The sequence below is a fragment of the Nelumbo lutea genome, chromosome 1 (assembly GCF_056320005.1).
Source record: "Nelumbo lutea isolate HS-2025 chromosome 1, American lotus-T2T, whole genome shotgun sequence".
NCBI lineage: Eukaryota > Viridiplantae > Streptophyta > Magnoliopsida > Proteales > Nelumbonaceae > Nelumbo > Nelumbo lutea.
In genome coordinates this window covers 127,760,468-127,832,556 of record NC_142684.1, presented here as the reverse complement: position 1 = coordinate 127,832,556, position 72,089 = coordinate 127,760,468, and the positions used below count along the sequence as shown (strand labels likewise).

Genomic DNA, 72,089 nt, shown 5'->3' with positions numbered 1-72,089 from the left:
TTTAGACTGAATGTATAGGTATTCGATCTGATGTAATTATTAATAGAAATTAGGATTTCTATTTATTTTATTTTTGGATCGAAGATGGCGGCGTAGAAAAGGAGATTTCGCAGAGAATGAGATTTCGCAGATGGGAGAATTACAATATGCGATTTTGCAGTTTATGAAACTACAAACTGTGATCTAACCTCTATTTTGCAAGATGGATTGTGTGAAAAACCCTGTTTGACTAATTCTTGATTTTTGTTTATCAGTATTTAATTTCATATTATTTTCTTGAATTAAAGATTTAATTAAAGATCAAACCCTAGACCCATTCGAACCAATATTGGTTCAAATTGTTTAAACCGAATCTAGGGTTTAATAAAGGCTGAAAGTCAGCCCTAATTTTCCCACTAATGGGCTTGGGGATTGATATTTAATTAAATGTTTAATTCGGCCCAACCTGTAAAGGCCCAATTTTAAATAGTTAAAACTGCTAAAAGCCCACTTAACACATATTAATGGTTAATTTTATGGATTTAAATTGGGCTTCAAATGGGCCTTACAGATGATTAATTGATTGGATCAATTTATCCATGCATGAGATGTATGGATATGTGATGTGCTACATACATGGGCCATAAGTGCTTGGCCCATGCTCAATCGACAGTGGCTCTTGCGCACACCATGGCTGAATGCACATCATTGCCATGGTGATGTGCTACGTACATGGGCCACAAGAGGTTAGTGCGGAACCCTAGCCGATTTAGGCCCACTGAAATCTGGATTTATGAAAGTTAGTGGGAGCCACTTTGGTTTGACCTAGATCAAACTACGACGTAATTAACTGTTCCCTCCAGCTAATATGAGTGCATGTGATAGGGAGATTCATATGATGAACTCTCTAAAGGCCTTCCATCATTAGCATGAGGATGGGTCCTTCAGTAATGAGGAAACACACCAGAAAATGGGCTATCCATTTGCTGTTGGGCTTGTCTAAGTGTTTCATAAGATGATTGGGGCGTCATAGACCGATGTGGGAGGGGCTTCACCAGAAAATGGGAACTCTCTCACGGTACCTTGGTGTTCACGAATATAATGGGTAAGCACTCACTGGACAGAAAGGTTTACCTGAAAATGGATCTAAACCTTGTCTGGTAAAGGCTGAAGGGAAAATTCATATGATGAGTGGATATGATCCTTCATAGAAAGGTGGTTGGGTTATGCAACTGAAACAGTTGGCTCCATGCACCCTATGTGATTTCCCACATTTCTAGAGACAACCCGTAGTCACTGAGAAATGAGGGAAATCTCAGAGATGAATAAATGGAAATGGAACGTTAAAGAGGGTAAGGGCATTGGTCAAGTGCTCAGATGCTCCTGAGTCTATAATCCAGGGAGGTCCATCCTTACCTAAAGTGGATGCAAGGTTTGTAGTTGCATATGAACTACCTGTATGTGCCAAAGGGGTGGTTCTCCTACACTCTGTTGTCTGTATAGAAGGCTAGAACTAGTTGTATCATTTTTACTCAAGAGTTGTCCAAACCTTTCCAATTATGTTCTCACAGCTGTTATTGCAATGGATTCCCAATCCGTTTGGGAAAGAGGGGTCGAAGAGTCTCCTGTAGTGGCCATATTCGCATTTCCCTTCTTGTTCTTGATTCGAGCAATTATAAGATGTGGATGGAGTTTCCAACAAGTATCTCTGGTATGCTTAAGCTTCTTACAGTAATCACACACCAAATCCTTCTTTCTTATCCTCCCTCCTAATCTCACTGCTCCCCTTGTCTCCATTCAGCTTAGGTTTGGATGTACCAACCATGGCCGAGTCGTCAATCCCAGGTTGTCTCATCATGACATTCCTCCTGCTTGCCTCTCCAGAAACAAAGGCATAGGCTTGAGAGAGTGTCACACTCTCCCTAGAGAGGATTTGTGGCCTTGCAATGTCGAATTTAGGGTTCAGCCCTGTCAATAGGGGTGATAAAAAAAAATCGAAAAACTGAATTGATTGAAGCCGAACCAAAAAATCAGTTAACTGAACCGATCGGTTTGGTTTTAGTTTGGTGTTTTCAAAAAACTGATAGTTTCGGTTCGGTTTCAGCTAACCATTAAAAAAAATAGACGACTAACTGAACCAACCAATTTATGTATATATATCTTTTTTTTTTTGAAAATCGAACAAAAAAGTTCAGTTTTCAACCTTTCTCTTCGAAAATCGAACCTATCACTACCAATCTAGCAGTCTCTTAGTCTAACTCTGACAGTCTTCAAATGACGCACCTTTCCAGTTTCTAGTGTAAGAGAATACGAACAGACCAATGCTTTTCTCGGTACCTTTCCAGTTCGGTGTTCAAGACTTACTTCAAACAGTGGATCGGAGATTCAGAATTTGGAGCGTCTAATTGGTTCGTGTAGAGAACGTACCAATGCTTGCACACATGTTGCATACAGAAATCTAACTTTTGCTAATTTGGGACAAGTAATTATAGGAAATTAAAATATTTTTTGTTTGGTTTTATTTTTTCTTCTTTTTTGCATCCATTTCTTAGATGGAGAACAAGAGAGAGAGAGCACAAAGAGTCTTCAATAGCTTCTCTCGACATCTTGAAACCCAGAAATGCTTTTCCACACCAAAAATGGTTTCCACCCTTCCTGGGCCTTTTCCCCATTTTGGTTTTCTTCAAACATATGAACACCTTCGGCTGCTTCGGGAATGCCTTCTTCGTCTATTCCACCATGATTGAGAGATTCTAAGAGAAGGTTGACTGAAAGGAGGAGAAACTAGGCACTCTACAGTCGACTAGAGCTATTGTTCATCTTAACAACTATCTCACTCTCTATTCTCTCTCTCTCTCAAACTTTTCTTCTTCTTCTTCCCCAACGAGCCAGACCTACTCTCTGTTCTCTCTCTCTCACTCGACACTCACTCAGTCTCTTCTCTCTTAGTCTCAGACTTAGCCACTCATCTCTCTCAATCTATCACCTCTCTCAGTCTCTTCTACAAGAGGATGGCTTTTTCCTTTTAAAAAAAAAATCAATGCATAAAAAAAACAAAAAATTGAACCACAATTAATCAGTTCACCGGTTAACCAGTTGCATTGGTTTGGTTTCAGTTTGATTAAATTTAAAAACCAAACAGGTCAGTTTGGTCTAGAAAACCAACCCATGGTTCAATTAACCAAACCGTGAGCACCCCTACCTACCAAGAACTCAAAAACCCTATTTTTCACTACCAATTTCTGATAGGTTGCTGCATCATTGAGACTTTCCCACATCACAGTTTCTAAGTGGTCTATTTCCTGCCATAGGGTTTTTAGCATGGAGAAATACATAGCAAGAGGTTTATCTCCCTGTTTTATACTAATCACCTGATTTCTTAGCTGATAAGCTCTGGCTACATTTTGTTTCTGAGAATAGGTTTCGGTTACTCCATCCCAAATCTCCTTAGCAATATTAGCCCACAAAAAAAAATCCAATGTGAGGTATAGAATTACACAACCCGGACATCACCATATAATTCTCTTGTACTCACCGAGAGAAATCTATATCCGGTTTCCTTTCCTCCCCAATGATGTACCCTAACTTTCCGCGGGCACTAATGGCTATCTTGGCAGATTGTGCCCATTCTAAATAGTTTTTTCCATCCAATTTTATTGTAGTAATAATTCCAAACCCAAAAATATCATTATCACATCCAACACCCAGTCCCATGGTACCAGTGGATTTTAGCTCGGTATTCCAATTCTCTATCTTACTTCAAACAATTTAATAGACTAAAAGAAGAAAGTTGAGAGCTTCTAGGAACAATTTTAAGACACACGTACAGAAACAAAGCCTTCCAATTCGGTTACTCCATCCCAAATCTCCTTAGCAATATTAGCCCACAAAAAAAAATCCAATGTGATGTATAGAATTACACAACCCGGACATCACCATATAATTCTCTTGTACTCACCGAGAGAAATCTATATCCGGTTTCCTTTCCTCCCCAATGATGTACCCTAACTTTCCGCGGGCACTAATGGCTATCTTGGCAGATTGTGCCCATTCTAAATAGTTTGTTCCATCCAATTTTATTGTAGTAATAATTCCAAACCCAAAAATATCATTATCACATCCAACACCCAGTCCCATGGTACCAGTGGATTTTAGCTCGGTATTCCAATTCTCTATCTTACTTCAAACAATTTAATAGACTAAAAGAAGAAAGTTGAGAGCTTCTATGAACAATTTTAAGACACACGTACAGAAACAAAACCTTCCAATTCGGTTACTCCATCCCAAATCTCCTTAGCAATATTAGCCCACAAAAAAAAAATCCAATGTGAGGTATAGAATTACACAACCCGGACATCACCATATAATTCTCTTGTACTCACCGAGAGAAATCTATATCCGGTTTCCTTTCCTCCCCAATGATGTACCCTAACTTTCCGCGGGCACTAATGGCTATCTTGGCAGATTGTGCCCATTCTAAATAGTTTGTTCCATCCAATTTTATTGTAGTAATAATTCCAAACCCAAAAATATCATTATCACATCCAACACCCAGTCCCATGGTACCAGTGGATTTTAGCTCGGTATTCCAATTCTCTATCTTACTTCAAACAATTTAATAGACTAAAAGAAGAAAGTTGAGAGCTTCTAGGAACAATTTTAAGACACACGTACAGAAACAAAACCTTCCAGGAAAAGAAAAACCCTAACTAGAGAGAAATCTCTCTCCTCCCAGTGTCTCCCAACAGAGAGAAGACTGAAATGGCCACTCCAGAAGGCCTAAAAAGGTCCAAAAAACTAACCGCCCTCTACAGAATAATAAAAGAAATCAAATGATACATGTGTGCCCAAGATTAGATCAAGAACAGAGAGTCCAGCTTTTCTAGGACTCTTCCCCGTACTCTAGTTCCTCCTGATTTTGATGCCAAGACGAAGATCACCTTCCTAATGACCCGATCTCACCAAAAAATCCAAGAACTGGGCAATCAAAGGCAGATCGATCAGCATCTTCTTACTTCATGCAATCGATCGATTTATGGCTGCATGAGAATGCTTCAAGAGCCCTAAACCTTGCTCTAATACCAAGTAGAAATCTGCTAAATTAAAAAATATAAGAGAGAAGAATGTTTTCTTGAAGAGAGAAGGAAGAGAAGAAGAGAAGAAAAGATTTTGAGAAGTAGGAGAGCTATATTCTGGCCGCCCCTTCACTTGTTATTTATAATAAAAAATATAACGGGATAAATAGGACTTAAAAACATAATAAGATTTGGTCTGTTGTGGTCCCCACTACCTATCTAAATCCTAACATAACACAACTATCCTAAAATAATCACAAAAATCATCCAATCTTCAACAGATATATTTAAACAATGTGCAATAAATTAAACATTTAGATATTTAAAAAAAAGTTTTGGTAAAATTCCATATGTAAGTTCTACATAGGGATACTCTTAAGTCAAGTTTTTATAGACCATTAATAGCTTTTAATGTTGTAGAAGCTTGATTGGTCCATAGATTATGCTTGATAATATGTCTAGGGCTTCGCATTCGAGCTTGCTAGCAAATGAATTAATAAATTATATGAAAAAGAAATATAAAATGTTACTTTATTTTTATAATCAAAATTATAAAAAATATGCAATTTTTTTTTCTAAATTCATAAGCAAAGTATACCCTCTCTCTCTCTCTCTCTCTCTCTCTCTCTCTCATATATATATATATATGCATGTGTGTGTGTATGTGTCTATGTGTAAAAATACATATTTTATCAATAAATAATGTATAATTATGTTTTACATATAATATATGTATTATGTTACATTTATTTATATTTTTAATTCAATTTTAAACTTTTTATTTATAAAAAAATATTAAAATTTGCAATTTAGGGCCAAAAAGGAATCTTTTTGTGAAAATATCAAGGCAAGACACCTAAGGCCCTTGGGGAGTATAGATCTTGAAAAGTTACGTAAAATTAAAAAAAATCACCCCAATCGAACATCAGAGTGCAAAGTTATGGCCTCCAAAAGTTTGCACATATTAAGTGTGCAACGCGCAACCCGATGACTAGGTCGAAGGGGTCAATGGTTGAACTATCTGGGTTAGATAGTTTTTGACCAAGTCAACAGTTTTTTACTGAAAGGGCGAGCATCAATAGAACTTCACCCGAAATCAATGCCAAGTGATAATTTGAACGATTCAATCGCCCGAGTCAACGGCGGGTTGAAAACACTGATGATAAATAACAAATACTTTTATTAATGATGGAATGGAATGTAAAATTTCAAACCAATTGAAAATAAAACTATTTTCCTTTTCTCTCTTATTAAATCTCATAACTAATGTATATTCTCTTATTAAATCTTATATTTAAGATATATTTTTCTCATCATTAATTTCTACTAGTTAAATCCATAATATTAATTTTAATAATATAAGAATAAATATTTTTAAAAATAATTTGAAAACAAAGTCATTTTCTTCCTTCCTAGTGGTGGGTAATTAAATCCATAATATTAAATCCATTTAGGGTCAAACGGGTTAATAGATAATGTCATAATTACATTATAAAAATTAAAATAAGTAAAATATATAATACAAAAAATAAAAAGAATTGGACACATTTCTAATATTATATATTCATTATACTAAACAAAAATAAGTATGAAATGCAAGAAATATTTTTATTAATGATGAAAATGGAATGCCAAATTTAAAATCAACCTAGAAATGAACTAATGTCATAGTCAAATAATAAAACTTTTAAAAATAGAAAATACAAAGAATCACAAAAATTGAAAAAGTAGAGAAAATTTTGGGCATGTATCTAATGTTATATATTTATAAAAAATAAAATATCGGGTACTCCTATGTATTATACATTCATTATATTGACCAAAATAAATATTATACATAAGAAATAATTTTATCAATAATGGAAAGGTAATACAAAATTTAATGTCGACCTAGAAATCATACTATTTTTCTTTTTGGGTAGTGAGATAGCGGTTTGTGTCAAATGGATTAATCGATAATATGATAGTTAAATAATAAATCTTTAAAAAGTAATAAAAAAGTACATGTGATCAAAAGAATATATAAAAATTGGGTTCGACTATGATATTGGAAAGATATGATATCTGAATATTTTACCAATCAACTAGTATAAAAAACATGGTAGCAAATCAGATGTTATTTATCAAAATTCATGGGTGGGTTTTATTGATCAAAACTCTTCCGATACCATGTCTTTCAACTAGTATAAAAAACATGGTAGCAAATCAGATGTTATTTATCAAAATTCATGGGTGGGTTTTATTGATCAAAACTCTTCCGATACCATGTCTTTTCCGCATCATAGATTTTTATATATTAATTATGTCAAACAAAAATTAAGTCTAATAAATAAAAATTATTTATATAGTGTAGATGGAGTATATAATTTAAAACTGATCCAAAAGCAAAGCTATTTTTTATTTAAATGGTGGGTCAATGATCCAACTTTTTAAAGAAACTCATGATATCATAATTAAAAAATAAATATTTAAAAGAAGATAGAACACAAAAAAATAAAAAGTATAGAATTTTGTCAAAAACATTTAGGAAAATTTTTAATGTTATATATTCATCATATTAAATAAAAGTAATTGTTAAAATAAAATTATTTTTATTTATGATAGAAATGGAACACAAAATTTAATAATAATAATAATAATAATAATAATAATAATAATAATAATTGTTATTGTAAATTAAAAGTTCCACTACAATGCATGTGTACATTACTACAAGTATTTAAGTTTATTTTTGATTATTTTATTACTTTTGTTAATTTTTAATTCTTATCTTAACTATGATATATCTAAAATTCAAATAATCAATATGAAAAAAAATTCTTACATGCAACACACATATTTAACTACTAGTATAAGAAAGATGCATATAGTGGGCTGGTGGCTTCCTCCTTCACTAACTATTTTCCTTCATTATTAATGGTAAAATCAAGAGGCAAGTATTGTGATGAGAAAATGCTAAGCCAAAGTTGCCAATCAAATGGCAATAGGGCGGACTAGGGTTGGGTTTCGCCGAACTCATTCCCAACCCTAAACTCAAATGCTCCACACCGAATCTCAGTGGGGCTAAAATTCCTAACCCCATCTCCGTCCTTGTGAGGAATGGAGATCCTCGAATTTGCCTTGCCCCACCCCAACCATTCATACTTGTATATTTATAAATTTATTTTTTATTTTTTTTAAACTTACCTAGAACTATTCCATATTATGTAGTATGCTAGTATATAATATAATAAATAAATATCATAATATAATATAGCATATATTAACATATGTTAACAATTTTATAGGTATTAATGTATTATGTTATATAATATAGTTGGGGGTCGGGCGGGGCGGGGCGGGGTGGACAAAAATCCCAGAATTTCGGGTTTCCCCGAATCCACCCCAACCGGCGTAAGGCGGGATAAGACTGGCCGGGGATGGATCAAATTGCCATCACTACCAGTCAATCAAATGATCTGCACTTTGTCGGACTAACAATTTCCCATTAACCTCTGTCTAGTTACTCCCCCATGCCATGGAGACCACATGTCTACCAGGCTAAGAGCATTCAACCCTTGGGTTATTAGCAAAAATGAATAAAATATCAGGAAAATAAAACTGGAAAAATAAGTTTTTGTTAATTCCAGGGTCTGTCGTTTGATAAATTGAAAGTACAAGTGAGAGGGGTGTCTACCGGCTGTCTTTATGTTTATACGTGTACACATGATACTTGGATTGGTGATTGCATTGGTTGTTAAAGCCAGGCCATAGTTTTCAAAACCAGACCGGACCGGATGGTTGGACCGGAAAACTGGGATTTGGTCAGGTAGTCAGTTCTGTTTTCTCAGAAAATCGAATATTTCTAAAAAAACTGTTGATTTTGGTCAATAAATCGCTGATCCAGGTGATTAACTGATTGAACCGATTGAACGGTTTTTATTCTTTATTAGAACAGATCGACAGTTTGAACGATCAATCCGTTTGAACCAAGAGCCAAACCCCTAACCAATTTATTCTCCAGGTCGGTTTTAAAAACCACGAGCCAGGCATTCGGCATATCTTTGGATCAGTGTTGTAAGCCAGACAGGACCAGAGACTAGATGACCGAACTGGTTACCAGTGACCACCATGTGACCTTTTAGGGTGACGGTTAAATGACATTTCACATTTTGAACTCTGGCTAATCACCTAGTTAACTAGTTATCTATATATAGTAAAACCATGGCCCAGTGAGCATTCTGGTTTTATGCTGGTCCAAGTCTTACAACATTGCTTTGGATGCTGAGAGAACGTGCGTGTAAAGTGAAAATAACAGGCCCCCCATGTCTCGTACAATTTACCTTCATTATTTGTCATCTTTCTCCACTACTAATAAACCCAAGTGGAAGCATTGCTTTTGCCGGATCCAACGTACGTACGTAGATTCTCATTTGGTAGGGGCGCAAGTCATGTAGCCAATAATTTAACAATGGATAAGGTGAAATGGAATTCATGTAGCCAATCGACCCCATACAGCTAGAATAAAGCTTGGATGATGATGATGATGGTGCAAAAATGGCACTGCATTGAATCCTAAAGTACTTCAAATTTTAACAAATACCTAATTTGAACCTACCCAATTGCATTCCTAATTAATAGTATCAAGATTTTTGAGTTTTGTGACTTAGATGCATAGTGAACCTATATTTAGGCTGTCAATGGACCGGATATTGGTCCAACAAGTCCAGTCGACTATGAGTCTATTATAGATGGACCAGATTCAATTTAATCTGATGAATACTTTAGACCCTTCTGGACTGGTCCAATTCGATGTCTGGACCGTCAAAATGGTTCAAATTGGATTTAATTTAGATTGGGTCCATCCCAAATCTGGTCCATTGATGCCCATTCTCTTATCTTATGTCAATGCACCAAATATTGGTTCAGTCCAACCCAATCGAATATAAATCTATTACAAATAGACCAGGTCTCCAATCTAATAAATACTTTGGACCATTAAGTCTGGACTGGTCTAATTCAATGTTACATTGGTATGTTCAATCTATTCAAATTGATTTTGATTGAGATCAGGTCCAACCCAATCCTGGTCCATTGACAATCCTACCTGCATTCAATGTATCTTTAAAATAAAGAGACACAGTTTAATCAACGTGCCATCTTTGGGTAAGCCCTAAATAGAATTTAAACAAAAATATTAAGAAATTCTTATATTTTGGAGCCAATTGGTGAGAGATATACATCACATATGAGTCACTTCAATTAGAACGATCGTTGTTGTTTTTACCTAAAATATCAATTTGATGTTTCTACAAGCAGCCTTCAGCATATGCATTTTTAGGGTATGCCTGTTCCAATTATAAAAATACTCAAACGACAATTGTATGAAACAGCAAAAAGTTTCAGCTAGAAACCGCAATTGTATCAAACACAACCTCAATGTGAGAGCCATTCTTAGAAAGTCACTATCAAGAGAATTTCTTTTTGCAATAACAATGTGAGCGTCATGGACTTCAATGCCACAAAGCCCATTTAAATCATAAATAAATAGGGTTTATAGAAATATCATATTTTGCCCTTTTAACTCAGTTTGGAAGGAGTATAAATACAAATATGTACGGTATAAATACATACAAAATAATATAAAATGTAGGGTTCGATTATGATATGGAAAATATATGATATTGGAAAAACAACTGAGTAATAAATTGGAATTATAAACATGGTCGCGAATTAGGTGTCATTTATCAAAATTCATGGGTCTAAAAAATACAAATTTTGTCATTTCAGTGTTTCATCTATCATATAGATTCTCTTAAAATCTAATACTCTGTTATGTGCTTTCCACCAAGCTAAAAGATTAAATTTTTTAATTCTTTAAACATGAAAAAATTTGATCAAAATACCCTCTCAAGCTAACTATATAAAGTTGTTTGAAAGGATATTTTAATCTTTTAGAGTTTTTATAACAATTTCTTTATCACTTGACCAAAGTGTCACCCAAACTAGTTGTTTATAGTATTAGGAGGGGGACAATTAAAGTCATTTAAGGCCCCCCAAGGCTAAGAGGCCGTGTTGACATGGGCCCTTATGGGCCACAGGCCATGCCAACATGTGGGCCTTACCCCCAAACGTAGCCCATGGATGGCTCCAAGAGGAAGGTGGATTCCCATGAAAATTACGGGAAGGAATATGTTGAGCTTGAATTTTCATTAAAACGGTTTCAAGTTTCCATGTGGCAATCCCTTTGGCCACGTTATACCATGGGTGACACTATAGTTTCTGTACAATAGTGATTCGGCAATCATATGACCTAATTAATCTAGGTTATGACTGTGATCAAATCTAATTGTGGGTATGAAGAATTTCTTTCTTAGCTTAATTAGGATTGTGTTTGATGATTTCCAAGGTCAAGCTATTCTTAACCCCTCCTTCCAAATCTTAATAAAGGAAAATATGCAACGTAATTATTTAAAGAAACAGAAAATTTTACAAATAATACAAGACAACATATTATCTGTGAATAATTATGATTTTGAAAATTACCTGTCCAAAAATTCAGCCATTTTTTATTATAGATTTTTAAAATTTAAAAATCTATTTGGTTTATGAGATCGGGGAATCAATGATAATCCCTAAAATATGAAGATGAGGGTCATTTAAATTATGTAGTCCCCACTTTATATGAGAGAATATTGCTGGTATGATGAAGGTGGTGTAAATTCTGCATCAGATTTTTGGATATATATATATAATTTTCACCGATAGAGATTGTAAAAAATGAAAAAGATAGAAATTTTGTATCAAATAAGAATGCAGATCATAGTTGCAAATAAATAGATGCAAAACTCAATTAGGTACCAAACTACCAATCTGGTTCAAATTTGTATCACAAAAAAACATACCGTTGATATAAATGCAAATCTATGATCCATGAAATAATAAACTGCAACTTCTGAAACGTGAAATAATGAAATAAAATGACCATGTGGCAAGTGCCTTAAAGAAGGTTGGTTGGTTGGTTGAAAATTTTGATTTTACGCATAGCAGATATGGTACAGCACTTTAATATAAAACTCATGAAAGAGAATCAATTGAACACGTGACAAGTGCTTTAAGGTTGAAGTTGCCTTTTGGCTTTAATTAAATTGCCAGGTGTAAATATTGGATGACCAATTTAAAAAAAAAAAATTATTATACGTACGACTACACTTATCAAAGGATTGTCATTTAAACGTTGCACCTGGTCACTCAGAGAATAGACGGTTGAGATCAACTGTTGCCACAGAGTCACATAACAAATGCAGCATGTACTGGACCAGAAGAGTAAAAGATTTAGGTGGGCAGGAAATCATTTCATAAATACAAATTTCAGGCAAACAGAATAGAGGGCCCACTCACACTATTTACCACGTGTCCTTATATCAAATGATGGTTGAAATTGGCCATTATGGAATCTGCTCATGCAGATTAAAATGATTTTCCACTTCGAGAGAGAAGCCAAACAGTGCTTACCAGGGCCAGGCCCCAGTGACCGCGTCTCCTCTCCAGCTCAGATTCTAAGACACAGACTCAAGCACACATTCACGCACGGACACTAGTAGTGTTGTTTTGTTTGGTGGTGTTGCAGGCTTTCTGGAGCATATCTGAACCTCGGGGATTGGATTCCTTTGTCTTTCCCTCCTTTTTATCATTACTGTATTACTGTATTAAAATCCTCCATCTGTCACTCTGTCTTATGTCGAATCAAATCGAAAAGATTGCCGCTCTTCCTCTTGTTTTCCACTCAAGAAAAGGAAGACCAGTTACTAGACTCCAGGGAGAAACTGGGTTTTCTTCGTCAAGACCCAAGAAGTTCGAAGTTCGAAGTACTTGGGAACGGCAACACCTTCTCCTTCTTCTGTAATTAGTTTTCTAGGGGGTGCGTGAGGTAGGGTTTTATTGGGTTGTTTCTTTGTCTGGTTCCTGGTGATGGAAGGAGATACCGAGGACAGGAGGAAAGAGGGCATTGCCCTTGTGGTTATCGTCGTCCTTGCTGCTTTGGCCGTGGTTTCGTTGTTCGTCGCCTTCAGCTACTACTGCTACATTCGAAACAAAGTCGCCAAACGCCTCAAGGAGCAGAGAAGTTCGAACCCTTTTCCATTTTTCATATTTTTTTATTTGTTTCATTTTCTTTTCTGTCTGCATTATTATAACTTGGAGCCCTCTTTTCGTTTTCTCTTTTAAGCTTAATTTTTTGGTTAATTTCTTCTGGTTGTAAGGGAGTGAGGAGTACGGAGGGAAGGGTGGTTATGCAACCGTGCAAGTTGCAACTGAGAAAGGACTTCAGCTCTTCACTTATAAGCAGTTACATTCTGCGACGAGTGGCTTTGGGAAGTCTAATGTCATTGGGCATGGCGGTTTTGGGTCGGTCTACAGGGGAGTGCTTTCGGATGGGAGGAAGATTGCTGTTAAATTGATGGATCGAGCAGGAAAACAAGGAGAAGAGGAGTTCAAAATGGAGGTTCAAGATTTTTCATACTTGTATTTTGTTTACATTTTTTGTATGGGTTCTTTTTTGCTTGCTCAACTGTTAGTTCTTCTAATTGATAGGTGGAGCTTCTGAGTCGTCTTCGTTCTCCTTACCTGCTTGCTTTGCTTGGCTACTGTTCGGACAATGACCATAAATTGCTGGTTTATGAATTCATGGCGAATGGAGGACTGCAGGAACATCTTTATCCTGATAAAAATGGTAAATTTTTATTTTTTATTCTTCTTAGTGGTTAACTTCGCTTCTTTTTATCTGTTCTTTCACTGTTCAAATATGGAAGATGCGTTCTATGTAATGATGATGAAACTTTTGTCCTGCTGCTTGACCATTAATGTAAATATTCTACATATATGGAGTATGGGCATAGCGAATTTTAAATTGCATATCAAAGAAAGGAACATGATCAAATCAATGAAGCACCATTTAGTTAGCACTATCTCTTGGATATAGCCGGGAACTCATAACCTAATAATCTCTAGTGGAGCTCTTATGTTTCGTCTTAATTAAGTGTATAGAGCAGAAGGCGTCTTATCTAAAGGGATTACTGAGTTGTGCTTGGAGATGGCCTCGCAAGAAACTGTTCATTCCTGCAGTCTAGTCTCACCAGAACTCTTTGTGAATATTTATCAGGAATTCCACATTGCAGTTCCTACAATGCTGGAATGTAAAGAAGCTGAGTAAGAAAGCAAAATTGATAATGAAAGTTGATCTGGAGAAAATATCCCTTCTGTGATCATTTGGTCAATCTGGAGTGCAAGAAACGGGGTTGCATAAGAGGTCAAGTTAAAAGATCCCCTTATGGTCCCAAGATTGGGGTGTATTCTGCAGTTTTGGAGGTTTGCCATTGATTTGGTAGATGCAAGGTTCAAAGTATCCATACACCTGATATGCAATCAAAGGGGTGATACACTTGTAAAGAAGGTAGATTTTGAAAATTGAGCCAGGACATCTTTAGGAGGGGACGAGGGGTATTACCCTTCAAAGGTGGCCAGATGTCCTAACTCTCAAGATTTAGCATACCCTGAAATCTAATATGATACATACAAGATTTATCATATTGACAATTGGAACCATAGGTAAATGTGTGGCTGGACTAAGTATATGTTCGGTACTAGGAAACGTCACCACATAAGTGCCATGTAGACGTTTTGATTTTACTTAAAAACCAAAATATTATTTTGGGCTGATTCAAGTAGAATCAGTTATTACCTTCTTTCACCTTAGTTTATGTGGAAGTGGCCTTTGGTAGAAACAGTTTTTTGACGTTTCTTGCTCCTAGGGGCATTTTCGCATCTGGTGTCCCAATGTCGTGTCTAGTGGTGCCTAGGTGTATTAAACAACAATAAGCAAATGTGCATTGGGTTATGTGCAAAGCCTGAACACTTTCCCAATTTCCAAGGCAAGTACAAATGTTGCCACTTATACTGACCACGGTACCAAATATCCCCTTGATTTATTGGCCATTGAGACTCTGCCTAAAATGAGGAGACTAAATGGCCTTCTTTACATTTAATAGTTGCATACTAGTCCCTCCTTGTGCTCTATCATTTCAAGTAGTGGAGGCAGCACCATTAGAGGAGTCTAATCACACCAGGGATCCATCCAGACTTACTTACTTGTTTGGTGCCTTTAACGTTTTAAATGTAGGTAACTTTATCCATCCTTCCCACAATAAGCAGCCATGTTTTGTCCTTATTTTGTCTCAGTCCAAATTCTTTACTGCATATTTGGCACTATGGCCCTTCCTCAGGCTATCAGCTACTGTGTTAGACTTCCATAGCCATTTTCGCAACAAAGAACTAGTTTTTACATGTATTGATCCATAAAGACTCATATTCCGGCTTGATCATTCCCTGCATTTTTATTATTTAAGCAGCATCCTGGAACTTCTATTTACATGTCTTTTAAGTTATCCAATGGATATCCAGGTGGTTTTTTACAAGCCTTCTTTTTCCTCCTGTGTATAGGAAATAGAAGATTAAACTGTTAATGGGAAACAGAAAAAAAGCCATGTACAAGAAAAATCTCAAAACTTATCTAGTGACCACAACTCTACTAGCATCTCAAAATCATGTATAAGGGGACAACCCGAGGCTATTTGGAACAAAAAACTATTCCTCAAGAAATGTTTGTTACAGCTATATGCCTTTATTTACAAAACCTCAATTTGAAGTGCTATGTAACGGATTACATCAAATACATTCAACACAGGATCAGAAGTTAGGCTGTGTTTGAGTCCAGAAGTGGAAGTGGAAAAATGGGTACAAGTGAAAATTGGTGAGCATTTGGAATGACTGCCCCCCAATAAAGTGGGTTGAAGTATTGGAATCTAACACAGCTGTGAGATGTCAGACTCAGTAAGCCTGAAAAAAAATAAGATTGAAGGACTTGTTCAACAATTTTGCCACGTCCAAATTTTATCATAAATGTTTCAGGTTGTATAGGCATGTTACTAGTATGACAAATCCAAGTGTCCCCTCAAGTCTTGCCTTGGTATTGATACATGTCTGACCAGGGTATGGCACCCATGTAACATAGGTGGAAACAAGGCAAAACACAGCTAAAACTTCACTTCTGTCTGGAGAGTAGCAGATCTCTTTTTCCATTTCCGTCCGTGGTTTACTTTTCCACCCCAAACCATACACAGCCTAAAGGAATCTTATGATTTCTATATCCTCAGGTCTGATGCAGCTTCCAATCACAAATTTATCTATGGACGTGTTCCAATTCAAGGATGTACATGGACATTATCCAAATGTTTTCTTTATTTGTTATATACTAGTCTTTTTTTGCAGGTAAATGTACACAATGCACATGGTTAATATTATCTGTTGATGAAAGAGTGTTGTTAACATCATCAACTCTGTCTTTTGCTTTGTAGTTAAGTTTTACTTGTAGACAATTTATTTGTTCAATTAATATAGGTGTTTTGGACTTGGATCCCATGAACTGTGCTTGTTGCCAAGTAATTTTAGTTAAAATATTATGGTCTAATTTAGCTTTACAGGTAATAGTGGTGGTGTTTCAAAGTTGGACTGGGAGACCCGCTTGAGAATAGCATTGGAAGCTGCTAAAGGCCTGGAATACCTCCATGAACATGTCAGTCCCCCTGTGATTCACCGTGATTTTAAGAGTAGCAACATCCTCCTGGACAAGTCATTTCATGCAAAAGTTTCTGATTTTGGATTGGCCAAGCTTGGATCTGACAAAGCTGGTGGGCATGTTTCCACCCGTGTGTTGGGCACCCAGGGATACGTCGCTCCCGAGTAAGGAAAACATTATGAAAAAACTTGTTAGCTCTGGGAATAATTAAAATCATCTCCTTTCATCATATGATTGACATCGTTTTCTCTTTACCTTTCTTCAACTTGAAAATTTGCATTGGGTGGGGTTTATTTATGCATGAGAAAAAGTTCTCCACATGTAACTATTTTATTCCCCCCTTTTGTTTAGTTTCTAAGTTTGTGAAGCTTAGAAATGCATGCACCTAAGATTAGTCTTAGTAATAGTATCAGTATTGCTTTTCTCTGTTAAATGATATTCTTAAAGAGAAGAGCTCCCTGTCATGTTAAGCTACCTAACTTTGAGATTGGATGTTTATTTCCTGCATAGGTATGCATTAACCGGGCACCTGACTACAAAATCAGACGTATACAGCTATGGTGTTGTGCTATTGGAGTTGCTCACAGGCAGAGTGCCAGTTGACATGAAAAGGCCTTCCGGAGAAGGAGTTCTGGTATCTTGGGTATGTTCTTAGCTGTTCGTATTACCTGCATTTCATTGTCAGGTTCTCTGCTCAGTTTTCTTCCCTGTTTTCATCGTACTATTTTAAATTAAACCAGGAATTTAATAGCATTCTCATTTGTTTTTATTGATCTTGCATGTGCAAAAAAAAAGGCTTTGCCACGACTCACAGACAGAGAGAAGGTCGTACAGATTATGGATCCTGCCTTGGAAGGTCAATACTCAATGAAGGAAGTTGTTCAAGTGGCTGCCATCGCAGCTATGTGCGTGCAATCCGAGGCAGACTACAGGCCTCTGATGACAGATGTAGTGCAGTCATTAGTCCCTCTTGTGAAGCTTCACAGATCAACTTCAAAGGTTGGCAGCTGCTCTAGCTTCCATAACACCAAATCTCCGGCAAAATCTCCGACTATGCATGAATTTGGTAAAGCCACTGTATGAAACTAATCAAGCTGACCATGGGGATCACTGCATGTTCTGAATTATTGTAGTCTTTTTGACCTTCGCTGACAGAAGAAACTCTAATCCTCTTTGAGCTTTCTTTGTTTTGCTTTGAGTTCACAAGATAGCTGGATATTATTACCCTTCCATCCATGTATAACCAAAGGAATCTTTCACCTGATAATTTTACATGCTTAATGCTTATAAAGCATTTTTCTTTTATGAATGGCGATGAAAGTTTGCATGACGTCTATGCGCAAGGTACTTGGGCGTGGATCCCAAGGACAAATAGTTATTAAGCCAGCTTCAGCCCATAATGAACTGGAAAACAAAGGCCTATGCCTATCTCCCCGTTGATGAACTCATGAAGAACAATTTCTTGAGCAAATTATGCTTTAGCTTTCCATCGTTTGGAGTTCAATTTAGCTCAATAACCATGGCTCCATGTCCCTGGAGTTGAACTTCAGAGAAGACCTTATCATAAGATCATAATACACCCCCCCCCCCCACCCTGGGGTCCCCCTCCCAAAAAAGATGGGTCATTCACTTCAAGGTTTTAAAAATCAGACCGGACATAGAGGCGTTTTAGGGACCGGTTCTTAGGTCAAATGGGCTGACCATCTGGTTCGAACGGATGGTTCATTCTGATTATAAAAAATAAAAAATTAAAATAAAAAAATGGCCAAAAGCCATTGTCCGGATTGATGGGTTGATTGTTCGATTTCCTGAGTCAGTGGGATATTGACCAAATCAACGGTTTTTGGCTCAGGAGTGGTTTTAGGATTAAACAGAACTGGTGCAACCAGTTCCTGGGTCAACTGGTCCAATTTTCAAAACTATGATTCAATTATTAATTTAAGCATATATTACCAAGGTTCAAAATATCAATACAGCCGATACACTGGTAAGGGAGTATTAGGCTGTATCACAGCTGATTTTTCTTTTTTTAGTTTTTTTAAACCTGATTCAGAGGCATAGGTAAAAAGTTGAATTGCAAAACAATCTGCCAATATTCTTTTTTTAACCAAGTACCCGCAAGGCCAAAAATGGGAAGTTAGCCACTATCGCGGAAAATACATATACAGACAGAATATATACTCTTCGCCTTCTTTGAAAAAGGTGTAGGGATAAGATCAAGTTGTTGACACCATCCATTCTAGGGTGTCTCAAATTCAGGGTCAATATAGAAGACGACCTGCATATTGCGACAGAATTACATCATTATTCGTATAAATGAAATTATTAACAGTATTATAAAGGGGGCAAGAGAACTACTGGCAAAGTTCAAAGTATCAATAAGTATCGGCCCGTATTGGCCAATATGACACTATAGTGGATGTATTGGAGGTCTGACCGGTTTAGGGGGTAGAAGAGCCTTAAACTGGTCCCCCTGAACCAATTGCAAAAAGATAAAAAATAATAATAAAAATGAGTATCAATTCGCCCAATACGCCCCGACCGATATATCGGACATATTGATATTTTGAACCTTACCTACTGGCATGTCAATCTGCTCTCATCGCTGCTCCTCAAAGTTAATGTTGTTGAAATATACTGCAGCCTGCAAAAAAAAAAAAAATGGTCTCACTGATAATTCCACCTCCCAAATCAACCAGATAACACATGTTTTCTAAATTCATAGCTTGTAGTTTATCAATGAGGATACAAAAGCAGTATGATTCACTAAGAAGGATCATTGTGTAAAATTTAAGAAGTATCAGGAGTGCCACCATGTTCGGCAGAATACATACACAAAATGTGATAAAGGCTTAGTTTAGAAGGAGACAAGGAATACAAATATAAATATCTAGAGTGCAAAATCTTATATTTTGTATGTATTTGCACTGTACATATTTGTATTCGTACTCTTACTAAATTGAGTCTAAGGCTGCATTTGGAAATAATGCAAATAAGTATGAATGCAAATATGTAAAATGTAAAACAGTTCATATAAAATGCAAAATTAGATTAGTTTTGTATTGACAAATTTATCTTCTTATCAAACAGTTTTTTCGCTGTAATGGATGCAAACATGAATTCCAGTAAAGTATATACTTTTTTTTTTTATCAAAAACACACTTGAATGCAAATTTACTTCTTCTTTATTGATGTACTTTTACATCTTATTATCAATGTAAATATGCATTGATCTATCATTTTATCAATGCATAAATATAATGCTGCCAAACACAAGCAAAAATGAACTAGAGTGCAAATTTACCCTAAACCAAGATTTGCACTCCATTTGCATCATTTACAAATGCAGCCTAAGTTCATATGCATCAAAAGCAAAAGCATGGTATTAACATATTGGATGGGATACTCATATCATTGTCCTAGATTTGAGAAATGAATAGTCTCATTTCTCTTTTCTATTCCATTTGGTATGCATAGCAATTTGGTAGCTGACAAATGAGCACTTGGGCAGTAATTTTTTTTGACAAGTAACAATGAAGAGTTTCGTTTAATAAAAATGAACCAAATTTTAAAAATAGACAGCAAGGGCAATAGAAGAATAACATTTAGCTGACCTACAAAAACATTATTTGTTTGGTGTACAGATTACAGTTTAGCTGACCCCAATCAAATGCTTGCCTTTTCACACCAGCTTTCTTCTTATCCAACCCACAAAATGGCCACTTAATACTTTGATAGTATCACCTTCTGTGATCATTTTTCTCCAGTTTTGGTGGTTAGATAGTTTCTGTCCTTGAATTGTGGCCATAACCCCATCCCTCAAAGAGTGTCCATGTCCAATGGGTCTCCAAAAATCAGCAGAAAATGGTTACTTGACAGTCACCTGTGGTCATATTTCTCCAGCATTGCTTGTTAGATAATTTCATTACTTGAATTATGACCATAACCTCAGGCCCTCAAGGAGTTTCCAAATCCCATAGATCCTGAAAAAATCAGAAGAATTCTTCTAAGTTACTTCCTGCCGGCGTTGGTCTCTGGCTGACAGGTCTTGGGTAATATACAAAAATATAATCCTTCTTGTGCATATGTCTATGATTTTCCTCATTAGTTTCATTTCTCTTTGAAATGTGCAATTTGCTGACCCAAAAATCGTGAACAGAATTGGAGAGAATATAAAAATTAGATTTAAAATACTATGATTGCTATAATAATTGAAACCGAAAATTTTGGTTTAGTTTTCAGTTATTTTGGTTAAAATCAGATTTCAATAATATACATAATATATTATGCATTATAATAAATATATTACAAAACCAAATTTCATTATAATATATTACATAACAAAATTTGGTTAATTCAGCTTTTTTTTTTTTTTTTCTTTTTGTTAACCAAAGATTTAATTTTGAAAACAGACACCAAAACCCAAATTTTTATTCGGTTTTGGTTTTTCAATTTTAAGCAAATTATGCTCACCCTTATTTGCAAAACAGACGGTATAATCATATAGCTCATGAAGTAGCTACTAAAGTATGTAAGAGGGGAGCAAATCTAATATTACCCCTCCCTGGATTACATATGTCATCTTTTTTAAGTCCTAGGCTCCATTTGGGAAGAGTGCAAATACAAATATATTTAGTTTAAATACAAATATACAAGATTCATGAAAATGACAAGATCTATTTGCACTGAACATATTTATATTTGTACTATATTCTCAGATGGATAGTTCTTTTTTTCTTTTTGGCAAATAAAAGAAAAAAAAATAAAAGAAAGAAAAAAAACCTGAGCCTTTGACCATTTGACTCTACTAAAAAGTGAAAACACAACATTGAAACCAACTTTATTGATTAATGCAATATAAACTTTAAGTATATAAACTATGTTTAAATCAAATTAAATCAGATAATATTGGACTGATTCGACTGAATAGTGGTGGATTCGTATTGTATCCATTTATAAATTGATCAAATTTGAATCACTCTTAACTAGATCCAGTTTTTAACAGATCAAATGACTATAAATCAGGATATGGTCGTATAGCAAGGGTAAAGTGCTGGGATCCAAAGGTTTAGGGAATCCCGTCAGATTCCATAAAATCTAAGTCTAATAAAAATTATTTTATATAATTTATAATTGATAAATTTAATATATTATATTTATATACATTTATTATAAATTTAAAATCGAATCTGATCCAAAATTTCGATATGATAATCGGACGTGGATCCGTTACAGTCTTAACCTTAGTATCACTATCCCTCGATTACAGGGTGGCCGTCCGCAATTTACCCAAAACAACTCGTTACCAAAACCATGCAAATGAACTTTCTTGGAACCTGAGTGACACTAGATCTTTTGTTTCTTTGTTATTAGACCATGAATATATTTTAGAAACCGAACTAATTTCGTCGGTTTTTAAAATTTTTTTAACTCAAACGGAATTATAGTTGAAATCTGAAATTTTGCAAAGAAAAATCAAAATCGAACCAAATAAGCACCGTAGCAGCTAGTAAGTATACCAAAAAATTATTGGATCATTGATTTATCGGTTTAACCGACGGTTTAATTGTTGGACCCATGAACTCATCAAAAAATGACCCGGTTCAACCGTGCAACACGTTAAAGCGGAAACCAACTGGTGTGGGTTGCGTCGGTTACCCACAACACCCATCTCCACTCCTCCCGTCCATTTTACACGAAGCAACTGATTTACCAGCCGCAGCGGCATAAAAATCAACTTCGCACGGCAACCGTGAACAAGAGGCGAGAGGCTATCAAAATTGAAAACCGACGTATCCATCACGTTCCGAGTCTCCGGCCCTCTGCTCCGAGCGGCTCTTACGAAACTACCTCTGCAAAATCGTTTAGATCGCTTCTTTCCCTGGACTCCCTTCTCGGTTCCTTCTCTATTGAGGATTAAGATGTACGGCTTCGAAGCTCTAACGTTCAATATCCATGGCGGATATCTCGAAGCGGTCGTCCGAGGCCACAGATCTAGCCTTCTCACGGCTTCTGACTACAACAATTTGTGCCAGTGCGAAACCCTCGACGACATCAAGATGCACCTCTCCGCCACTGAATACGGTCCCTATCTGCAGAACGGTAAATTGAGCTGGTCTCCATTTGAATTTCTGTCTATCTTAGAAATTTAAGGTGGAATATTTGTCAAGAGAGATAGCTAGTATGAGTTTTAATGCAATCACTCTGATCATCTGGTCTCTATGGATGTTTGATGTTCTTCACCTGAATTGTCGTATTCAATTAGTTGATCTTCAAGTCTCTAGCTATTTTTGCTAGTGAGAAACATATTTGGTTTCCTTCCAGTGTTCTAAAAGGAGTGTGAACGTCGATCCGAAGATTAAGTAAAACGCCCTGAAGCTCAACCTTGAGGCTCATATATAAAAGTACAATACACAAGCCTTACATCAACAGCATGTAATCTATACATTATTAAAGCAGGATTCTCATAACAACACTGATTTATAGAACAATTCCACATTTTCCTTGTGTATTTTTGTAATCTGTTATATCTGTAGATTGTCTAACACGTTTAAGGTTTACTTCAAATTTAAGAGCTTTCTAACAGCATTGAAGGATTTACAAGAATATAGCTTCTTTAAGCTTTTAGTATTCTGTGCTCCTTGTTTATATGAAGAACACAATCTTCTTGTATAAAACTATTCCTGTCTGTGACTAAGTATTCTTGAAAGAATGAGATCTCATGAGGCTTAAACCTCTCCACATTGAGGCTTAGGTGTCAAACACAGAAAGATCTTAAAGCCTCGGCCCATGCCTCTACCTCTTAAAACATTATTAGTTGTAATTATAATCTGGCACATCCACATTATTTCAAATAATATGTGGTCACAATGTCTTAATGCTTTTATCGTCATCATCCAAGCCTTGTCCCAACTACATGGGGTAGGTTATACGACTTCTGTTTTCCCGGTCCTTTCTGTTTAATGCTATAAGCATTATTAAATTATTGGCACTCGAATAATTTCTTAATACTTCTATGCATGTCCTATTTTGTCCTACCTATCCCTTCTAGCCCCTTCAACTTGCAACAAATCACTCCTTCTTATGGGTGCTGTTGATGGCCTTTTATGCATGTGACCAAACCATCTTAGTCTACTTTCTCTCATATCATCACATATTGGAGCTACTCCTAGGTTCCTTTGAATGACTTCATCTCTGTTCCTTTCTTCCTAATTTTTCCACTAAACCATCTAAGCATATGCATTTCTGCCACATTCATTTTTGGGCATGTTCTTTCTTAAAGATTTTATCCTTATAAATCTTTTATTTTATTATTTAAAATAAAGTATCATGTATTAAATAAGTACTATAGGGAGCACTAGTGTGAGTCATGTGCATCCCAAGAGTTGTACATCAAGCCCCATGGTGCCAAAGGGAAAAATGTTATTCAAAAGAAAAACAACCATCTATAGGGAGGGATTTTCCTGTATTCCTTGTATACAGTAGCCATGAGAATGTTGCACCCACCTTCCTCAACATTGCCTCTATTTGAGTCTTTGGTTCTCAAAGATGCAAAAATTTCTTTCCTTCCATGTTAAAGGGAAGATGACCATAGAGTTTTACCTCTTTTGCTTAATCCTTTTAGTTGCTAGCACAAAAAGATATCTATGGTTGATGCCTAAAAAAACTCCAATTATTCCCAAAAGTAATTAGAAAATGGTCCCATAGAACTTGACTTGAATGGAAATAAAGAAAATATGATTGGTGATTTTATCAACCAGTCCATACAGGCTACAGTATTATCAAATAATGGCATTTCTCTTCTAGTACTTAGTCAGTCCATTATAAGGCATTTGGCAAGGAAAGCAGTCCAAACCATAAATGCAATCTTTTATGCAATATGGAAACCTCAAATCCGATTACTTGGAATAACTTTTATCCACTGGCCCACAACTTTTATCTTCTTATTGCTACTATTATTATTGGGTTAATTCTGTACCAAAGTTTATTGCATATAAATATCTAGATCTTCTTAATACCATTAAAAGGTATTGATGATATTCATAAAAAAAAAAAAGGTATTGATGATACAATAATCCTGGGGAAAACCATTTTTAACTTCTCAGAGTACAAAACAGTGTAAAACATTGGTCTATAGTTAAAAGAATGCATCACCTTCATAATAAGAAGTATATTTATTATCTTTTATGCCCTTTGCCTATTGAATTGGATCTGGACTACTTGGTCCCATTTATTAGGTCCTTTTGTACATTTGAGGTTCCACATTGGCTGCTGTATGTTGTCTTTGCCACCAATGTTAATCTTGACAAATGTCTCTCTGAATTTCCTGTACCATTTAAATCACTGATTTCTTATAAGCTTCCTGCAGAGCCTTCCCCTTTGCATACAACTACAGTTGTGGAGAAATGCACTCTTAAGCTGGTTGATGAATATAAACACATGTTGTGCCAAGCGACAGAACCCCTATCGACCTTCCTAGAGTATATAACGTAAGTATAGCTTCAGATTTTTCTTTATAGAATTTCATAGCATTTATTTTGTTAGTAGCATACCTTGACAATTCAAGAAGACTAATTAATTGGAGAGATTGCTTGCTGATCCTTTTTTTTTTTAAATCAGCAACAAGTAAAAAGAATTTTATTAATAAAAGAGGAAAATTAAATATAGAGACCATAAACCTAAAAGGTTGGGATGATGTGACAAAAAATAAAAAGCAAGATGGGCAGTAAATCCAATAGCAATAATAAAGATAATGTCTACTAATAGAGGACCCCCAGTAGATTGACCACACCTTAGATAAAGCTCTATGCTGTGCTTTTTATTTTGATAAGTAGTGAATGACGATTAAATATTGTGACTCTACAGTATCCCGTGGTTTGTGCTTCTCCTTAACCCCCAGAATAGATGTAGGGTCTCCTGTTACATGAAACGTAATTCAAGGCTTTATTTGGACATATTTCATCCTCAAACAAGTGAGCCTTTTTTATTTTCAATTTCTCAAAAACATACTTACTCCCATAGCTAGGCAGAGAAACCCAAAAGCTAAAATCATCCACTTAGTTAATTCCCTAGGTCCAGGAGAAATTAATCCTATCACAGCCACGCTTAGCATACACCTTACCTAAACTCATTTTCACACCACTTTTAGCATACATACAGGCTACAGTTACTTTAGAATGTCCAGTACTACTGACTGTAATTAAATATCAAGCTTATTAACCTGTAGGTCCATCATTCTCCATCCTAGATCCCTTTAATTACTTGTCCATCTAAAAGTATTTTCTCGCTAGCCCAGGTGCCCAGCTTCCTTAGTCTGCCCTGTTAACAAATTTCAACTAGAGATCATCCATTTAGATACTCAACATTGGTAAATATAATAAATGATAACAGGTTGCAACTGTCAAACATTTTAAAACAACAATGTTTTTTGAAGATCAATAAAAAGAAAGTTTTATTAAAATTAAAAAAAAAATTACAAAAGAAAGCAAGCTGATGAGGCATCACCCAAAACAAAGATAGGAACAAATAGAAAACTGATCCAGACATCATATAAAAAACCTCAGTCTTTACCTATGGTTTTCCAAAATCTGCTCCAAAGTTTTCTGTCTTGATGCCTCTAAACTATGGAAGTAACATGACCCAATTCACCATCCTCGCACCAATGATTTCTCACAATTTTTCTTTGGACTTATGTTTGCCATCAAAAACACATGTTTTCCTCTTTCTTTCCATGCTTCCCAGAAAACTGCAAACGACACATAACTTCAGAAAATCTTCGCTTCCCACCTCCTGTACTATATGGACAATGGTCAAAAATGTCCTTAGGGAGCTGAGGTGACCACTGTTCCATTTTAGCCAACCGATAAAAGAAACCCCAGATAAAACTTGTGAAGTTGCAATCAAGCAACAGGAGTACAGTACTCTCAGCCTTTGACTCACAAAGAACACATCCACTTGCTCACCGAAGCTCCAAGAACCCCCTATTTACTAATGTTGTTCATTCATTTATCCCATTAAAAGATATTTTTAAAAGATAATTAAAATTATAAAATCATTTTTTGTAGGGATTAAGAATTTAAGATCCTTACACAGACTTGTTTGGGCTTGCCTCAAGGGTCTTGGTTGGTGATCCAGGGGCTTCGTCCCCGGTCCACCCATCGTACTTCAAAAAGAACAAAAAGTGCAAAATTTTGGATGAGGACCAATAGATATGGCCCTACACAAGACTTCACAGAGAAGATATATATATATATATATTTATTCTCTGTCACAGAGAAGAGTGACAGGAATAGACATTTGAGCGGCTTGTCATTAGACTCATTACACTTTACATCTAGTGAAAAGATTATCACTGTCCCAAAACTCATCTTGAATCTAGCTTAAAATATTGAAAGTATGCATGTATTTTTCTCATATTTTCTTTTTCTATTCCTTTTACAACAAGATAGTTCATTAATAAAAAGGTACAATACCAAAAGCCCTTGGGCAAAGAGAGGCCAGGATAGGAAAGATGAAGGCCAAATCTCAAAGCAAAAGAAAATAATAAAATACAAGCCACAGCATCTATGCTGGCAAAGACAATCCCCAAGACATAATCCATCTCCTAACAACTTCCCTGGAAAGGCCTACCTCAGGCACTGAATTGTCAGAACCCCCACCCCTAGTATGACACAAGGAATTCAGCCTGTTGTTTTCGTTTCTTTCCTTAAAACCTTCATGTCTTCACAATTCTGTATGGTGGAATGAGAAAATGTTCATTTGTCATTATTTTCTATAATGGTGATGGAAATATTCGTATTCCGCAAAAGATTAGAGCCTTCCACTCCAAACAATCCAGTCAACTACCAGGATGCAAAGCAAGCTGAGCACTCAAGTTCTACAACACTGGTAATAAGGAGAGCAGTGTATACGTAAACAAAGTTATCATGAAAAACAAATATGGACTTGCTTAAAACTAGTTTATCCATGACTACATGGTTCAGAAGGTTTTGCTAGGAGAACATTTAGAATAATGGAGGCTTCAGTGAATTAGGTAAATATGAAGAGAGAGTGAGAGAGAGAGAGAGAAGCACAAAATGGTGGAAGGGATGCATAACATGAAACGACAAAATTTCGGTTCATGCAGAATAAGTTAAATAGTTAATCTTCACAAGAAAAAACATAAAGAGTAAAAGAGATGACATCTTTTCTTACCCTATCCTATTAGGGATCGGAGGGTTGTACGCAACTGGCATGCTTCCCAGCTAATTAGGGTGGTAAAATGTCATAACTCATCAATACCAAGACCAAGTGCCATTTCATTGTAAACCCTTGGTTTCTGGCACCATTCTTTTTACCTTCACAGTTCCACCAGGTACAAGCATCCTTGTTAAAGTTGAGATTTATCTTCTACAAGAGCTAAACTTTTCATTATTTTTAGTTTTTATGAGGATTGTTATGGAGGGAGGTAAGCGAGTCGTTATCTAAAGAATGGCTTGTCATGCTAGGGGACTTTGGAGGAACACTGGAGAAACTAGACCTTTGTCCTCTAGATTGAAGATCCTGTCTACCTAGGTCCCCATGTCTGGTAACTTAGTTGTGGATTGTCTCACTAGAAGTGTTTATTTCATTGATGAGCTTTATCATGAAGCTAAAGTGCTAGGTCTAAGGCCATAATATTATGAGAAAACAGAAAGATGAATTACCCAGGTGAATGAAGTAGTTGGAGTTTGATGGTTTTTCTAAGAAGTGGATATTGTTTGACATTGGTCTTAATTTACTAATTACGTTTTTAGGAATTTCTCAATGTAGACCATTCTCTTTCTTATAAGTAATGGTACAGTCTAATAAATATACAAAAAAGTACACATAGTAGAAAACTTAAGTGCAGACATAGATATGAAGCTTGATTAATGCATGATGAAAAGGCCACTTGAATCCATTCCCAGAATCGTTAGGCACACTAAGTTTGCTTTTCAGATTGCACTAGAAATGGAAATGTTTATCTGGGTATGTGTAAACCCTCTTGTGATACCCTCTCTGCAAAGGAGTTTGGTGATCTTCAAATCAAGCTGAATAAGTTATTCATTTTGGATGCCAAAGATTTAACCTGTTGAATAAAATGATCCAAATACTAGGACCATCTAAATGAAACTCCATTATGCTAAAAACAACTTGAAAATCTCCCGTTTGATGAAGTTCCCTTCCAGATTCATACCCTAGTCTTATCCCATCAACAAAGGCCAAAATCTCAGATCTGAATGAACCCCTTTTTTCCTGCTGGGACTACAATCCCCACTTTATTTCACCTGTACTGTCCCTGGCAGCTCCTCCCACCAAGAATAGACCAGATTTCTATTATTTTGTCTAAGTTTAGCTTCACAATGGGGTAAGAGGCACCCACCCTGCTGTAATGGCTGTCTGTGGATACTTCCCTGGAATCTTCTAATTATCAAATCCAGAAAGATCACTTAAACTCTTCTGTAGTAAAAGGTGTGAGGAGCCATACTTATCGGGGCAAAATCTTTGTGGCTCCAATTTCTTGTCATTGATAATTTTAGCATTCCTTTCCTCCCAAATGCTCCGTAGGACTAAATCCTAGTTCATCTCCATAAGATCTCCCCCCTTCTTGTTGAAGGAGAGAGGAAGATGAGGTAAAAAGTATAAGGTGTTGAGATCAAAATTAGGACAGACAATGATTCTGTATTTTGTTGTTTTTTCCAGGTATGGTCACATGATTGACAATGTTGTTCTTATTGTAACTGGAACTTTACATGAGAGGGATGTTCAAGAATTATTAGAGAAATGCCACCCTTTGGGAATGTTTGACAGGTAATGTCTTTATCAAGCAGTTCGTCTAGTTTTTGATCCTTAACAGTCCATGCTCATCTTCTTTTTCTTTCTCAGTATTGCTAGCCTTGCAGTAGCACAGAATATGCGTGAGCTTTACAGATTAGTGCTTGTTGACACACCATTGGCTCCATATTTCTCTGAATGCATTACGTCTGAGGTATTGACCTGGTGAATTCCATATATTTTAGATATTTGCATTTTTCTAGCACATGAGCTAGGGGTGTTCAAATTCGGCTACCAAACCAAACCGAAAACAGAATAAACCGATATATATTAATACATATGTATGTATGTATGTATATATATATATTATTACAAATTTTATTTATTAATATAATATATAATATTTATTAATACATATATTATTTATTAACTTGTCGAGCTTGTTAATGGGCCCAAACTGAATTGAATTTGGTTCGTTATGACAACAAGAGCGGTTCGGTTCGGTTTGTTAGAATGCCCAAACCAAAATGTTGGTTAGGTTCTTGGTTCTAACTAAACCAACCAAACAAACACCCCTAACATGAGCAGTGAATTTCTAAAGCCAAAAAATTGTTTTCTGTGGTTTTTTATGTGAACAGTTTTTAGGACATTAATACTTTGTAACCTTTAAACATTTATATGGTGGGATATAAATTAGCTTTGGGACAATTAGTAATATATTCTTTCATTTAGCCTACTTAAAAGGTAGACACTCTTAAATAGTAGTCCAATAGATAGGTATACTTCATAATTTAATTTCTAATTTTAAATATTGCTTCTTGTCACGCAGATAGAATCTGTCAATATGCACTAGTTGAAAATGATCTGTTTTTTCAATTTTGTTTAAGAGAGGACAAAACTTCATTTCTAAGCATGAAAAATGGTTGTTTCCACATTTATACTGTTATTTCATTATCTTTGTTTTGCACCTTCTATAGGACTTGGATGACATGAACATTGAAATTATGAGGAACACTCTTTACAAGGCATACCTTGAAGATTTCTATAAGTTTTGCAAGGTGAGCATTATTTACAAAGTTTATAGAGAAATGATCTATTGAAATCTATGTGAAAGCGTCTAAAGTTATATTTTCAAGCAGAAACTTGGAGGTGCTACTGCAGAGATTATGACTGACCTTTTAGCCTTCGAGGCTGACAAACGGGCTGTCAATATCACAATAAACAGGTAGAGTGTATAACTGTATATAAGTGTGCATGTTGTTGTCTCATGCTGCCAGTTTTCTTTAGGTATTTTGATACTCTTCTACACTTCCACATATGGAACTTTTACATGCCTGTGGTTTCCTTTTTGCAGTATTGGCACTGAGCTGACACGGGATGACCGCAAGAAGCTCTACTCTAATTTTGGTTTGCTGTAAGCTTCTCCTGCAAGCCTTTTTTTTTTTTTAGCCCGGAATGAAGATTTTACTAATTATATTGTATTTCTGCTTTGTAGATATCCCTATGGGCATGAGGAACTTGCGGTCTGTGAAGACGTCGATCAGGTAAGTTTCTTTAACAGAATTCCATTTCCAACATTGGAAGGATTATCTTCTCTTCTTGTTTATGTTCTTTAAAGGATCTTCCACTATTTGATGAAATAAAATGTTAGCAACCTTTACTGCTTTCTTAAGTTGGGCTTACCTGTTAGTCAACACCGTGCATTACTTGTCTGGTCAGTTATGAATAGTTGATTTGTAATGTACATAACAAGAATTTATGAGAATGCGTTTTCATGACTTAATTTTAAGAACCATGAATGCTTTCTTAAGTTGGACCTGTTAGTCAGCATTGTGCATTACTTGTTTGGTCAATTATGAATGTTTGACTTGTAATGTATATAAGAAAAAACTTTTAGATATGAAAATGTATTTTCATGATTTAAGTGACTGTTACGTTACGCAATGTTAATCCTTGCAAAAGGACTAAACACTATCGTTGGCCTCTTGTTTTGTTCAATCTGAGAACCACAAATATCCTGTCTGTAAGTGTAGTGGTATCTTTCTCTGAAGAATAACCTGCATATATTTAATACAAATGCAATTAAAAAACCTAATTATTTTGACATGAAGCCCAATAGAGTTCTTGATTTCTATTTTCTAGATGTATAGTCCTCACTTTTCCTTGTCATTCTTTCTGATACTCAACTCATTGTGCTTCTACTCATAGCCTTTCATGGATTGGATTACTGTTGTAGGTTCGTGGTGCCCTGGAGAAATATCCTGCTTACCAGTCTATTTTTGCCAAGTTATCTTATGGAGAGAGCCAAATGCTAGACAAAGCATTTTATGAAGAGGAGGTGAAAAGACTCTGCTTGGCCTTCGAACAACAGGTACATACTTCGGGCACCATGAAACCAGTTTCGTTTTGTATTCTCATGTAAATATTAATTTGAGGGGACAGGGCATTAAGCTTTCATGGTTTACAAGCTAAAAAATCCACAGATTGGTTGGTCAATTCGTTGAGCCAGAAAGTGTTTCAAGACACGAAACTATACTAATAAATCTATTAACTAGTCCATTTATGGTAAAAAAGTGCCTTACATTTACTTTTTTATTTTATTTACTTACACTATGATGTTATCAACATGAAGAATGATGATTGATTTTCTTTTTGATTTTCAGTTCCATTATGGTGTTTTCTTCGCATACATGAGGTTAAGAGAGCAGGAGATCAGGAACCTAATGTGGATATCTGAGTGTGTGGCACAGAACCAGAAGTCCAGAGTTCATGACAGTGTCGTGTTTATATTTTAGATGCTTCAAAATCCATCACATAAAATGAAAAGTTCCTGGCCTTTTCTGTATTCTTTTCTACATCTCTTATTTTATTGTTGTAGGTTGCAGAGATTGCTTCTGCTACTTCCCATGTAACTATTTCCAAGTTGCACGGGTTAATAATTATTAATAAGTAATCAGAATTTATGTATGTATAGGAAAGAAATCCGTGTATGGATTCAGTGTTTTTTTTTTTCAAACAAGTTTTCAAATTGAATTTTATCTTTGCCCGATAATACATTATGGAGGACTGAGGTCGCATTTATTATTTCTTTATCTTTTAATTTACCTTGTACGTAGGTGACAAAATAAATAAATATTTTGTGAAACAAGACTCATTTTTTGAGAATCCACACAAACACTTGAAATAGACATAAAATTGGATAAAACACTATAACATTGTATTCTTCGAATGGTGAATCAGAATTATAAATTGGCAATTCCTAACAAAATCAAACTATAGAACGAAAGTAATTATAATGCATGAAAAAAAATAAATAAATAAATAACAAAAGTTGTAAGTTGAGATAGCTACCATCTTGGGAGAAGATTCACAACCCAATTGAGTTCCTCTTCTGGCGATATTACAAAACTGGATTCAATCTAAGGTTCAAAGTATCGATACATATCGTTCCGGGACTTCTCCGATATGCCCCTACAGTGGGTGTATAGGGGTCTGACCGGTTCAGCGGGTGGAGCTCAAAATCGGTCCTTTGAATCAGTTTGGAAAAAATATATAAAAAAAAGTAAAAAAAAAAAAAGTTATCAATTCACCTGATACACCCCTATCAGCGTATCGGGTGTATCGATATTTTGAACCTTGGTTCAATCTATATAAAGTCCACCCTCCCTTTTATTTTATGGAGAAATACGGACATGCCCAATGCAAATTTCTGAATCTCACTGCAGATCTATACACATTCAAAATGTTAAATACCCACACTTTATGCACCAATGCCTGTGAATTGATATCAATTCCAAGCTAACACCTACCCCAACAGTACTTTGGCCTACAATTCTGACCCTGGGCTGAACCATCATTCTCCCTTTATTTTATGCCATATAAACCTTTGCTGGAATAATCACTTCCAAGAGTTTAGTACTTTTTAGTACTTAAAGAGTAGCACATACTATATTGACGGGTCTTGTTGCTTCTATCATCAATGTTGAATCATGAAAAGAAAATTTTGTTAGTCATTCTCCTTGCCACTTTCTTTCTTGAGAGAGACGGCCAAGTGCTAACAAATAGCGTCTGATCTTCTTTCAGTACCATTTCTTATTTTAAGGACTTATCTCCTCACTGAGTTTTTAACTATAAAAAGGAGACAAGTCCTTAAAAGAAGGAATGCCAAATGCAGCCTAAACACGTATCCATTCACCTCCTTGGCCAAGAAACACTGATAAAAGAGCTCCATTACATTCCACTAAAAACATCTGATAGGAGTTACCAAAAAAAAAAAGAAAACATCAGATAGGTTTGTAAACGAATTGTTGCTTTGGGTCTGCCCAGAAGAGTCCAATTATGTCTACTCTCCATGTTCTTTCTTGAGTTCAAGGTTGCCAAGCTTCCATCCATAGCAAGGCAGTAAAAGAGTCCCTTGTAGAAAACAAGATTGGTCACGGATTGGTAGAAGGGCATATTGTTTGGTAGATTTTGATAAACAATGCAGTTGTCTTCATCAAGAGAATGAAAAATATATGAATCAAGTCGGTGTTTAAGAGAATTAGCACCAAAAACAATATAATTAGAAGAAGTTGGTGGAGATGAGAAGGAAGCTACTTGAAACTGGTAAGGCTTAGGTAAATCTGGAAGTTTAGTCCTCGTTGGTGAAGGGGTTGAAGAAGAGAACACCACAAGGATATATTCTAAGCAGCAACCAACCTTTTTTTTTTTTTTTAATGAATGCAACCAACCATAATTTTTGGCACAAAGTTTTATGCATCAAGAGCATCAGCTGGCGGCTGTTCAAAAAAATATGAAATCCTGAATTGAACTTTTGGCCCCCTGAGCCAGTTGATGATAAACGATTTGCAGTTGTAGGAATATAAACAAAGAAACAAAGGTTGAACTAGGGACATCAGGTTCATTGGCAACCGTCGAGACTGACTTGGAGAAGGGAGTAATCAGATTGGATTGCAAATCGATCGCCCATCTTTTACAGAAGAAGCATTGCAGTCGCAAAGAGATTTGATATGATCAACTCTCAAAGTTTTAAGGGAAGTTCAGACAAGGATCTTGTGAAAGATTTATAGGATCAGTGGTGGAATTGTTGGGTGCTACGGTAATACACAACTTGTTTTGTATGAGACCTACATGTAAGGGTGTCAGTGGACCGGTTTTGGATTGGACTCCCTCCAGTCCAAAATCAATTTGGACGGATTGGATGGACCAATAAGACATTGGATTGGACCAATTTGATCCAAAATATTTATTAGATTGGATTGGACCTGATCCATCCGTAACAAATTTATATTGGATTGGATTGGATTAAGCCAATATCTGGTCCATTAACATAAGATAAGAATATATGTATCAATGAACCAGGTTTGGGTTGAAACCAATCTAAATTAAAATGAATTTGAATAGATTGGGCAGTCCAGGCATTGAATTAGACCAATCAAAATTGGTCCAAAACATTCATTGGATTGGATTGAACCTGATCCATTTATAATGAATTCACATTAGACTGGATCGGATTGGACCAAATCCAATCCAATTGACACCCCTACCTACATGGGCCACATCACATCATGAATGGAATAAACATGGACAGCTTAGAATTATTGGATTTGGGCCACAACATACAGCCCATGGATCTGTCTGACTCAAACGGTATAGAACCAGTATAGCTGGTGAACATGTTTCCACTCGTTTGTTGGGCACCCAGGGATACATCGTCCCCGAAGGTAAACTGTCTTCACTTCCCCACCAATAAATTACAAAAGAAAACAAAATTAGAAATGAGCCCAAAACAAAAAATCTCGATTCGCCCTTTACAAATTTGTTAACCCGTCAACAAGTGAGTTAGCAATTCCCTTCACCAACTGTATTTCATCTCAATGTCCCTGGTTGGCCATTTAAATTTTTTCTTTTCATTGATATAGTTCCACAAACCAATATTGTCTTCATTTAGCCATCTCACCACCACCTCCGCTTAAGGAAGAAATTATGAAAAAAAAAACTGTTAGCTCTGGAAATAATTAAAAACATCTGATTCCATCATATATAAGGTTCTAAATATCGATACACCTGATACGTCGGTAGGGGCGTATCAGGCAGTATCAGTTTTTTTATTTACTTTTTTTATTTTTTTCAAAACCGGTTCAAGGGGGCCGGTTTAAGGCTCCTCCACCCCTTGAACTGGTCAGAAGTCCAATACACTCTCTGTAGGGGCATATTGGGGTGCTCCCGATATGATACATATTGGACAATACGGACTTTGAACCTTGATTATGATTGACATTTACATTGGGTGGGGTTTATTTATGAATAGCATGAAACAATGTTCTCCACCTGTAACTATTTTATTCCTCTCTTTTGTTTAATTTCTTTTTGAAGCTTAGAAATGCATGCACCTAAGATTAGTCTTAGTAATAGTATTGTTTTTCTCTGTTAAATGACATTGTTAAAGAGAAGAGCAGACTATCATGTTAAACTGCCTTAGCTTGAGAATGGATGTGTTTACTCTGTTAAATGACTTGGAGAAGGGAGTAATCAGGCGTTAACCGGGTACCTGACTACAAAATCAGACGTATGCAGTTCTGGAGTTGTGCTATTGGAGTTGCTCACAGGCAGAGTGCCAGTTGACATGAAAAGGCCTCCCGGAAAAGGTGTTCTTGTATCTTGGGTATGTTCTTAGCTGTTCATATTACTTGCATTCGTAGTCAGGTTCTCTGCTCAATTATCTTCTAACATTCTCATTTGTTTTTATTGATCATCTTGCATGTGTAAAAAAAGCTTTGCCACGACTCACAGAGAGGTCGTACAGATTATGGATGCTGCTGATTACAGATGCGTGCAGTCATTAGTCCCTCTTGTAAAGCACCACAGATCAACTTCAAAGGTTGGCAGCTGCTCTAGCTTCCATAACACCAAATCTCCGACTCTGCATGAATTTGGTAAAGTCACTATGAAACTAATCAATCTGACCATGGGGATCACTGCATGTACCGATTTATTGTAGTCTTTTTACCTTTGTAGACAGAAGAAAATCTAATCCTCTTTGAGGTTCTTTGTTTAGTTTTGAGTTCACATGATGATTGCATATTACCCTTCTATCCAGCTTAAGGCTGCGTTTGGAAGCAGTGTAAAATCTGGTTTGATGTAATTTTACTCTGGTTTTACAGCTGTTTGATTGGAGTGTAAAATAAAAACGTATCAATGTAAACAAGCTTTTCAATAGATTTTTACATCAAGAATCGATGTAAAATATATCGAAAAAATCGATGTAAAAACCTCTTCTCATCTCTTCATCGGTGCAAAGGTAGTTCTCCCAGTAGTATCTCTTGGTGTCGCTGCTTCGCCGGTGAGTGTGATTCTCTCTCTCTCTCTCTCTTTTTCTCTCTCCAAGAACTGTTGTAGCAGCCACCATGACCTCAGACATCTGGTTGGCGGCCGATGTAACGTCCAAGATTCCAAGATGGAATCAGTCGGTCAGCAGTGAAAACCCAAACATGTCTTGAACAAGAGAAGCTTCTGAAACTACAGTAGCGGCAAAGAAACTCCACTTTTCGATCCCAAAATCAAAGTCAGTCTATAAGCCTAAATCTTACAAAGCTCTTATCACAGATGCAGCATATTTCGATCCCAGAGCCAGAATTATACCCCAAATTGATTTTCCGTGGGTTTCCCTGTTACTCGATTTTGTCTAGAAATCCTACATAGCTCTTGTTCTTTCTCATGTTTTCCCTTTTAATTTCATGTAAACATTTAACACCGATTCATCATTCATCCACTGATTCATCATAGAAAAATAGGGGTTCTTGTTCTCCGAGAAAACGAAAACATTTATCTCAACAACTTTTTAGGCTTTTGAAGATCATGCTCAATGTTGGACATGGAAAAAAGAGATGGACTGAGAAATCAAAGGCTTAAGCGATGCTACCTTTTACATCGTTCATCCAAACACACAAGAGTGTAAAAGGAGTATAAAGCCGGTTTGCATTTTACACTCAGAAATCTGACCGTTGTAAAATTCCATCGGTGTAATTTTGTATTTACACCGAAGCCAAAGGGTTTGCTACAAACTGCTGTAGCTGATTTCCAGATAATTGCAAAACAAGAGAATGGATGAAAAATGTTTTAATACAAGACAAGTTAACTTCTAAGCCAAAGGAATCTTTCACCTGATAAATTAACACGCTTAATGCTAATAAAGCCTTTTTCTTTTATGAATGGTGATGAAAGTTTGAATGGCGTCCATGCGCAAGGTACTTGTGCCTGGATCACAAGACAAATAGTTATTAAGCCAGACTCAGCCCATAATCAACTGGAAAATAAAGGCCTATCTCCCCAAATGAGAAGTCATGAAGAGCCATTTCTTGAGAAAATTATGCTTAAGCTCTCCATCGATTAGAGTTCAATTTAACTCATGAACCATAGCTTCATGCCACTGGATTTGGATGGTATACGATGAAATATAAATGGCTGTTTGAAAAATTAAAAGGAAAAGAAAAAAAAAAAGAACAAAGTTGATTAAGAAATAAAATGAAAGTTTGGATAGTTCAAAATTCATGCCAAATATGGAATAAGTTTGAGTTTCAACCATCGATGTCTTTATTTTGTATTGTCACTCTAATTGAGAATGTGAGACAATTCAGAGAAGACCTTATAACCATAAGATCACAATACCCCCTCCCCCCCACCAAAAAAAAAGATGGGTCTAATTCACTTATTAATATAAGTACATACAACAGCATCAACTGCTCTCTATTCTATTTCCTATTGACAGAAGGAAATGAGGAATATAACTGTTATTATCAGTAAAAAAAATGAATTGCAAAACAATCTACCAATGTTCTTTTTTTAACCAAGTACCACAACGCCAAAAAATGGGAAGTAAGCCACTAGTAGCACTATCACTGGAAAACACAGGCAGTATGTCTACTCTTCGCCTACTTTGAAAAAGGTGTAGGATAAGATCAAATTGTTGACACCATCCATTCTAGGGTCCGTCTCAAATTCAGGGTCAATATAGAAGAAGACCTGCAAATTGAGACAGAATTGCATCATTTTGCATAAATGAAGCTATCAACAGTATTATAAAGGAGGGCAAGAAACCTACCGGCATGTCAATCTGCTCTCCTGGAAGAAGTCGTTGCTCCTCAAAGCAAAAGCATTGTATTTTGTTGAAATATACTGCAGCCTGCAAAAAAGGTCTCACCCTGATCATTCCACCTCCCAAATCAACCAGAATACACATGTTTTTTAATGCATAGCTTGTAGTTTATCAATGAAGATATAAAAACGGTATGATTCACTAGCAAGGATCGTTGTGTAAAATATAAAAAGTGCCACTATGTTCAACAGGACAGAGTCACAAAATGTGATGTTCATACATCAAAAGAAAAGGCACCGTATTGACATATTGGATGGAATACTCGTATCCTTGTCCTAGATTTGAAATATGAATAGTCACATTTCTCTTTCCTATTCAATTTGGTAGACATGGCAATTTAGTAGCTGACAAATGGGCACTTGGGCAGTAATTTTTTTGATAATCAACAATGAAGAGTTTCATTTAATAAAAATGAACCAAATTGTAAAAAAAAAAAAAAAAACATTATTTATTTGGTGTACAGACTACAATTTGGCCCCTGCCCCCAAGGACCCAGCAGACCCCAATCAAATGCTTGCCTTATCACACCTGCTTTTGCTAAATCATTTCCAGATCTAGGAATCCACCTGAACGAGCAATTTATATTTCTTCCCAAGTCCCTAGCTTCTCTCACTAAAAATAGAAGCTTCAATGAAGGTTCTTCTTCTGATTCAAGCCACAAAACGGCCACTTGATAGTCACCTTCTGTGATCATATTTCTCCAGTTTTGGTGGTTAGATAGTTTCAGTCCTTGAATTATGGCCATAATCTCATCCCTCAAGAATCTTCCATGTCCAATGGGTCCCAAAACAACAGCAGAAAATGGCCACTTGACAGTCACTTGTGGTCATATTTCTACAGCTTTGCTGGTTAGATAATTTCAATCCTTGATTTTTTAACTGAATAATTTCATTCATTAAAAGTTACAACAGTGCAATGAAAGGTGGCAGATAAGCTCTCTTAACTCTCCCCAACCACTATACAAGATTACAACTGTTGGTGTGAAAACTTTATTCGCATGCAACATAATTCACTCAATCAAGTGATTGAGTTTTTATTATTTTCAGTAAGGCCCATTCAGGGAATTATATGAATTGTTCCCCTTAATTACATCTCCACAAGAAAGTAGAGAACACCTTTTGATTCTGACTTATAGAAATGAATGCATATTACAAAAGAAAAGAATAATAGAGTACTTAAAAAGAACTTTTCATTTGCATTTCTTTTACATCAAGTGTACAAGAATGAGAAGAAAAAAATACAATTGAGAAACTCTACAACAATACATTTCTCTCTTTTCTTTTTGATACAAGGAAGATTTCCTTCTCACTCCTTTCTTCACAATGAGTTGTAGTCGATCAAATGAAATTATGACTGTAGACAACCTTAATCCTTTGGATTTTTGCGTACAAGAAGGGAACCGTAGTCAATCAAATTGAATATTTGACTATAGACAGTTTTTATCCCCCTATCCTTCATTTTCATTTGAAGGGAACCATAATCAGCCCTTGAGAATTAGACTGTAGATGGTTTAATCCCCAACTTTGTCTTGAAAGAGGGACCATAATCAACCAAGTAGAGGCACCTGGTCATAGATGGTTTATTTCCCCCTATTTCCTTTCTCAAAAGTGAAAATAAAAGAGAGAGAAGGAAGAATACAGAACAGAAAACATATATATAGGAAGTATTCACAGAGAGGACTTTCCTTTTCCTACCTGTATTAGTGAGACTTCTTTTCCTTCCCTGTCTTCCCTTGAGCACTTCTCTTTTCTTCTCTCTTTATCTTGGCTATTCTTAAGAATCTCTTAAGACAAATTTCTCCGAAGAGGGCCTTCTAGCTTCTCCTCAAGGAGCCTAAATAGGGAGTGGGGTAGTTATGTAACTACCTCCTCCTCCTCCTAGGTGAAGGACACCTGTCCCTCCCACTTAAAAAGAGAAAACTCCCATACGGGACACTTTTTTTATAGTTTTGATGATTTAGCTAGCAGACTAGCTAATCCACTTATTTGGGTTATGAATTATTTAAATATTATTTGGATTAAAAAATCATTCAACAACAACATAGCCCAGAAAATTGGATTCCTTCTAACCCCTTGTTTAGCCAACGCATCTCAAAACCATTAGCTTCTCTTTTCACCCAAATCAGCTTCAGTTCCAATTCTTGTGTTAGCCACTTAACTTCCTTTTTTTCATTAATAATCCCATCAACCCAACTCTTCCTCCTTTCAAAGCCAATTAATAACCAACTTTGAATCCCCTTCTATTATCAGCTTAAAAATATTCAAATCCTTGGCTTTTTGAACTTCTTCCAATGACAGCTTTAGGGAGTCTCCTACACCTAAGGGACCAGAAAAAAGAGAAATTATTTTACTTTCATCATTTCTGAAAATTCCTCCCATACCTGAAGGACCTGGATTTCCTTCACCACTACCGTCAAAGTTCAGATTAATGAAACCACTGAAAGGAGGGGACCAAGATAACCTTGTACCAACCTTCAAAGGAGCAGAATCAGTTACTTCCTTCCAACTTCTCATCAAATTGATAGATGAAATATCCTCGAATAAATTTTAGGGTTTTCACCAAATGTAACACTCTAATGGTGATGGATTCAATAAGGACATCCCTACTCCTTTTTTCTGCAAATGTTCTCAGGTTCCTCTCTTCCCAAATAGTCCAACATACTGCTGCTCTCATGCACTTCCACAAAAGTCTTCCCCTCTTCTTCCTTCAGCTAACAAAGGTTGGACTAAAAAGTAGAGGTGCAAGTTGGGCAGGCTGGGCCAGGTTTTAGCTCAACCCAAGCCCAATCCTAAGAATTGGGCCTAAAGCCCAAACCCGGCCCAAGCCTGAGGTCAAGCCCGAACTATTCAGCCTGAGCCCAGCCCACACTAAAAATTTATATACATGCGCATGTATGTATGCATGTATACATATATGTATAGTTTATTAAAAAAATATGCATACATACATACATACATACAAAAAATTTAAAAGCCCAAACTTATGGGCCCAGGTCCAGCCCAAGGACTGAAAATTTAAGCCCAACCATGTAAAATTGTGGGTTGGGTCAATTTGGGCCCACCCAAGTTGCAGCCCTACTAAAAAGGCTTTGTACATTTGGCAGAGGGTTCCACCTACATCTAAACAAGGAGAAAAACCATTCCCAAATTGATGACACAAAGAGGCAGAAGATTAATAAGTGATGAGAAGACTCATTATTAGCCTTACAAACTACAACGGAGACACCAGTGAGGGGATAAGCACCAATTAGACCTTTTCCTCTGAAGCAAATCACAGGTATTAAATCTTTCCATAAACACTTCCCAAAAGAAGCCTCCATTCCTAGGTGGAATTGGCTTACTCAAAACCTCTTTTATTGGAAACAATATGCCCAAACTATCACTCAGTTGGTTTAAGGACACAAGGAAAGAGGTACACATGAAAGAACCCAACGGGAAGAGTCCAAATTCGACAATCAACATCTTAAAGGGCTCAAAAACACCCCTTCAAGACTTTGGATCAAAGACAGAGTGCCGGTTAATACGCAATCACACAAACCTCTGATAAAACCCAAATCCCAATCAAACCCTGGGTTAGAATTGGAATGAACCACAAATGAGGCAATAGGCTCATTCTTTCGATTAGAAATTGCATTAAGGGAAGGGAATTGTTCTTTTAATGGTGAGATGCTCAACCAAACGTGTCCCAAAAAATTTACAAGATTACCAGAACTGAGATTATACCTGATATGTAGCAAGAAGATACGAAGGATTGCATGGATAGACTTCCAAGGAGAACTTTTTGTAGCTCTAACCAAAACTCTAGCATCCCAACCATCAACCACAAGCCCATGGATACTTAGAATTACCTACCTTTACCCACAACTTATCCCTATCAACTAGAAACCTCCTAAGCCATTTAGCTAGCAAAGCCACATTCCTTTCCTGAATATTCCAAACCTAACCCCTCCAAACTTTTTGCTTCTTCTGACTACATCCCAACCCTTCTTTTCCTCCCCTGGCTCCTACAAAAAATCCCTCATCATTTTTTCTAACCTCTTACTTACTAGCCCCCACTAGAATCCTAAAAATTGAAAGAAAGCACACTGAACAAATAACTTTTCCATGTGGCCAACTTTTTAGTAAACCCCTCAATTATCATATTCCAAAAATTGTTGCCTCTTGGATTATCCACCAAAGGCAAGCCCAAATAGTTTATTGGCCACTCATTAAGCAACCTTACACCCTAAAGTTCCAACCCCTTCTGCTATTTCTCTCCCCTCCATATCGATGCCCACAAGACAACTTTTTTCCCAATTGATTTTCAGATTCGACATCTTTTCAAAGGCAAAATACAATTATCCTCAAACTTCACACCCATCTAGGATCACCACCATCACAAAAAATAATGGTATCATCAACAAGCTACAAGTGGATACCCCTTAAGTTTCTAGAATCAGCTCTAGAAATCAATCTACCAAGCACATCTGCTATTAAGATCAATAAGAATAGAGGGAAATGGGGTCCCCTTGTCTTAGTCCCCTAAAGGCATGGAAATGATCCACCACAGTTCCATTAACCAAAATAGATTAATGATAAGCCCTAACACATCATGATATCCATTTGCGCCATCTATCATCAAATAAAGTTTTCAAGAACCTCTAGCAAAATTGAATCTCCCCCTCTTTTGGGCTTCTCGAGACACCATTTCTACCGTCCATTTGTTTGAAGATCTGATGGTTTGTATTCCCCATCTCTTCATCTTCTTCATCCTCCCTTTCACCGGACTCCGACCGTCAGGATCTCTGCCTCTTCCCCTGAAATGGTGTGGGAAGGCTAGTCGTTGCTTCTCTTTCATGTTCTTTTGAAGACAAACTCTCCTCCATGTCTTCAATAATAAGGGTTTCTGAATCCTCTCTTCCCCCCCCCCTACTTTCAAAGGGTTCCATCTTCTAGCTGACGGGAGGACCTCCGACCAGATTTTGACTGTGAATAGAACCTTACCACCAACAACTTCCACACTATCAGGGATGTTTTCACCACCATGCACCTTCATCCTGACCCACTCACAGGTTTCGAGTTCCGTCGGAGAATCGTCAATTTCCAGGAATCCCCCACATCTATCCCCAATCGCCTTGATCACACTCGGACACCAGAGGATTAGGGGAAAGCCAAAAATCCTTATCCAGATTGGGTTGTCGTGGACAGAATCAGAATCCACTTCTGGGTAGAAGCATCCGGCACTTGCCCCCCACTAGTCCAGAAGAAGTTGATTTCTTCCCATCCACCACAGGCCATTTCTATGAATCCAACCTGTATCTTCCTTCAACAGAAGAATAAAGAGGAAAAGGTCATTCACCATTTTCTTTACCTTCACAACTCCCACCTCCCTCCATACTCTCTTCACCCAGTCCCTTACTTCTCTCACCCCTACTCCCCACCAAAATCTCCCCACAAGGCAGCTTCTTAAGAATTTTTTCCTTGCGTCTACACCCCCCCCCCCGGTTGGTCAATAAACATGACCACACTATCATCACACTGCTTCAGCTCTGTTGCACCATACTCCGACCACACACCAGCTCCCGCTGCTTTGCTATAGGTAAAATTTTTCCTCATTCTTGCATCCGAACCTCCCCAACTATACCAATTCTCTAACTCCCATCTCCTTCTCCCCACAAGGGTTTTCTTTGGAATTTCTCTTCGAAACATTTGGGATCTCCACCGAATCAGCCTCCACTTTCTCCAACCTTAAGCCACCATCACCTCCGACCTGTTTCTTGTCGTCGATCGCCAGAGATAATCACATCATTCATAATGAGATTCTTTCATAACCAAAATTGTCTTACATACCTGCCAATTAGATATTGTGGCCTAGCCTTCTAGGGGACTGTGGTCTAGTCCTTATAATGTCAGACATTAAATATTGTGGTTTGGTCCCTAGACTATTAGAGGCCTCATACAATTTAGCTCAATCCAGACCATCAATCCACATCCTTTCAGCAAAGGGACTCCTAAATATTGATTTAAAGTGATCAACAAAAGCCCTAGCAATCTGATTATGTTGGTTTAAAGTAACTCCCTCCACTACCAATTTTGAGACAATTTTCTCCTCCTACTGTTAGCCAAGGCATGAAAGAATTTTGATTTTCTATCACCCTCCTTAACCAAATTATTCCTTGATTTATATCTCCAGATGATCTCTTCCTACAACAGTATATCTTCCAATTTCCTCCTCAATGTCCACCTTTCTTCAAAAGTGCCTAAAGTTTCCTTTGAATCAAAATCCTCAATTCTGTTAATCACCCATTGCTTCTTCTTCCCCAACCTTCCAAACTGTTGGATGTTTCATTCCTTAATTTTAGCTTTAATTTCCTTCAATTTCCAATGAAATCCATACGCTTCCATTGCACCCTTGGATTACTGCCCTCCCACCATTCCTTGACTTTCTCCATAAAACCATTAGAACACAGCCACATGTTCTCAATCCTTGAATTATGACCATAACCTCAGGCCTTCAAGGACTTTCATCTCTAACCACACCACCAACACTTGAGTCTTCAGGATTACCAAGATGGCAGCCATCAAAGTTAGTTTTAAACTTCCTGCTGGAGGCGGTTTCCTGGCTGACAATTCTTGGTAACCTCTTATTGGCACTACCAGCCATGATCAGCCATCCTCTTATGAGATCATCCATCCTAACATCTTTAAATTCCTCACAGGTCAATTACATCCTCTATACTATGTTCTTTGTTTTCAAATACCCTAGCATTTCTCTCCTTCCATATGTTCCATAAGATAGCTATTAAGAGCTTCTTCTTCTTCCTTAACAGACCATAATCTAAATAGAGGAATTTAAAATTGAACTGCTGGATTTTAAATAAAGGTGTACCAGTTTATGACCATTATAAGACATGGCAAAGGATAGACAATCCTTACAAAAGTCACATTGAACTTTTGTCTTAGCTTGATGGACGCCTCTGCTTGTTGTGGTGCAAGTATCTGCTAATAGTTCTCTCTCTCTCTCTCTCTCTCTCTCTCTCTCTCTCTCTCTCTCTCTCTCTCTCTCTCTCTCTCTCTCTCTCTCTCTCTCTCTCTCTCTCTCTCTCTCTCTATATATATATATATATATATATATATATGCTGATAGTCTGTACTTTCTCCTATGGTTAACGAAATGGCTTCACTTACCAAAAAACCACAAAAACAAACAAGTTATAACCAGTATTCTAAAAGGTACATTATGCCTTTCCACAAAATGAGCCTTAAGGAGAACCTCTCAAGGCCTAACCTTCAGGCTTAGACCTGAAAGCATAAGGTACATCCCCTATTCTTTAAGATGCCTAATGTAAGAACATGTGCATTTCATATATTATTAGAAGTAGCCTTCTCATTACAAGAGCAACTTATGTGTAGATACATATGCATGTGCACATGCTGTATTTTTATTTTTAATGGACCACACAAAGGGGGATAGCCCTACCAACAAACTCCAATGGCCCAACCCCCCCGACCCTGATAAGGTTGGGTCCAATCCCAGGTCTCAACTACAGCCAGCCAGAGACTTTACCAGCAAGCCATCTGGCACCTCCGTGTATCTATAATTTAACATTTTTAAAACAATTTTTGATAGTTATTAAAGGATTTTTTTTATTATGCAACTAATTTCTTCAAAACTCCTATTCTTGTCATCCTTGTTTATATGGTCATTTATTTTGTCAATATAATCCTCCTATAGAAAAATATAATTGTTGATTCAGTGGTAAAATTAAGGCTTGACAAGTCTGAAACAAAAGTTCAAGTCTGAGAGCAGCCGCTTTGTGAAAAAAGTTCCAATCTACCTCTCCCAAGACCCTGGATGGCTGGGACTATCTTGGGTGATACACAAAAATATAATCCTTCTTGTGCATATATGTCTACGCTTTTCCTCATTAGTTTCGTTTCTTTTAAAAATGTGCTTACTCATGCCTCAAGGCTTATGTTTCATGCATCTAGAGGTTTTTGTACCTGATCTAATGCCTCCACATTTTCAAACAATGTCTATTGACTTAACGAACTATGACCACAAAATTTGTTGATCAAAAGAAAAAAAAAAACTGACCACAAAAATGTGAACAGAATTGCAGAGCATATAATAATTAGATTTAAAATACCATGGTTGCTACAATAGAAAGGTTTGTGCTATAGATACATTCTTTTTTTGAAGAAGGTAAAGTATTGTATTGCAAAAGAAACCTAATTACATCAGCCCATGTACAATGAGAACCTGTACATTGGGAATTTACAAAAAGATCTCTGAGAAATCAGATAAAAAAAGGTCCAGCTTGCAAAAAAGGTGATTCACAAGAAACTATGACCCCTCCCCATCAAGGATTACAATATTAAATGTTGATAAAATGAAATTTACAAATAGGCATGGATTCAAAATATGAACACCTTGTTTCTGTATGTATTTTTTACAGTAAAACACCCCACAATGAAAATCTTTTGGTTTGTAACTATTAACATAACACAAAAGCTAATTTCAAGGCTCATAAGTACAAGAAATCTCAAAAACCTTTTAATAGCATCCTTTGTGAAATCTCAAAACCCTCATATCATATGACATCCTTGGAATAGAAATTAAAAGATATACCATGCCAAGAGAGAATTTAACATACATCTACCTTCTCTAAGATCGCACAAAATATTCCTAAAATATTTTCCATTTTATTATTATCTTTTTGGGGGGAATTGATTTTGGAGGCATCTATTCCTCATAATTTCCACTTAAAACATCCACATTCTTCAAAGAAACTGCATTGTTATGGTTCAATCATCTCCATTCGATCAAACCAGTGAGGAAAAGTCATCTTCAAAGATTCCAGTTCGTGTTCTTGTCACAACTTTCAGTCCTCTGATTGCATGCTTATCTGCTGTTTCTGCTAATCAAGTATGCCTTTCTTCAATCAGACAAAAATAATGAATCATTTATTTACAGGAATTCACCAATTCGAGTTTGCATTGAACCAGCTCAGATTATACATTATTGGGAGATGCAAAACTAGAGTAGAGATACATTAAGAATTAAAAAGAAAGCAATACAAAAGATGGTATTTAATTAATGGACCAAAAAAAAAACAATAAGTGATTATCCAACTATGCAATTAGGAAGTACCTTCATTGGGGTGACATTGTACGTAGAAACACCAGTAATAGGAGTTGAGCTTCGGTTTTGAGCAGTGTAAAATGCAAGTGCACTTTCTCCTGGCTTGACCCTTACCTGCAAATTATAAACCAAAGTCATTACATAGTGAACTCATACTTTGTGCATCTGAGAAAAAAGGAATATTATAAAAGAGCAAACTTCTCTTTGTGTAGGGACAAACTTCCATGGCATCCCATCTGCTACATCAGCATTGAACTGCACCACAACCTCCCTATGCACATAAAACCAAAGAAAATTTTGAGGAACAAGGATGAAACAAGTTTGTAAACAATAAAATCTAAAAATCAAAATGCAGAGAAGATTAGAAGAATACATTTCAAATGAAGATAAAAGACTAAGAAAGGCATAAATCGATGGACCATAGTTCTTTAAACCAACAGGGATCACTTAACATGTGTAGGAAAAAGATGGCTTTCAGAATGAAAACCAAATTTAATTAAATTTAATTTCGGGATTCCGAATTCAATGCTTAGAGAAGAGACTCTTCATGAGTATAGTGGGAACAAGTGAAATGCAGCATGCCTAGCTTAATCCCAGATTCAGCCCATCCCTTTTCATTATTACAACAGGGAAAGGTATTTTAATCTCATCTTAAATGCCTTTATCTTTATCTAAGTTCTTAAAACAAAGTCTACATAATCAAGTTGATGAAAAATCAATAAAAAAAAGAACTTAACCCAAAACAGAACAAAGAAGCCCCTTGTACTAATTGACAAACTCAAAATTTAATCTTGACTGACAATCTCAACATGGAGATGCAAATACCTAATTTCTTAGACTGCTTGTGGCAGAGAAAAAAAGAGAGTTGCAAGTGAGAAAGTTGTTAGCAAACTATTATCAATCAAACAACTGACTTTTTTAGACTCCTAATCAGAGAGATTGCTAACTCCTCTATAAACCAATAAATATGGGCTCATTACAGAGTATCAAATTGGTTAAAGACTCGGCTCAAAGTTGGGTAGATTCTCATACTTTGAAACAATATGATGCAGGACAACCTGCAAAAAGAAAAAAGAAGATAAAAATAACCCAGGAATCAGCAGCTAGAGGAACTTATAAGAACCAACACCTAATAATTGCTTGAAGGAATCAACACCACTAACAAAGGTAGAATTACTCCAACATTTAACAGGAATACTAACACTTTATTATTTGATATCAAAAAAAAAAAAAAGAGGATAAGTTGGTCAGTCCTTTCCCTTTGTTTTCTAACCTTAACACCAACTAAGAAACACTACTAACAAATGAACTAGGACTATGACAAGTCTTACCTGATTTGGGAATGACTCTAACATAATAACATAACTTTCAAATCCAATAAGAAAACTGAGTCTTACTGTAATTACGAAAGCCAGCTCTTAATCAATTAGAATTACCAACAAACTATAAATAATTATTAAATGGCTACAGAAAGATTACAGCAATACACTTTTGTTGGTGCCTATTTTTAGTTGCCAATCATGTGCATAGCCCCGTTTATAGTAGGGCAAGATCAATGGGTTGGAGGATGACCTGACCCTGTTTGATAACCTTTTGAGATCTCGCCAGTTAGCCATGAATATCTTCTCCTTGGCCTAGACCATCTTGGTTACTCTCATTTGGATCAGTCCAGATCACCTTGGTTTTCCTACTTTATCCAATATGTAGAGTAGATGTCCTATCACCGTCCTACTGTTGGACCACATGACCCCAACCTAAGACATTGGGTAAATGAAAGACAGAATGACGGATGCCTTATCCTTCAAGGAAGAGCTGCATCTCTTTCACCCTCTACCTAACAAAGTGTATTAGCATTACTTTTAGAAGATGCTTTGTTTTATTTTGTTCTCACTCCCTAAATAAGAGTAACGGATTACATTTTGTGGACAAAATAACACAGACTCAACTTTGAGGAACTAGCACAAAATCAGCCGTCTCTCCATTTCCCCCTTCTTACTTTACTATTCTTCTCTTCTCTTTCTTCTCCAGCAGAGACGTAGCATTGATTGGCATGTTGCTAAGTAGCCACTCTGGTTCAGATGAAAACACTCCAAAACACCAACACCCACACCTTTACTATCAAAAAAAAAAAATTAAATAATAGATTTGATGCAATGAGAAGTTAATTACAAGAAGGATGGACATATGCAGAATATGCAGATAGCTATCCTAAAATGTTCAGTTTTGATGTATTACATCAAACAGTGTCAAGGGGTTTTTCTTATTTATGACTAGACTCCTTTATAAATTATTTGAGAACTAGTCTGGGAGAAACTTTTGCTACCGTCTAATATACAGAAGAAGAGATAAACTCTGGTGTAGCCCAAAATCTTTTTATTGTCATGAATTTGAATAGCATTCCTCTCATCCTCTGTAACCATGGCAGGACTATTCCATATTAAGTTAATGTAACAGTAACTAACATTTCATAGAACAAATGCTCTGTATTGCATACAACCACCATAATTAAAATGATCCCGACATCTTGAGAATTATTCAGAAAGCATATCACAATAAAACGAAAATTTAACGAGAAATATTCCAAGATATTCCTAACGCCTTTTTCAGACATGCCTTGCCAAAATAGTAAAGTAAAAGTAATAAAACAAACAACATAGACATACACCTTGTAGGGGCAGATCCATCTTGAGCATGTCTTGCAATCTTTTCCTCAACAGTCTGCAGAGACCCATGCCTTGTCACAAGGGATAAAGGATCATTCAGAAAATAAACCCCCTAAAAGCTGGGATTTTAATGAGAAATCCAACACGGTTTTTAATTAATTAAAAATGAGAAAAATAAGAATTAGGTCTCACCTCGCGTCGTTGAACAGTGCCCCCATAACCAGTAGCTTGACAGAATCTCCTGTAAAGTGGAACAGCTGCATAAGTACAACCCACCATAACGCAAGCCACTGCTGTTAAGTACACAAGAGTCTTCTTTGACTTTCGCTCTCTTGCAGCCTGTGCAGTCTGAGTCGTATAACCCCTCCTCACCCAGGGACCCACAGTCGACGAAGAACATCTCGGCAGATTCCGGGAAGCAAAAGTCGTTGAAACACAATTGCAGTTAACACCGAATGGCCTCATATAAGTAAATTCACGCCTTGAAGTGAAACCCCAAAACTGAGAACCGCCCAAAATGGATCCGCCATTGAAGTCCAATCCTAAAGCTTCTTTTACTTGCTTGGTTTCAAAGAGAAAAGGGCGTGAGTTCTTCAAACAAGGTAGGGGAGGGATTTTCTTAGACAGCAGCCTTGAACAGAACATGTTTGCCGTAGAGATGAAAATTCGATGAATGAATCAATAAATCAAAGAAAAGTGGACCATCTCTTCTTAACCTTCTCTCTAGTTGATTTTCGATCATCACATTCACAGGCTGTGAATCACAGCCCACAGGAAAATAACAAAATACATTAGGGTCCGTTTGGTTAACGGGAATGGGTTGGAACCGAAATGGTAATAGCCCTTTGGTAGGGCGGAATGGGATTCCCATTCTCATTTCTGGGCTCTGGCCGTATGACATTCCATTTCAAGGAATAGTCATTCGACATTTCGACTCATTCCACACTCCTCCGATAAGAATTTCCTTCTATTTGGCAAAAATAAATAAATAAATAAATAAGAAATGCCAAGTGACTTAAAAATCCTCAAACCCTATTTTTCTTTATACAATGTCAGTCCTCCTTTCAATTAATGCATATTGATGAGTGGTGATTTGGCTCGACGTATTCATGCATAGATATGTGGAAGCAACCTGCTGATCGGGCATTAACTTAGCATTCCTTGCCACTTCAACGAGTCAGGTCACATTGGATATTTCAAGGCTCGGGCACCTTGGCCAAGATCAAGGTCCGAGTAGCTCATGATGACTCAACCTGTTGAGGTGACAAATAGCCAACTTCTAGCACCGTCCTAGCAACTCACACGTCTGCATGTCTTATCCTTGTCTCACCCGAATCGGACGGACTCGACAAGCCTTATCAGTTAGCACGAAATCCACCTCCTAGTGCGGAATGGACTCCTAACAGCACGGGCCAAAGATCTCGGAAGTGTTTCGTGATACCTACGATAGCTCACCTATATAAAAGCATCAACTCCCAACAACATAAGGTACACGCGATTTGCTACTCACTAGCCTACTAGCATACAAATATTCAACTTGCCCAACTAAGTACTAACTTAAGCATCGAAGTACCCAAACTAGGTAAACCACCCCAGGTCCTCTGAACCTTCCTCATTTGCAGTTCGACCAGCCAGTAAAGCAGACTGACATCTGAATTGCCCTCCAATTAGGAGTATCAAAATCACGCTCCATCACATATCTTATAGGATCACATTCAAATTCTCATTTGAACTAAACAACTTGGGAGATAGATAGACTATTCTTAATTTGATTTTAGGACACATTGGTTTGGTTTTGATTCTAATCATAAACCAAACAGACCCTTAGAATTACAAATAATATGATTCTCCTAATGACGATTAGGGGTGCAAGTAGGGCTGATTAGGTTGGGTTGAGGTCAATCCTAACTCCACTCAAGTTGTTTAACTCACTACTTTAACTCTAACCCAGCCCTACTACATCAGGTTGGGTTTGGGTTGGTCCGATTTCTCTACTTCCTCTTTTTAGATGTATCCATTTCCTAGAAGGGGGTGTTTGACAACATCAACCCTTAGGGTTCATCTCAATTTAATATTATCATTATTGTGTGTAAAAGACTATAGTACTATAGTTATCATGTTTTAGGAAAAAAATGCATTAAAACTTAAAATTTTTTGACATATAGTATCTATGCATATATGTTCAATATGGATCAGGTTGAACAAGGTTTCCACCCCAACTCAAGACAAAATTAAATCAGATCCGTACTTTTCAACCCTAACCCTAATCCAAACTTCTGCCCAACCCAACCCTAGTTTTTGGGGAAGTTAATCTAGCCCAAGTTGCAGCTCAATCTGATTGGTAGTTGTAATTTTTAAACCAGTGTTTTCTGAATGCCCTCAATTCTAAATTCTCTACAGTTCTACTTGTAAAGAACCCGTGGCCAATCCCATTAAATGGGAGTATGATAGAGATATGCATAGGCTTGACACTGGTACTCGAAAATCCAAGGCCCAATTCAATTATCTCAGATTTCGGATGATGAATTTATTTAATCAGATCAGATTTAGATTTGACTCCATCTAATCTGGTTAAAATCCGAATCTGATTATATAATAATATTTATTAATTTTAATATATAAATTTTATATACTTATATTTAAAATTATAAAAATATATTTTATATATTATATTACATATAAATTTATATATATAACAAATTTAATATGTTATATTTAAATTAATTTATTATATATATAAATTGAAAAATAAATATTTTTTTATTTTTTTGATATTTAAAAAAATTAAAACAGATAAATTAAATCCGAATTTAACCCGAATCCATTAAGATTCGAATTCAAATCTTAAAATTCAATTGAGTTTTGGATCAGATTCGGATGTAGGTTCTCACGATCCAATTGGAGGTAAATTTTGTTGCATCTTATTCGAGAACAGTCCGATTACAGCCCTGGATATACGTCATTTTAATGAAGCGTGATCCGAAGGTAACCCAAGGTGGGGCTACAAATGGATAGGTTGAACCAGATATAGGTAATCCAAATGTGATCCGTTTATATTCGGATTGGAACAGAATCTTATCCGTCAATTTAATATTGATTTTGAATAGAATTAATAAATTATAATTAAAATGATCAAAATATTATTTGTTGATAATAAAACAAAATCATGAATACTATGAAAAAAATTCCTTTAAACTTGAACCTTACCAAATACTTGAAAACTAAGTCTATTTTTAATCAAAATACATAGCCCTGACTCCTTCATGTTGGAAACAAATGTTCAGTACCGGAGAAAAGTTTTTGAAATGTAATTTCATATGTAAAATTAGGGAGTGTTCGGTAACATGAATTGTTTTTCTTGTTGCTGGTTCCAAAAATAAATTAAAATCATTTTATCTAAAAACAGACCATTTCTTAAAATAAAAATAAAATAAACATGTTATTGGTTGTATATATATGTTTTTGTTTTCAAAATTGAAATCAAAAACATGTTCCTGAATCTGATTTCAAACATGTTTTCATTTAAGTACTCAACACCATGTTCAATAAACCATACAATTTATTTAAAACAATATATATATATATATGTTCTTGGTTGTATATATGTTTTTGTTTTCAAAAGTGAAATAAAAAACATGTTCTTGAATAATCCTTGCCTTCATCTAGGTCAAAATAAACTCCCTTGTGTTTTTCACGTGCCCCTTTGCAAGGGCTGTTTGGATTGTGTTATAGATGGGGCTGAATGTGGAAGGTAACAAATGGTCTTTGGGTTGTGGGTTGCCCTTCGAAAACCTTGGACATAATCCTTGGAAAGAAGATATATTGTTTATGTTGTAATGTTAATTGATGCAGTGCAATCCGGGCACTCCTAATTGGCGGATGTCTGGTTCCTAGCTGGCGACGGAAGGTACTTGAGAAGAGAAAGGTGAAGGATTCCCGGGGAGATTGCCTGGTGGGAATACTCCGATGCTTAAGTTAGGACTCTGAGAAAGTTGTAAGAAATGCAAAGAGAGCAAAGAGTGCAAATAGCGCTAGATTAGTTCAATTACCTTCGCCCCTTGGAAACCGGGGCCTTTAAATACAGATGTTCTTGTCAAATCGGGTGTAACCGCCATTGGCCCTCTATCGCAGCCGTTATTTTCCAGCGCTGTGCAGGTAACCGTTGCAGAGTGCTGCCCAATCAAATGAGAGACACAACTCGGAAATGATAGGCACGACACCACCTGTCAAGAGACGTGGGTGCAGTCCGTCAGGCTGGCAGGGATTGCGCCGTCAGTTAGGAGACATGGTGCAGTCTGACGGGTACGGTCTTGTTAGATAAGAAGCTTCTTGAAAATGCCGCGTCGCTTAATAGCGAGCTGCCTTGTAGCGATATATCCCATAGCAAGCTGCCTTGTAGCGAGCTCCTGGAGGTATTCCGAGGTGATTCCACCTGAGGTTGCCTTTGAGGTGGCCCTCTTGCCTAAGTATTGGAGCGAGCTGATTGTCCGAGCTCGCGAGATGGGATAGACTTAACTTGGAGTGTTCCCTTTCAGCATACTGGGGTCCTTGAGCTCGCGCTGTAGTGAGCTTGTTCCGTGGAGAGCTGTAATGTAGCGAGCTGACCTGCGATGACTTTAACGACCTCGTTACTTAGTTGTAGCTAGGTTGTCACGCTAAGTTGTTACTTATGTCGAGTCATGTCCATGCGTCGCCTTCTTAAGAGATCGGGTCAAATCACCCTCCATCAATTGCCCCCCACTCCTCGGGCTAAGGGTCTCACTCTTTGCGCGAGGAGTCCATGAGGTGACAGGCGGATTTGACCCAAAATTCAAATTGGATTGACCGATCGCATTAAATACACACACAGATGTCAGGCGATTTTCAAACTTTTCAAGTGCCAAAAAGCGCACCAAAATGATTCTTAGTTTCGAAAGACGTGCAGCCGGCATTACCTTAATCATGGAAGACATGCAGCCAGTCATACTTCAGTTTCAGAAGACGTGCAATCAGTTTGATTACGAACCATCGGATTCGCCTTGATCTGATCCATCGGTTTGTGGGCATAATGGTTACAAATAAGAGGGCCCCAGGCCTCATTTTTCTCACACCAACTTGCCTTGCTTTCGGATTTGAGGTTGCACCTTTGCCTAGTTGCTCGAGCTCTTCTTTTGTTCACACGTCCTTTCGGTTCAGCTTTTTCCTGGTGAGTCCTCTTGTTCTGTCAGCAATGTCTGGGTACTCGTACAATATCTTTCCCTAGGGCGGTAAACAGGATGACGCCCCTTTGAGCTTAGGGGGAGCTTGGGAGCAGGCTCCAGAGGCTTGGGAGGCCTCCGGCGAAACAACTTCCACTTCCTAGGGTAGGGAGCCGGACAGCTTCGGTCCTTCCACGATGTCGATGGAGAGACTCAGGACCTTGGTCCTTCAATTTGACCTTCCCAGAAATCTCATCTACAGTCTCTCATCCGGTGACTATCCCTGGGAACATGGTCACGATGAAATTGTGATCTTCCAGGAACAGCTCATTGCTGGCCTTTGTCTTCCTCTGCATCCCTTGATAGTGGAGGTTTTAAACCATTTTAATGTTACTATAGACCAACTTCACCCCAACTCAATCCGAAATGTAGTTGGGACAATTTCTTTATTTTATGAGTATTGTCTTCCTCTTGACCTCGACATCTTCTCCTCTATTCTTTCCATCAAGAGTGCCTCCCCCGGAGTGCCTCCAGAGAGGCATTCTTATTACTTTTCTCCCCATCCCGGCTTCAAACTCCTTCACGAGCTATCGAACAAGATCCCAGCTTGGAAGCGGGATTATTTTGTAGTTCGCAACCCCGAAGGGTGGCCCTTCCAGACCCATTGGAGGGCTGCCATCCAAGATTCGGGTGTTGACTTGGATTCAAAAGTTTGGGAGACGCTACAATCCTGGGCAGTGATTGGCTTCCATTGATCGGACTATTTGGGCGAGGACAAGCTCGCGTAGGCTGGCCTGAGCCTTGGTAGGTTGCCCTTAGGTCGCGCTCCCTTTTTTTTCTTTTTGGACTAATGCCTTGTGATTTTTTGCAGCCAACATGTCTGGCGTAGATGCACACCGCCTTCTGTCAAGCAATCAAAAGCGTAGGGTGAAGAGGTCACGCCCTGACTGAGCGTCCACTTCTGGGAGCACCGATTTTGAGGCTACCGACCCAGCCTTCGTTAAACCATCGCCAGAGGTCCCACTGGTCCTGTTCGAGGGAGTAGCCATGGAGGGTGGCACAGAAGAAGGCGAGGTCCCGGCGCAAGGGCAGTACCCTTCATCTGTGCAGTCCCGCCTCATCGCCTTCCTACGGTTCCCTACCGAGGGGAAGGAGGAAAGTGTCACCGACTTCATCGTGGCCTCACGAAGGAGCCGGCAGGTAGTCACCCACGAGGAGGTCGCCGACTGGGGAGGGATGGACCCTAGGAAACTAGCCAAGATGGCCTCAGCTCACTGCATGGTGGTAAGTGGTTGCTTTTTTCCTTCCCTTCCCTTCTTCTTCTTCTTCTTCTATTTATTTTTATTTTTTTATTTTTACCTCGGCCTTTTGCTGTCAGGTGAACTCTGCCATCCACACCATGGCCCTCCAGACCAACATTCACTCCAAGGATGCCCTCATCAAAGGTCGAATGTGCAAAAGCTCCAGGGCATGCTCAACTAGGCCCGAGATGAAATCCTCCATGCTCAGAAGGGGGGCGAGGCTCAGGAGCTGCTCGCCCGGGACCAGGAAGCACAGATCACCCGGCTATCTAAGGAGATTGCTCGCTACTGGGAGGAGTTGTCAAGGGTGATAGCGGAGAGGGAGCTCCTTCGCTAGCAGGTCCAGAACTTGGAGTCCACGCTCCAGGATCGGACTTGGAACTTTGACGCCATGGTGGAGGTAGAGTGAGCTAAGGCGGTATGGGACTTCAAAGACTCCCAGGAGTACCACGACCTCCAAGTGGAGTACGGCTCGAGCTCCTACCGTTCAGGATTCAAACTCTACCAATGATTGGTCCGGAAAAAGTTCTCCAGGCTCAACCTTGAGGGCATAATGATGAAGGGTCTGGACCCAGAAATGGCGGACATGGCAGAGGAGGAGGAACCCAACTCTCCGGAGGACGACGAGGATGTGGAGGCGGTGGAATCTTGAGGTCTGTAGCTGCTCTTTTTTATTCTGATTCTGGAATGGTTGTTCCCAGGTATCTGGACCCAATTTTAAGTATTTCTTTCTTTTTTTGATGAATTGTCTCGGGCTGTTAGGCCCTGTTTTTTCTTTTTTTTTTTTTGTTTATAAGAACTAGTAACGAGATGCTTCTTTCTTCTGCTAAGTGTTGTGTGCTTTTCACTTTTTGTCGGAGTGGCTATATCACTCGAACTAGCTAAATGCCCGAAGTGGGGTTTCTTAGTTGTTGTTACTCCAAACTGTTTCCCGATACTCGGGGAGAGTTTATGGTATACCTCGAGGTGGTTATCATAGTAAGTTTATGCCCGACCAGTACGCACCTGGGTTAAGTTGACGTAGGTTGTCCCTTATTGGATTCAACTAGTATACCGAGGCAAGCTAAGCATCATAGGGTTCACACCCGAGTTGCCTATGCCTTCAGTACTAATACTTAACCTATGCTGATGAGGCGACTAGGTTTTATTTGGTGCCGAGGTTCTCGTTAGCTCGGCGTTTTAGCCCGTAAGGGGAGTGACTTATAGTCCACTCTTAGAGTTTGCTCATGCCATAGAGGCGACTGGGTCTTATCGTGTCGAGGTCTTCATTAGCTCGGCATTTTGGCCCTTAGGCTTTGGGGGGGCGACTACGGTCTAGCCCCTTCTGGAGTTCGCCCATGCCATAGAGGCGACTGGGTCTTATCGTGCCAAGGTCTTCGTTAGCTCGGCGTTTTGGCCCTTAGGCTTTGGGGGGGTGACTATGGTCTAGCCCCTTCTAGAGTTCGCCCATGCCATAGAGGCGACTGGGTCTTATCATGCTGAGGTCTTCGTTAACTCGACATTTTGGCCCTTAGGCTCTGGGAGTGACTCGTGGTCTACTCAGTAATTTATAGGTAATATTGCCTTAAGTTGACAATACTCCATGCCCGAGGTACTTGTTTCCCTTCTAGGGTTTCGATCTCAGTTCGGATGACTGCTTCAGTGCCATAGGTGAGGTTGAAGGGGGTCTCGCCTATAGCAGTCTTCATTGTGGTCCAATAAGCCCATAGAACACTAGGTAGCTCATCTGCCCATAGTCCTTTAGCTCAATCCAGGCATGCCTTCAGTCCACGGAGAATAGCTCTGTTCGTGACTTCTGCTTGTCCATTTGCTTGAGGGTGTGTAACTGAAGTAAAGTTCTATTGAATTCCCATGTCTTGGCACTAGTTCTAGAATTTAATGTCCTCGAACTGCTTACCATTGTCAGATATCAGAACTTGAGGTAACCCGAAGTGGCACACTATATCTTTCCAAAAGAAGTTCTACACGTTCCGAGTTGTGATCGTTACGAAGGGTTCAACTTCTACCCACTTAGTGAAATAATCAACTACCACCACTAAGAACCTTCTCTGTCCTGTTGCTAGCGGGAATGGTTTGAGTATATCGATCCTCCACTACACGAAAGGCCATGGATTGGTGAGGTACTTCAGGTCGACGGTAGGTTGGTGGTGGATATTGGCGTGTTTTTGGCACTAATCACACTTTCTGACGAGCTCGATCGCATCTGCTTTCATTGTTGGCCAGTAATACCCCTATCGCAGTGCTTTCTGGGCGAGAGCCCTACCCCCCAAGTGTCCGCTGCACAGGCCCTCATGAGTATCGCGGAGGATGAGCTCGGCCTCAGAGGGTCGCAAGCAACGCATATAGGGGAGCGTGTAGGACCTCCGGTATTGTCGTCTGTCTATCATGATGTATTTGGCCGCCTGACGCTTCACCCTTCTGGCGGCATTACGATCCGCAGGGAGGGTCCCATGCAGCAAGAAGCTCACGAGCGGATCGATCCAACTCGACTCTGCTTGCACGATAGGAGCAGCCTCCTCTGCTCCCCCGAGAATGCTAGGTCGAGGCAAGTTCTCTGTGTACACGGTTCTCATGGTATTACCACTGGAGTTGGCTAACCGGGATAGGGTGTCATCTCAGCATTCTCCGATCTCGGGATTTGCTTGATGAAGTGTGATTGGAAGTCAAGTAGAGCCTCTCTTACTTTGGCTAAGTAGGCGATTATGGTTGGTTCACGAGCTTCATATTCTCCTATGACTTGATTGACCACGAGCTGGGAATCACTGCAGATAATGATATGCTTGGCTTTCACTTCCTTGGCTAGAACCAGCCCGGCTATTAACGCTTCGTACTCCACTTCATTGTTGGATACCATGAACTCGAAGCACAGTTAGTTTTGTGCCGCTTGGGTCATATAGAACAATTCCGGCTCCGCTGCCCTGCTGGTTTGACGTGCCATCTACGTGAAGGATCCAGGGCTCCTCATCCCAACTTGTGCTCAGCCTAACCAGGAGAGATGTCGCACTTACTTCATGGTGCTCGAGCTCAACTGGCCTGGGAACTTCGGGCTCACCCGAGCTTGGGGCCTCGTGTTCGACCGGCCTGAGGACTTCAAAGCTGAAAGTGCATTCCGCGACGAAGTCTGCTAAGGCTTGGGCCTTGATAGCAGTTCGCGGCTTGTATTGGAGGTCGTACTCATTGAGCTTAATGACCCACTTTGTCAGTCTACCAGAGACCTCGGGCTTGAGCTGAACTTGCCTCAGAGGTTTATTGGTGAGGACGATGACAGTGTGAGCTTGGAAGTACGGACGAAGCTTCCGGGCTGCAATAACTAGTGCATAGGCCAGATTTTCTATCTCTGGATATCTCGTCTCTGCTCCCTGCAACACTTTACTGACATAGTAGATAGGTTGTTGGACCCGATCTACCTCTTTTGTCAGTACCGAGTTGACTACATTGTCACTTTCTGAGAGGTACCGCTCAAAAACATCACCCTCCTCAGGCCGGGTTAAGACTGATATACTAGTGAGATACTTTTTGAGTTTGTCGAACGCGAGTTGGCACTCTTCGGTCCATTCAAAACCTTTGCTTTTAATTGCCTTGAAGAAAGGCAGGCAGCGGTCTGCCGACTTGGACATGAAGCAACTCAGAGCAGCTATTCGGCCATTCAGCCTCTAAACCTCCTTCAGTTTCTAGGGTGGTCTCATGTCTAGGATGGCCTTAATTTTATTCGGGTTAGCCTCAATGCCGTACCGGTTAACAATGTACTCTAGGAATTTACCCAAGGTGACACCGAAGATACACTTATTCGGATTTAACTTCATATTAAACTTACGCAAAATTTCAAAAACAAAATGCAAATCTTGTATTAATTCATGCAAAAATTGGGTTTTTGACGACCATGTCGTCTACATAACATTCTATTTTTCTGCCAATCAATGGCTCAAACAATTTATTTATAAGTCTCTGAAAGGTTGCCCCAGCATTTTTTAATCCAAAGGGCATGACCTTGTAACAGTACATGCCGAGCTCGGTTATGAAGGCAGTCTTTTCTTCGTCAGCTGGGTCCATCCTAATCTGGTTGTAGCCCGAATAGGCATCTAGGAAACTCAGCAACTCATGCCCGGAGGTCACATCCACCAAACGGTCGATCCTAGGGAGTGGGAAGTAGTCCTTTGGGCAAGCTCGGTTCAGGTCGGTATAATCGATGCACATGCGCCATTTACCTTGGCCTTTTTTACCAGAACGGGGTTGGCCACCCAACTCGGGTAATGGACTTCTCTTATAAAATCAACTGCAAGGAGCTTCCCGACCTCCTCGTCGACTACCCTCCATTGCTCTAGGGTCTATGCTGGGCATTTCTACCGTGGACCATGCAAAACATCCAAATTTTTAAGTAAGAAGCTTACCAATTGAGATTGTAGAGGCTCCTCAATGGAAGCGCTGATCTGAAGTGCCCGAGTTGGGTCCTCTGTCGATGCCGGGATGGAGGCAGTCTCTTCCGTGGGTGTAGCTCGCTCCTCGCATTTCTCCGTAGGTCGCTCCAACTCGAGGTCGTCGACCACCTTGGCTTTCCCTTTGAAGGCGGCGACGTAGCACTTGCGAGACTCAATTTGGTCACCTCGTGCTATCCCAATTCCGAAGTCCGTGAGGAACTTCATTGCCAAATAGTAAGTGAAGACGACTGCACATAGGGCATGGGTGATCGGCCGTCCTACTATGGCATTGTACGGGGAGGGGGGTGCGACCACTAAGAAGTCGTGGTTGAGCCTCACTATGCTAGGCCAGGTGTCGACTTCCATAGGTACTATAATTCTTCCCAGGGGCCTGACTTCCTCTCCGCTGAAGCCTACCAGGGGAGTATTTGCGGGCTTCAAGTCGCTTTCTTGGAGTTGGAGTTTGTCAAATGCTACTTTAAAAAGGATATCTGTCTAGCTGTCCGAGTCGACGAGGACATGCCTGACTTCAAAGTCATTAATCTTTACCTTTATGATGAGCGCATCATCATGGGGGTAGTGGACCCCGTGCGCATCATCCTCTATGAAGAAGATCGGGTCCTCCGTCCTTGGCCGCTTCGGGGGATTCTGCTCTTCCCTAGAGGCCTCGCGAGCTGATGTCCGAGCTGCAGCTGAGGTACAGCCCGCCATGACCGAACCTCCGACAATCACGTGGATAGTCCCCCTAACTAGTCTCTCTTCAGGGGCTGCCTCTGCAGTTGTTTTGCCTGCCTATTGGATTCGGGAGCATCTCTACTCTACTCCCCCTGCCGACCTACTTTATTATTATTATTATTAATTTGTACAAAATTTCTCAAGTATCTACGACGGATGAGCTCCTCTATCTCATCGCGAAGGTTTTTACAATTTTCAGTGCTATGACTGTGGTCTTTATGAAAATTACAATACAAATTCTTATTTATTACACTAGGATCTACCTTCAATCGAGGTGGCCACTTCATATACGGGGTGCCCTTGATCGCCATAAGGATCTAAGCCCGCTTCGCGTTCAGGGGGGTGTAGTTCGTTCTTTCAGCTGGCAGAGCTCGGAAAGGCTGACTCGGCCTTGCCCCCCGGGCTGGGTCCTTCTTCTTCTTGCTATCACCCTGAGTTGAGGACTTTGTTTCCCTTTTTCTTTTCTCAAGGGCCTGTTCTCCTTTCTGGTTGATCTCCTCTTCCGTCCCTATAAACTGGTCCACGAACTTGAGAAACTCGGTCACAGTCTTGGGCTGATTAACAACTACGTGCCACTTGAATTCTTTGTGGGTAACGCCTCGCTTGGCCGCGGTGAGCCGAACTGCGGGGTCCAAGTCGGGTATTTGCAAACAAGCGTCATTGAATCGCTTGATATAGCTTCAAATGGACTCCCCTTCCTTCTGGACTATGCCAATGAGGCTCTCTTGAGTTCTCGACCACCTCTTGCTGGTGACGAAATGAGAAGTGAAGATTTGCACGAACTGCGCCCAACTTTTTATTGATCCGGGCGCGAGATTCCGATACCATGTGCGGGCCACTCCTTTGAAGGTGGTGGAGAAAGTCACACACATGCAGGATTCACTAGCCCTTGCTAGGTGCATCTGGGACTGGAAGGCATCAACATGGTCATTTTGATCGAAGGATCCGTCATACTTATCCAAGGGAGGAAGCTTGAAGTCCTTTGACATAGGAACAACAAGAAGCTCTGAAGACATGGGGGGGGGGGGGGAGGGGGAACTGAAAGGAGAGGAGTAGCTTTTACTTCACCTGAACTTACCTCCTCCTTACCTTGAGCTCGGGCAGGTCGCGAGTGGCAGTTCAGCGAGCTCGTCGGCACCTCCGCTTCTGCTTCGCCGGGTCGGTGTTGGTGCTGCTTGCTTCAGTATTACCAAGATCGATGGGCCCAGGGAAGGGCTCGGACTACTGATGACAGCTGTGAACCGAGGAGCCTTGCCTGTAATCCGCAACTAGGACCTCAGACTGGTTTTGAACGAGTGGGAGCTCAAACTGAGAGTGCTGAGGTGATGTGGGCCTGACCGGTTGGGAGGACCCCGACCTACCTGCAGGCTGTGAGGCGGGGGTGATTGGTCTCTCCTTCCTTCTATGGGACGAGGCTTGGCTCTTGGAGGGATTCTGGGTTTGAGAGGCCTCTCCCCGGCGAGGACATTTGCTCCGACGGGGGGGGCTTGGCTTCTTCACGGCCGGATACCAAGGGGGAAGCGACTGCTGGGCCTGAGGTAGTGAAGGGAACTGTTGTTGATACTGAGAAACTTGATGCAACACTTGCTGCTAATAGAGTTGAAACTGCTGGAACTGTTGCATTTGAGCTTGCATAGCTCACATGCACTACACCAGGTCTTTAAGCTAGTTTTGGTTGATCACTGGGGGAACAACAGAAGGTTCAGTGAAGGTTGTTTCAACCGTGGAAGGGAGCAGAGCATTCACAGGTGCCACTGTCTGGGGCACATTCAGGCTGGGAACTCCGTCCACAGAGAGGGGGACGATGAACTGTCCAATGCAGACAATGGGGAGTTGAGGTTGCTCCCTAGAAGCGTTCTGGTTGGCCCCACGTCCGGCATTGCTAGAGGAAGCCATGGATGCTGAGTTCTTAGAGAAAGTTGCAGAGATTAGAGGAAGGCTTTTTGAAATGATTCCCACAGACGGTGCCAAATGATGCAGCACGATCCGGGCACTACTAACTGGCGGACGTTTGGCTCCTAGCTGGTGACGGACGGTACCTAAGAAGAGGAAGGTGAAGGATTCCCGGGGAGCTCGTCCGGTGGGAATACTCTGATGCTTAAGTTAGGACTCTGAGAGAGTTGTAAGAAATGCAAAGAGAGCTAAGAGTGCAGATAGTTCTAGATTAGTTCAATTACCATCACCCCTTGGAAACTGGGGCCTTTAAATATAGATGTTCTTATCAAATTGGGCGTAACCGCCACTGGCCCTCTGTCGTAGTCGTTATTTGCCAGGGCTATGCAGGTAACCGTTGCAGAGTGCTGTCCAATCAAATGACAGACACGACCTAGAAAGGACAAGCACGATGCCACCTGTCGAGAGACGTGGGTGCAGTTTGTTGGGCTGGCAGGGACTGTGTCGTCAATCAGGAGACGTGGTGCAGTCTGATGGGTACGATCTTGTCAGATAAGAAGCTTCCTAAAAACGCCATGTCGCTTAATAGCAAGCTGCCTTGTAGCGAGCTCCTGGAGGTATTTCAAGGTGATTCCGCTTGAGGTTGCCTTTGAGGCGGTCCTCTTGCCTAAGTATTGGAGCAAGCTGATTGTCCGAGCTCGTGAGCTAGGATAGACTTAGCTTGGAGTGTTCCCTTTCAGCATACTAGTGTCCTTGAGCTCGCGCTGTAGTGAGCTTGTTCCGTGGCAAGCTGTAATGTAGCGAGCTGACCTGCGAGGACTTTAATGAGTTCGTTACTCAATTGTAGCCATGTCACACTGAGCTGTTACTTATGTCGAGTCATGGTCACGTGCCGCCTTCTTAAGAGGTCGGGTCAAATCACCCTCCATCACTAATGATGAATGAAATGAGCCTCAAGGCTTTTTGAATTGTTATTGCTATTATATTGGAATTGCAAAATGGAATGCAATGGATCATAACTCATAAGGTCAATTAACAATTACAAAATCTCAACTCAAATATTCACCGCCACCATGAGTATCAACTCGAGAGGAGGAAACATACACTTGATATGTAAATGGATCCTACACGCATTATTTAAATCGAGCTTATGTTGCTTATTCCACAACTGGCCACATAGGTCAAAGGAGCTGGTAGGCAATTATTTTGGGCTCTAGGAAGCAAATAAGATAAATATCAAAGAGTTCATGCTTTTTTTACAGAGAAGTATGGATACACCTAGTGCAGATTTCTGATTCCCACTATACAACTATAAACATTCAAGACGTCAAAAAAAAAAAAAAATACACCCTATGCACTCATATTTGCCTGCGAATTGGCATCAATTCTGAGCTGGCACCTACCCCAAATGTATTTTGAACCTACAAATTCTGACATTGGGGTTATCGGTCATTCTCCCTTTTTTATGCTATGATTATTATGCTTATTATGAATAGTAATAATAGGCCCCCTCTCTTGATAGATGTAAATTATGCTTTGTAGATAGTGGTGAGCATTCGGTTTATTTAGTTAAAAATTGAATTGAACAACAAAAATTTTAAAAATCAAAATAAGAAAATAAAAACCAAACCAAACCAAACCAGACCTGAGTTATAGGAAAACAAAAATAACAGAAACCAAATTTCATTATTAATATATTGGATAATATATATTACATATTATATGACAAAATTTGGTTAATTTGATTTTTCTAGTTAACCAACATTTTAAATCCAAAAGCCGGAACTGAAAATTTCAATTTGATTTTTTTTTTCAGATTTAACTGAATAATGCTAATCCCTATTTGTAAATAGGCAATATAATATATAGCTTATGATTAAAGTGTGTAAGAGGGGATTGTGTCTAATATTACTCCCAAGTGGATTATATGTATCATCTTTTAACCTGAGGCTCCATTTTCACTTAAACATAACATATTTATATTTGTACTCTTCTCAAAGGAAGCTTAATATAATAGTTATACTTCTTTTTGGCAAAAAAATTGAACCTTTGACCCTTTGACTATTAAAAATAAAATATTCAAGCCAAGGTTCAAACTATCAGATATGCTTAGCATATCGGGAAGGAAATTTTAAGATACATATCGAGATACATTTTGCATATGCATCCATATTGGAGAAAAATTAAGATACACGTAGAAACACTATAAAAACTTCGATATAACATAAAAATACATCAATAACACTAAACATAAAGCTTTAATAAGATATATACATTAAATTAATATATTTTAATAAAATTTATGGGGAATAGCATCATAGTCAAATATACATAAACATCTAAACAATGTATATTAAATAAAAATAAAATTTTAATTTTTAATTTTTAATTTCAGAAATTAAAAAATTGCATATTTGAAGAATAAAATGCCAAAATGCCAAATGATCTATGGATATGATAGATCAGCCATAGGTCTACAATACATTCAATCATTATGGACAAATCACAATAAATAATAATTAATCAATATTTATTTTTTAATTTAAAAAATTATAAAAATAAAAAAATTACATAGAAAATTTCAAATCTTACATGGATATGGTAGATCATCCATAGGTTTATAACATATTAATTCTTTATATTCAACTAAAAAACAAACATCTTTCAATTTTTTCTTTATTTTTACTTTTTCCAATTTTCCTCATAAAAATCCATAGATCTATACATATAATAAAAAAAAAATTGTGATTTTTTGACATGGGAAATGTAGATCAAGTAATATTAGAACACATTCAAGCATTAAAACAAGAAAAAACAACAAATCAAAGGATTAAATAAAAAAAGTTGAAAAACTCACCTATTTTCGCAATATTTTCAAAAACTTCAAACATCTTCCCAAATCTTCACTTTTGATGCATTTTTGTTGGTTTCTTTTTTTTTTTTGTAGATCTAGCAATGTAGGCAATTTTTTCAAAGACATAGAGTGGTTTGGGGGGGGGTCGATATGCTACTGTATTGGTAGCATATCGACCGATACAGCACCAAAACGCATGATATAGATCTGTATCATATCAATATGGTACCTGATACTCATGAAAAAAGACGAGATGCCCAGTTTTCATACGTATCCTGTATCTGCATTTCAAGGATACGATACAATATGCCCCATATCAGGTGTATCGTATCGGATTTTTAAACCTTGATTCAAGCCACTTTTATTGATTATGGTAATATAAATCAGATTATATTGGATTGAATAGAGGTGCATATCCATCATTTTATAAATAGATAAAATTTGAGTCACCCTTAACTAGATCCAATTAACAATGATCATGAAAGCCTTGGAATATTAAAAAATGGTCCAACTATGCCAAGAAGGCATGATACCAAAAAAAAAAAACTTCAATTGGTATCATAAAAGTGATAACCAATTCATGAAAATTTGGAGGGTGCAGGGTTGACCGGTCAAGATTTTATAAAACCAAAGAGGTGTTCACCAATGTGAACGGTTTTGATTTCTAAATTAAATAAAAGGGTAAATTACAATGCCCCTATACTCCGGGGTTAGTGACAAAGACCCCCTATACTTTAATCTTGGAGAAAGACCACCTGAACTTTTTCGTTGTGACAAATAACTCCTTGGCCATTAAAGTCAGATGATGAAAGGCACTAAATTACCAAAATACCCATTAAACTTTCTCTATTTGCTTTTTTTCTTGCCATTTTCTCTTAAAACCTAACTAACCCAAAAATACCTTTAATCGATGCTAGAAAAGAAAAAAAAAAAGTGAGAAATTTAACTTTCTCAAAAAAGTGATCATGTAGTGATATGACACCCCTTTTTGTAGACATAACTCCCCGGAACACTAAATGAAAGTTTTTGTTTCATTTATCCTTTTTATCCCTGTTATTGGATGTGGGTTTCAAATGCTGCATGTGAAGGCAATATTCGATCTCATGGTTCCATCTATTTAGTCCAGATTCAATCATCGAAAATTACTATCTCCTACCAACCACATTGTTATTAAATTCTTTTTATCTTCTTCACCAATCACCATCCTGCATTCAAAGCTCTTCCTTAGATTCATTCATCGATCTATTGTATTTATACTTTTTTAGCAAAAAGCTCTTCACCATAAGTTGATAAGCATAAAACAACTAACAACCCGCATTAGGAAATGTTGGGATCCATAATATTGCGGAAGCGTGTGACGACCCATTCAAGGTGCAGGGCAAGAATAAATTTAGAACTCTCAAGTGAAGACCGATCGAGAATCCCATGCAAGTTGTTGATTGTGAAGTTTTCCCACTTTTTTCCCCTACTTAAGCAAAAGCGAAACCCACTGCTTCATTTCATATTGGACTCTGGAATTGTAAAGGAGTAGAGTTTAATCAACAAGGTTTATTATCCAATTCTATATCAAGTGAAAGCTTTTTCTTGTTTAGTATGGTTTACTCCATTTTAATGTTCCATTGACTAGTGTCTCTGTTTTTAAGACTTGTATCAACTTCCAGTGACCATTTCCTTTTCACCACTCTCAATTGAAAGCGCCTCTATCGTGCAAGAATTTCATCAAGTACTTTGTTTCTACTTTTGATTTTCTGATTTTTCTGCAAGCTTCAACTATTAGTGTTGCAACACACACAAGCTCTTGTTTTCTGAAATCAAATACGTATTGATTTTGATATCTTCTTTCATCACCTCTAAAACCAAATGAAGATGCATGCCATGAGTTTTCAACACAGGGCAAAACAATAGGTGGAATCAAGGTGTGGGCTTGTCAAATAGAGGGGGAAACCCTGTACACGGTTGAATTATGATAGGGTGGGTGGCGGAGGTGCTGGGACTAGCTAGAACTAGGGTCCGATGCAAACCATAGTCATTAGTTTTCAACAAGTATAAGCCCACCATCACGCCATACCCTCAATTCTTGGCATATTAATATCTATTTTAATTCTTAATTAAATGCTCTTTTTAGTGGATAACAGTGAATAAAAGCTAAAATTTATTTTATATTAATAAACATCAATGCTTAGGGAACTGGATTGGGCATCGACCCAAAAAAGGAAATTGTTCATGGGTAAGAGGTTCAACTAGGGTTGAGCTGCGATGATGTAAACATTATAAATTATATATTAGATTATAATATTCAAAATATACAATTATCTTCTTCTATAACATACATTTTTTATTTTAGTTTCAATTTTTTATAAGACACCTATCTTTAAAAGTTACCCAAAATAAACAAATATCACTGACACCTGAGTGAAAAGTAATGGCCTTTAGAAATCTGCATTAATGTTCTAAAACCGAGGTTGGTTCATTAGCTTTCTAGTTTGATTAGTTGGGTTGACCGTTTTGGCCAATTTTTTTACCCAATCCGATTTTGGGGGGTATGAATGAACTGCATGGCCAAAAGCTCGAGTCATGGATCAATCAATCAATCCATTCATATTTTCTAAATAATGATTAATATTAATACAAATTATATTGGTTCTTTAAAAAACCATGATATGTGTGTATATACACACACATTTTAGTTCTTCCATCATTTTTCAATAATTTTCAATTATGTTTTGATATTTCACACTTCATATAAATCATTGAAATATGTTTTTTCTATGTTTAAATAACTTATTTATAATCATATAAAATACATATTTATTATTATTAATATAGTTTCTTTAGGATTTATATGAATTTCTTGGTGTATCTATGCACATTTTAATTTTTTGTTTGTATCAATGCATATCCAATGTGTATTTTGATATGTCTCTTAAAATTGTCTCTCTGATACACATGACCATCCGAACCAACATAGTAGGGTTGAATGATAGTGGAGCTGAAATGGGTGGAGGAGATACCAGAGATGGAACTGTATATGTCTATGTGGCCAGAACCACGGTTGTGTATGACATTAGAGTTGGAATGGGTGGTGGAGACACCATGAGTGATGACACTAGATCTAGAAGGGGTGGCAGAAACAGCGAAAACACTACGACTGGATATATTGTATAGCATGATTCACATCTCCTTCTCTTCCCTTTATTCGGTCACCCAATTCCCAATTCTCATCGATGGTCGTTGTTAAAAAAAAAGGGTAGTTTGAACATTTAGAAAACTTTAAACAGCCAAAATCTTTTTTTTGAAGTTAATTAATACAACACTAATGGAGGGGTTTTATGTAACGGCTAAAGTTCAGGAGGATCTTTGTCGCAAATTGAAGTATAGAGGTTTTTGTCATTGACCCCATATAGTATGAGGTCATTGTAATTTAAATAACTTTCTATATCAGTAAAAGGGATTTTTTTTTTTGTAATGTAAGTTATTTTTGCTATAGAAAACAAAACCATTCACATTGTAAAACAACCCTAAATTAATAAAGACAAAATGCTCACAAGGGTAATTTGTTGTTTTAAATATATTTATGGAATCCTACGAATACAGTGTGACTGTCCGTAATTTACTCGAAACAACTCATAACCATAACCATGGAAAGGAAGTTTCCTTGAACTTGAGAGTTTGAGAGATACCACATCATTTGTTTTCTTCTTGTTGGACAACATGATTGTTTGCTTCAGCTGCCAAGGGTTGGGCCATGGACCCCAGGTGGTTCAGTTTGGTTCATAACGATCAAGTACTGGGCTCAGCCTTTCAATTACATACACTCCCATCATTCAAGTGAGCCAATGGAAATATTATCAGACCAAAAGCTTATTCGGTAATTGATTTGATCGGTTTAACCAACGGTTTAATTGTTCAACCCGTGAACGCATAAAAATAAATGACATCGGTTCAACCGTGCAACACGTTAAAGCGGAAACCAACTGGTGTGGGTTGCCCCGGTTACCCACCCGTCCATTTCACGCGAAGCAACTGATTACCAGCTGCAACGGCATCCGGCATAAAAATGAACTTCGCAATCGCACGGCAACACGTGAGCGCGAGGCGAGGCTATCAAAACCGACGGATCCATCACTCTCCGAGTCTCCCACCCTCTGCTCTGAGCGACTCTCACGAAACCTACCTCTGCAAAATCGTTCAGATCGCTTCTTTCCCAGGACTCCTTTCTTGGTTCCCTCTCTATTGAGGATTAAGATGTACGGCTTCGAAGCTCTAACTTTCAATATCCATGGCGGATATCTTGAAGCGGTCGTCCGAGGCCACAGATCTAGCCTTCTCACGGCTTCTGACTATAACAATTTGTGCCAGTGTGAAACCCTCGACGACATCAAGATGCACCTCTCCGCCACTGAATACGGTCCCTATCTGCAAAACGGTAAATTGAGCTGGTTTCCATTTGAACTTCTGTCTATCTTAGCAATTTAAGGTGGAGTTTATATCAAGAGAGATAGCTAGTTTGAATTTTAATGCAATCACTCTGACCATCTGGTCTCTATGGATGCTTGGTGTTCTTCACCTGAATTGCCATGTTCCATTAGTTTTTCTTCAAGTCTCTAGCTATTTTTGCTAGTGAGAAACATATTTAGTTTCCTGCCAGTTTTCTAAAAGGAGTGTGGGCGTCGATGCGAAGATTAAGTAAAACGCCCTGAGGCTCAACTTCGAGGCTCATATATAAAGTACAAGGCACATGCCTTGCATCAACAACATGTATTCTATACATTCAATGAAGCAGGATTCTCATAACAAAACTGATTTATAGAACAATTCCACATTTTCCTAGTATTTTTAGTAATCTGTTATATCTGTAGGTTGTCTAACACGTTTAAGGTTTACTTCAAATTTAAGAGCTTTCTAACAGCCTTGAAGGATTTATAAGAATGTAGCTTCTTTAATCTTTTAGTATTCTGTGCTCCTTGTTTATATGAAGAACACAATCTTCTTGTATAAAACTAGTCCTGTCTGTGACTTAGTATTTTTGAAAGAATGTGATCTCATGAGGCTTAAACCTCTCCAAATTGAGGCTTAGGTCTCAAGCACAGAAAGATCTTAAGGCCTCGGCCCATGCCTGTACCTCTTAAAACATTATTAGTTGTAATTATAATTTGGCACATCCACATTATTTTAAATAATATGTGGTCACAATGTCTTAATGCTTTTATCATCATCATCCAAGCCTTATCCCAACTATATGGGCCTATGGGGTCAGTTACATGACTTCTGTTTTGCCGATCCATTCTGTTTAATGCCATAACTATTATTAAATTATTGGCACTCAAATAATTTC

General features: G+C 38.1%; 4 protein-coding genes across 4 annotated transcripts in view; 3 read left to right on the top strand and 1 right to left on the bottom strand.

The window, feature by feature from the left end:
- The first annotated feature begins 12,510 nt into the window (after nucleotides 1-12,510).
- On the top strand, nucleotides 12,511-17,968 carry LOC148877458 (Protein kinase superfamily protein). Its single transcript, XM_088941468.1, has 6 exons — nucleotides 12,511-13,158; nucleotides 13,295-13,536; nucleotides 13,626-13,764; nucleotides 16,571-16,829; nucleotides 17,176-17,308; nucleotides 17,461-17,968. Exons 1-6 carry the CDS (start codon nucleotides 13,005-13,007, stop codon nucleotides 17,746-17,748), a joined length of 1,215 nt encoding a protein of 404 aa, XP_088797594.1. The 5' UTR covers nucleotides 12,511-13,004; the 3' UTR covers nucleotides 17,749-17,968.
- A 4,341-nt stretch (nucleotides 17,969-22,309) lies between these two features.
- Nucleotides 22,310-32,523, top strand: LOC148877457 (V-type proton ATPase subunit d2). Its single transcript, XM_088941479.1, has 10 exons — nucleotides 22,310-22,767; nucleotides 25,034-25,154; nucleotides 29,368-29,475; nucleotides 29,551-29,653; nucleotides 30,417-30,497; nucleotides 30,579-30,664; nucleotides 30,794-30,853; nucleotides 30,935-30,983; nucleotides 31,676-31,810; nucleotides 32,103-32,523. Exons 1-10 carry the CDS (start codon nucleotides 22,587-22,589, stop codon nucleotides 32,232-32,234), a joined length of 1,056 nt encoding a protein of 351 aa, XP_088797605.1. The 5' UTR covers nucleotides 22,310-22,586; the 3' UTR covers nucleotides 32,235-32,523.
- A 5,484-nt stretch (nucleotides 32,524-38,007) lies between these two features.
- On the bottom strand, nucleotides 38,008-51,254 carry LOC148877456 (cytochrome c oxidase assembly protein CtaG / Cox11 family). Its single transcript, XM_088941456.1, has 6 exons — nucleotides 50,572-51,254; nucleotides 50,382-50,434; nucleotides 47,915-47,987; nucleotides 47,726-47,830; nucleotides 38,540-38,620; nucleotides 38,008-38,460 (listed from the first exon to the last, which is right to left on the bottom strand). Exons 1-6 carry the CDS (start codon nucleotides 51,022-51,024, stop codon nucleotides 38,359-38,361), a joined length of 867 nt encoding a protein of 288 aa, XP_088797582.1. The 5' UTR covers nucleotides 51,025-51,254; the 3' UTR covers nucleotides 38,008-38,358.
- A 19,496-nt stretch (nucleotides 51,255-70,750) lies between these two features.
- LOC148877455 (V-type proton ATPase subunit d2-like) overlaps nucleotides 70,751-72,089 on the top strand; it is an 11,443-nt gene continuing 10,104 nt past the window's right edge. Inside the window, exon 1 of the mRNA XM_088941442.1 lies at nucleotides 70,751-71,180. Within this exon, the coding sequence (XP_088797568.1) occupies nucleotides 71,000-71,180 (181 nt within the window). The 5' untranslated portion in view covers nucleotides 70,751-70,999. The remainder of the gene's footprint in view (nucleotides 71,181-72,089) is intronic.

Bases quoted from the DNA above. Each gene is read 5' to 3' on its own strand.
- LOC148877456 (XM_088941456.1), bottom strand. From the start codon at position 51,024: ATGTTCTGTTCAAGGCTGCTGTCTAAGAAAATCCCTCCCCTACCTTGT. The intron at 50,435-50,571 runs GTGAGACCTAAT...GGGTCTCTGCAG, and splicing joins GCACTGTTCAACGACGCGAG to ACTGTTGAGGAAAAGATTGC. The intron at 38,621-47,725 runs GTACTTCCTAAT...CCTTTTTTGCAG, and splicing joins ACAATGTCACCCCAATGAAG to GCTGCAGTATATTTCAACAA.
- LOC148877458 (XM_088941468.1), top strand. From the start codon at position 13,005: ATGGAAGGAGATACCGAGGACAGGAGGAAAGAGGGCATTGCCCTTGTG. The intron at 13,159-13,294 runs GTTCGAACCCTT...TCTGGTTGTAAG, and splicing joins ACGCCTCAAGGAGCAGAGAA to GGAGTGAGGAGTACGGAGGG. The intron at 17,309-17,460 runs GTATGTTCTTAG...GCAAAAAAAAAG, and splicing joins AAGGAGTTCTGGTATCTTGG to GCTTTGCCACGACTCACAGA.
- LOC148877457 (XM_088941479.1), top strand. From the start codon at position 22,587: ATGTACGGCTTCGAAGCTCTAACGTTCAATATCCATGGCGGATATCTC. The intron at 30,498-30,578 runs GTGAGCATTATT...ATTTTCAAGCAG, and splicing joins ATTTCTATAAGTTTTGCAAG to AAACTTGGAGGTGCTACTGC. The intron at 30,854-30,934 runs GTAAGCTTCTCC...TCTGCTTTGTAG, and splicing joins TACTCTAATTTTGGTTTGCT to ATATCCCTATGGGCATGAGG.